The 72,089-nt window shown below is 46.7% G+C and overlaps 1 protein-coding gene across 1 annotated transcript; it reads left to right on the forward strand.

Annotated features, from left to right (window-relative positions):
* The first annotated feature begins 1,473 nt into the window (after nucleotides 1-1,473).
* Nucleotides 1,474-30,088, forward strand: LOC144941232 (G-protein coupled receptor 54-like). Its single transcript, XM_078867852.1, has 5 exons — nucleotides 1,474-1,717; nucleotides 15,021-15,145; nucleotides 25,124-25,259; nucleotides 28,634-28,872; nucleotides 29,735-30,088. The coding sequence occupies exons 1-5, from the start codon at nucleotides 1,498-1,500 to the stop codon at nucleotides 30,083-30,085; spliced, it is 1,071 nt and encodes a 356-aa protein (XP_078723978.1). The 5' UTR covers nucleotides 1,474-1,497; the 3' UTR covers nucleotides 30,086-30,088.
* The last annotated feature ends 42,001 nt before the right edge of the window (nucleotides 30,089-72,089 follow it).

Here is a 72,089-nt window from a genome sequence, read left to right on the forward strand (position 1 = left end):
CCAGTCGACTCGATTTTTATATTTAGACTCCATATTGACCCCGTTCCACAAATAACATCAGAACTCATTCAAAATAATAGTTTTAGATGTACTACTCCTCACTATATAATGCAATTGTTCTGCACTCTGAATAAACGTTTTATTTTTCTTAAGGTCAAGAAAAAAACGACAATACATCTCATCCATATGGAAAAAATACACGATCAAAACTCGGATTAAAAAATGTGAAATATGGGGTGAAACACATTAAAGGTTAATATCGTACATGGACTGGTTACAATAATGTGATATTGGAAAATCATTCGAGGACCTTTGTATTTGAAATAGATTTTTGCCAAATTAATTGCGGCGTTTAGGATTGTGTACATGTATCTACAGAACTCGAAAAAGCAGGGATATCGCTGCTTTTCAATTTCTTTCTGGCCAGGGTCAACTGAATCCCATTAATATCCCTTGATATTCAATAAACGGAGTAGCATCTTGTTGGGAAATCTGTTATTAGATGTGTCATAGAGATGTGTCAAATTTCCACCGCAGGGCTCAGGACTCACCCACTGAAACGAACACTGCACATCACTTTTAATAAACAGGTGGAAACGTCGAACGTTTGCATACATGTAGTGCATAGCAAGAATACATTTGACGAACGTGAATTTGTGCACTATTTGTTATCGGTGGCGTGTAAGCGGTGCAAAGAATTTATTTGGCTGCCCATGGGACCCTGAGAGGGCCCAAGTTTCGGGCTACGGAAAGGAACGGAAATTAGAGACAGGAGGGGGGCGGTCCCTTTTTAATTGCCTACCCCGGGGCCCATACCAACCACGCCTCGCCACTGATTATTATTGACCGCCCATTACAGAAGAGATGAGCTATTAACTGGCATCAATCTATGCAATGACGAATGAAACAATATATCCCTCTACATCGTTCCTCAAACCTTCTTTCTTCAGCACCGTTTAGTTGTACGTGATGAAACTAATCTCTCGCGTGGGCGTAGAAGGAGGTGATGGGGAGGAGTAAGGATCCGGGGGGAGGTGGGGAGGAGGGGAGTGATTGTGATGAAGGCGTTCCCCTCTCCACAGTGGCTTCTTTGCGCGTGCAGTCAGCTGTGCGGTGCAGCTCCAGCTCGCGGAATGCCCGGACATGGTGGTGCTGAAACGGACAGCGCCGCTCCTGTGAACGGCTATAGACGGACATCGCGTTAGACAACAGCGCGTATCGATGCTGATGGATACAGCTGCTTAGAAGTCTACATAACTAAATTCGATCACTGTAATCTGTCGTGCAAGGTTGCTTCTAAAACTATGCTTATACAGCGTGCATGCGTGCGCATGTGGGTGCTCACCGGCGCGTTTCGGAGCCAGCAGTGTTTGAGTATTTAACAACGCACTAAATAAACAAAGCACCTTTCGATTTCAAGTTAAAAACACTTGGCGGTAGAGTTGTTGGTGTCGTTGTTGCTGTACAGGAATTGGAAATCAAGAGCCCCATTGTGATATGGGTCCCGCGTTTAACGTGAGCGCTGTGAATGCGTCTCGGCTTCGTGGCATCCTCATGAACGTCACACGGGGTGGAGAAATGCCCTTCATGACGGACGCGTGGCTTGTACCTCTTCTTTTCGCTCTCATCATGCTCGTGGGACTGGTGGGCAATTCTTTGGTGATTTTCGTCATCACGAAGAACCGACAGATGCGCACAGTCACCAACTTCTTCATAGGTGGGTATGCGCACGCGAACGCCTAGCATGTGCACCATACATGTGTCAGCGACCGTTGTCGTATAGCATGGTTAGCGCGCTGTGCTACGAACCCGACGACCCGAGTTCGATTCCTGCTTATGACCAACACAGTGACGATTATCTAAATCGGTCCTCGGTCTCCCCTAGGTCGACTCAGCCTCAACTGAGTACCTGATGCGATGTGTAAACATCGCGACAGGGGATACAATGGCAGCCGGGCTTGGTGTTGGTCACCCACCCACTCGTGTGCCGTGCCGGCCTTCATAGGTACTCGCTTACAGTAACAGTCTGTTAAGGCTATACGGGGGATTTTTGTCTTTTTTATGACAATGCTCATCCATTCAGCAATCCTGAGGAGGAGAGAGAGGTGGCTCAGTGGGTAGCGCACTCGGCCATGAACTCGCGAATTTGTGTTAGAGTCCCGGCCGTGCCTCGCATCCGTGACGAGTGCTATATGAACGGGTTGAACAGGTTATGTGCGCTCCCAACCCTTCATCCACCCGCACTGACCAGCATTGTAAAGTATGGTCCAACAGCTCTCAAAATCGACAAGCGTCGGGTGGCCTTCACCCAGCAGTGAAGGCCTCCCTGTGCCGCGTCGAACGTGGGGTAGTTGGATCATACTTCACCACGCTGCTCAGTTCGGGTTGGTGAAGGAGAGAGACGCCCAGGACAGGTTCATATATCATTCATCACTTTCGTATATCGAACCGTAGTCTACTGCGCCACCGCTCCACCCCAGCACGTAAAAAAGTATTTCAACATAAAAGACTACAATGTAATTGAATGATTAATTGTTGGAAACTCTCTGTAAAAAAATGTAACACTGAGAATAGGTTTTCCCCTTTTTTCTGACAACAAAACAGGTGTTAAGATGTTAAAACACCAAACTGAAACCTTTTACAAGGAATCATGTCTGCATTAACCACAATACCACACCAGAGACAGCTTTCTTCGTCTTAAAACTGTGTTAGACCAGAAGACGCCAAAAGGCGTACAACGCCTTCTCTATTCTCATATTTTGGTACTGACAAAGGAGGTCCCATGATGTAAATGCAAGGACGTTATTATAATATATATTGGGGGGGGGACATCCCCAATATTTAATATGCTCAAAATGTCCCCCCCAATATATTGAAAAAAAATTGCTATGCTATGTAAATAAAAACAACAATTTGCTAAACCTTTGCCACAATATCTGGACTTGTCTTCATATAACAATGCATATATTTCTGTTTATATTATTGTGGTTATGGTTGTACTTTATTAATCCCTAATCTCTGCCATTACATCTGTAATGTAGTAACTCGGCGGGAGACGACTTCACGGGTAACACACTCTTTATTTTATCAAACTTGGTTACAGGTGACTAACACCTACTTGTATCTCGGGTGACAAACACCCACTTAGCTACTTGGCGACTAACGCCCACTGAGCTACTCGGATGACCAACATCCACTTAGTACTCGGGTGACAAACACCCACTTAGCTACTTGGCGACTAACGCCCACTGAGCTACTCGGATGACCAACATCCACTTAGCTACTCGGCGACTAACGCCACTGGGCTACTCGGATGACCAACATCCACTTAGTACTCGGGTGACAACCACCCACTTAGCCACTTGGCGACTAACGCCCACTGAGCTACTCGGATGACCAACATCCACTTAGCTACTCGGCGACTAACGCCACTGAGCTACTCGGATGACTAACATCCACTTAGCTACTCGGCGACTAACGCCACTGAGCTATTCGGATGACTAACATCCACTTAGCTACTCGGCGACTAACGCCACTGAGCTACTCGGATGACCAACATCCACTTAGCGACTAAGTCTTCAGCTCCGTCTTCGGGTCTTCAACTGGGTAACTCTCCCCGAGTGCTCTCGCGCGTCCCCCTTTATACCCCACCTGCGGACGTCGCTGCGAGCACCCACTTATTCGACCAATCGCCGGGCGCTGGCTACGATCCTCTTTTCCCCCATCTCATCGTGCCTCACCACTCACGCCGCGCCGCCCCGTCATCTGTCACTCCCGGCGCGCGCGTCCACACCACGCCCACAACGCGTGCCCAACCCCGCACCCCGCGCCGCCCCGTGATCCATCACTGTCACAGTCGGCGCACGTCAATACCACCACTACATCACCCCCTACCACATAGCTCGCAGCCGCCCCGGCTGCTACAAAAATATACAAACCCTCCCTGTGTGCCCCGTAACACAACACAACAACAAGAACAACAACTAAGCTAACAACACAACACGACGCGAACACCACCATCCGCAACCCTCAACCAATGCCACCGCGACAATAGAACAATATATACAAACCGGCGAGTGACAATAGCAATGTGTATACAAAAAAAATAAATGGAAATTTTTTTTTTTTCTTTCGACTCGTGCAGTGTCCCCTTTTCTTCCGAGCGTCCCTACAACGGGACATTACCCCGGCAGAGGGGAACACCGGGCGAGCTCGGTGTAGAGCACAAAAAAACCGTCCTCATGAAAATTGTTGAGACCTAGCCCGAGTCCGCCTTGCCGGTCCGTCGTACGGCACCAGACGCGGTTGAACGTCCGGTGGTGCCGGCGGTTCAGGAAGACATCGGCCAGGCATCGAGGACTCGTGCGTGCCCCGGGGTTCAGGCTCTCGACGGTCAGCAGCCGTCAAGCCCGAGGCACCTGGGGGTGGGTCAGGTGGAGACACGTGAGGATCAGCCTGCGACACCTCCCTCCCCGAGTCGACGGTCACATCACACGCCCGGTCGTCACGGCACAGAACGGGGTCACACGGTGCCGCATAGGGCTTCAGTCGGGAGGGGTGCACATACCAACGGCGTTTCCCCCATTTAATCTGTATACTCTGGGGCCGTGCAACCCGCACAATTTCCACCGGTCTCCTCCAAGGTCTCAACAACTTGGGGGACGTAGCCAACGGTGCATGTGGACAATGCAGCCAGGCCTTATCGCCTGGTTTCCAATCATGCGTATGCACCCTCCGCTCATGCAATTTCTCGTTTGCCATTTGCCGCGACCGCGAATTCAACCTTGCCCCCTCCCGCGCTTCAGTCAATTTGGCGATATTAAATTTGATGTGGTCTGCCAATTTAGATTTTGCACGTGGCTGGGAAATCCCCAGTTGGACGTCCATGGCCGGATCGGCCTCCCGCCCATACATAAGAAAAAATGGGGAAAACCCTGTCGCCGCATGAGGGGCCATTCGATAGGCCGCGAGTACCCCCGGCACCTGTAAGTCCCAATCAACCTGATCGTCGCAGACCTGTTGGCACAACATAGACGTAATCGTTCTGTTCAGACGCTCAACCATCCCGTCAGTCTGCGGGTGGTAGGGGGAAGTACGCACTTTCTTTGTACCCAACAGGTCGCACACCTCGCGCAACAAAACGCTCGAAAAATTCTTCCCTTGATCCGTCAGCAAGCGTTCGGGGGCGCCCTTGTCCAACACATAACCCTGGACAAAGGCGTCCGCCACCGCCGCAGCCGACTGGTTGGCGAGCGGCCATGCCATAGGCCATCGGGTGAAGTATTCCACGCCAACCAGCAGGAACCTATTTCCCCTTGGTGTAACCGGAAAGGGCCCCAAGATGTCCAACGCTACCAATTCGTTTATACGCGAAACCTGAATGGATTGCAGCGGTGGATTAGCTGCCAATGGTGGCGGTTTCCTTTTGGCGCACCCTACGCATCCCTTAAGAATATTCGCCACGTCGTTACCCATCCCCGGCCAATAATAGTCTCGCTGGATTAGGGCGAGCGTTTTGTGAAAACCCAGATGCATGAGCCGTTCATGAGCTGCCAGAACAACCCTACCCCGCATAGCAACAGGCACAACGAGCACGTGACGCCGGGACATGTTGTCCCACCTCATCAACAGGCCCTGTCTGCACACCCAGGAACCGACCCGCGCCTCCCCTTGTTCGGGAGCGCCAACTTTCCGACGCAGCGTAAGTAGGGAGCTGTCGGACATCTGGAGGCGGCCCCACTCAATGAGGGGCAACGACAACAGCGAATCCCTCCCCGTGGGGGCGTCCTCTCCCGGGGTGTCAGTGGCGGCGAGCGCAACTCCCGGGGTGCCGGCGACCGGGGGTTTGCACCGCGCTGATCCCAACAAACATGTGCAGTCCGTGCACGGCGGCAACCGCGACAAGGCGTCCGCGTTTGAGTGCCGCAACCCCTTGCGGTAAATCGTCGTGAATTGGTAGTCTTGAAGGACCTCCAACCATCGGGACAATTGGCCCGATGGCTGCGCCACGCGCATAGCGTATTGTAGAGCCGCATGGTCCGTCCGGACCGTAAAATGACGGCCGTAAAGATACGGCCTGAATTGCTGTGTAAAAAACACAATGGCTAACAATTCACGACGAGTTACGCAATAGCGTTGTTCCGCGGGGGAAAGAACCCTACTACCGTAGGCGACCACCCGTTCAACCCCCCCGACCAACTGTGAGAGCACCCCCCCGATACCCGTATTGCTGGCGTCCGTGTCAAGCAAAAACGGTTGTGTGAAATCGGGGTAACACAAGGGGGGAGCCTGCACCAAAGCGTCACGGAGGGAGCAGAACGCATCCTCCTCCTCTGCCCCCCAGTGAAACCTCACACCCTTAGCCGTCAAAGCGTGCAGGGGCTTGGCTATGGTGGCAAATTGCTTGACAAAACGACGGTAATAGGAGGCAAAACCAATGAAACTACGAACCTCCGTGACCGAGGTTGGCGTTGGCCATGAGCTGACGCAATGCGTCTTAGCAGGGTCCGTCGAGATCCCTGAACGACTCACGATATGGCCCAAATACCTGACCGATTCCCGAAGCAGAAAACATTTAGCCGGTTTAAATTTAAGCTTAGCGGAACGCATCCTGAGGAACACCGCTCTCAGTCGCTGGAGGTGCTCCTCGAAAGTCCGACTAAAGACGATAATATCGTCAAGATAAATCAAACAGGTATCCCATTGGAGGCCCGACAAAACCAATTCCATGAGTCTCTGGAACGTGGCGGGAGCGGAATGTAAGCCCATGGGCAAACGGTTGAATTCAAAAAGGCCCCCAGGTGTCCGGAAAGCAGTTTTAGGTTTAGACTCGTTATCGAGTGGCAATTGCCAAAATCCAGAAAGCAGATCGAGTGTGGAAAAAAACTGCGCTCCCGCCAAGGCATCCAGCGACTCATCCATCCTGGGGAGCGGATACGCATCCGCCATCGAGATTTTGTTTAAGCGGCGGAAATCGACACAAAACCGCAAGGACCCATCCTGTTTCTTTACTAGGACAATAGGAGCACCCCACGGACTAGAAGAGGGCGAAATGATATCGGCCGCCAACATATCATTAACCGCCGATTGCACATGTTCCTTCTCGGCCGGGCTGAGCCGGAAGGGATTCTGACGAATAGGGGCCGCGTCCCCTGTAGCTATGTGGTGGCGCAACAGGTCAGTGCAGCCGATATCGTACTTATGTTTGCTGAATACGTCAGCAAACTCGATGAGCAAACCCCTCAATGCTCCCAATTGCACCCCGGACAAGTTAGCAGAACCCGCACACAGCAAGTCCAACCACTCAGTCCCCTCATCACTTTGAGGATGCGACTCGACAGTAAAATCTGCTTGAGCCACGAGCCGTTCCTCAACGGGCAGCGGCGCGGCGTGAGCCAGCACCGTTCCCTGCGCAATTACGGCCGGCCGCGACCCCGTATTCAGGACCATTACGAACGGCTCACTGTCCCCTCTCACCACGGTTTGAGCAACCGCTAAGTCGAGGCCCTTACTGGCTCTGTTTGACGGCCCCAACAGCACCCCCTGTGCCTCCGCACCCACCTCGAGTGGCTTCCTGAACCGAAGGGGTACTAACATTTGCGATCCCGGGGGTACCCGTACAGTGTGAGTCGCCAGCGCCTGCACCGTCGCACAAACCGTGCGCACTTTGATAGGGCTCGACAAGAAGGCAACCCGCCGACCTGACGGAAGCTCTATGCAGGCCTGATCAATAAGAATTTTGATGGGCATTTTTGACAAAAAGTCCGTACCTAGCAAACAGGGAACGGCCAGCGATGATGATACAAAAATAGGGCCCGCTAATTTAATGTCCCCAATGCAAATAGTCGCCCGAATCTGGCCGATGATCCCCAGGGATCCCCCATTCGCCGCATAAAATGGCACGTCTACTGGCAGAAGGGGTCTACTTTGGACGGGAAGAATGTTATAAATAAGGTCCGAGATGATGGTGGCCGATGCACCCGTGTCAACAAGCACCCGGACCTCAACCCCGTCAATGAACCCCGTTACCACGGACGACCCGGCTGACGCAGCCACGATCCTGTGGGCCAATTCGGACCACTCGACTGCTTGCGGGCCGCGTACGGACCCCCCTCGCCGAATTGAACCCCCGGCACCCAGCCGCGAACCCCCCACCGCGAAGCGGCGACCCGAATGTGCCGTGTTTGTGGACCGAACGTGTGAGGTGCCGCGACTTGCCGGGTTTTGTTGGGATGACTTGTGGCCCTGGTCGTCGTCCCGACGTGGTCCTGCGGCGCGCGGACGCGGGGCCCGGCACCCGGCTGCGACGTGACCCCGAAGGCCGCAGTTGTAGCAGACGACGGACGTCGTAGGTTTCGGTTGCTCCAGCTTGCGGGGCGAACGTGTGGGCGAACGACCTCCCGTTCTCCACTCCCCCGGACACGATGCAGCGAAGCCCCGCTCCTGCACCGCAGCTGGCTGAGGTTCGGCGATCGTGGCGGCCAGTGCCGCATTCCCCGGCCATTTGCAGACGACCCCCGGCTTGCGTTTGAGGACCTCGTACGCGTGAATGCTCGTGGCGATCGCCAGGGAGCAGATCTCCATCTCGTCTGCCACGTTGATGGGGACCCCCAACTCGTGGGCCAACACCAGCAGCTGCTCCGTCACCATGGCGTCCTTCCCCTCCTTATCCATGCGGGGAAAAGCCGCGTCCGCCAAGGCGAGCAGTGCCGTGCGGTAGGCTAGCGTCGTTTCCCCAGCCACCTTCCGCCGATCGTAGAACTGGTGGCGGCACGTGGAGGGCGGCCCGAACACCTTCGCCATCAGGTGTAGTGCGGCCTGGAGCGTAGAGCGGGACGACCTTGCAGCAGATGTGAAGGCTGCAAGCGCGTCGTCGTCAAGCATCGCTGGCAACGCACGCAGGGCAGTGGTGTCGGACCACCCCGACATCTCCTGATGAGCGAGGAACCTTCGTTGGAAGGCTCCCCAGTCGCCCCCATCCGCCTTGAACGCCGACAGCGCGGGCAATCTTTGCTGGAGGACCCGATCGTCGTCGACGTCGGAGAGATTTTCCCGCGCTCCGCTGGAGTTGTGTAAAATGTCGGCTCGGTTGTCAGGCGCAAAATGGAGGGCTCCGGCGCGCGCCGATGACGTGGGCTGCGCTGCGCGGAGGTGTCCGGCCACGTGGCGTCCGTCTTTCCCGCCAATCGGTGGCGGCCCCCCAAAAACGGCGGCAACTTCCAGGCTTTTGGCGCGAAGCGCCCTTTGGCGGGAATCCTCCACCGTCGCTTCCTCCACGACCCCCGCAGCCGTTTTTCCGCTCGCCGGAACGGAGATGTCGGCCAAGACAGCGGCGGCGGCGAGTAGCAACTCCGCCAAGCGGGCGTGCGCGTCCTGGAGGCCGGTGTCGGAGGCAAGCGGAGCGTCGGCCATCACCGCGAAGTGCTGCATCGGCGGCAACTCCTCGTCCTCTACTCCCGAGGTCGGTGTCCCCGGTACGCCGTCGTCATCCCGACCTCGCTCGTGGGTACGGGTAGTCTTCCTTGTGTCCATACTTCTTGAAGACAGGTTTACTTCTGACGCCAGTTGTAATGTAGTAACTCGGCGGGAGACGACTTCACGGGTAACACACTCTTTATTTTATCAAACTTGGTTACAGGTGACTAACACCTACTTGTATCTCGGGTGACAAACACCCACTTAGCTACTTGGCGACTAACGCCCACTGAGCTACTCGGATGACCAACATCCACTTAGTACTCGGGTGACAAACACCCACTTAGCTACTTGGCGACTAACGCCCACTGAGCTACTCGGATGACCAACATCCACTTAGCTACTCGGCGACTAACGCCACTGGGCTACTCGGATGACCAACATCCACTTAGTACTCGGGTGACAACCACCCACTTAGCCACTTGGCGACTAACGCCCACTGAGCTACTCGGATGACCAACATCCACTTAGCTACTCGGCGACTAACGCCACTGAGCTACTCGGATGACTAACATCCACTTAGCTACTCGGCGACTAACGCCACTGAGCTATTCGGATGACTAACATCCACTTAGCTACTCGGCGACTAACGCCACTGAGCTACTCGGATGACCAACATCCACTTAGCGACTAAGTCTTCAGCTCCGTCTTCGGGTCTTCAACTGGGTAACTCTCCCCGAGTGCTCTCGCGCGTCCCCCTTTATACCCCACCTGCGGACGTCGCTGCGAGCACCCACTTATTCGACCAATCGCCGGGCGCTGGCTACGATCCTCTTTTCCCCCATCTCATCGTGCCTCACCACTCACGCCGCGCCGCCCCGTCATCTGTCACTCCCGGCGCGCGCGTCCACACCACGCCCACAACGCGTGCCCAACCCCGCACCCCGCGCCGCCCCGTGATCCATCACTGTCACAGTCGGCGCACGTCAATACCACCACTACACATCCAATGAAACAAGAAAAGGTAAAAAAGCAATGTAATAAAATATACTATTAGACATTATTGTAAAAAATAAATAAAAAAGTGCATCCCATGTGTTAGTAATTTTTTTCATATTTTAGGCAGGAAATTCGTTTTCAAATTTAGATTTTTTTTTTCTGGGGGGGGGGACCCCTAGACCCCCTGGAAGATTTGGTCCTCCCCAATGTTGACTCCATGGCTACGGCCTTGTGTAAATGTAACACTGCTTTCACTAATTATTTAGGGATGCAAAAAATGTGCTTGCCGATTATTTCCGTCGGAGACCAAAAACACTTAAAAATTAACCGATTTTAACCCAAGTGCAAATCAGTTGGCGGACCCAAGGGCGGTAGGGGGCGATGAGGCCAGGCGATCGTACCCCTTCCCCCCACGCCCCCTCCTCGAGACCGTATTTAATTTATGTTTACCCAAATAAAAAAAACCTGTTGTTAACGTAGTGCCCTATTTAAACAAAACAATCTTTATCCGCCTCTGGCGCAAATAAATCGAAGTGTTTGGAGAAAACCACGCTCACCGGGCAATAACAAGTACCATAAACCAGCTTGCTGTACTGCCGTCACTCGCGCATTTTATGGGTCAACGTATCCGTGATCCACCAACCCCGCAGCGTCGGTACATGTACAGCCCATTTGTCAATCCGCCATACTTCATCATGCTGGTCAGCGCGTGTTGGTTAAGGAGGGACACCTGGAATTGCTTCGGATATGACTCTCCACCGATGTCAGCCGTGGCCTGGAATTGAGCGCAGGTTGCTCAGTTGATGGAGCAGTGGGGGCAACACCGCCACACCCTGGTGGAATAAGCACGAGCTTGTTTACATGTCGGTGGTGGCATAAATAGCCTACGAGGTCACGTTTTTTAGTCATTATCATGCCTCCATGGTACAGACGACAATTAGTATACAGCACTGAACTCACACGACTCTCATTTATATCGCACGTCTGGGTTTATTTAAATGCAGCATCCCGAATGCTTTGCAGCAATTTGAGACCGCCGCCAGCAAATGTGACCTGCACCTTTCCCTCAATAACCCCACGTGTATTCGTGCGTTCTTGCCGAGGTCGTCTGGTGTTGGATGTGTAAATGTGTTCAAAGGAAAGATTCGATGATCGCAAATTGTGGTGGCCGTCGGAATCCAAAAGGACATTGTTACTAGACGATGCAATATTCATGCAAGCCCAGGGCCCTCCTCCGCTCACAATTGTTATGAGTTCAAACACGTCGAATTAGCCCCTCGTACCATTATGATCGATTCCACAAGGGCCATTTTGAAGTTGAGAGGCAACAGCAGAGGTGTGGACTCGAGTCATGTGACTTGGACTCGAGTCAGACTCGAGTCATGAATTTGATGACTTGCGACTCGACTTGGACTTGCATAACAATGACTTTGTCCCACCTATGAGATGTGGACTCGAGTCATGTGACTTGGACTCGAGTCAGACTCGAGTCATGAATTTGATGACTTGCGACTCGACTTGGACTTGTATAACAATGACTTTGTCCCACCTCTGGGCAACAGTGATCGTTATAGCACCTGTCATGGGAAGGTGGAATTTCGAACACTGGTTCTGGACCAGGGCTGCAAAATTGGGCTATTTTTTTTAGCACAATTGGTCGCGGTGATGGCCACGCACGCCTGTAATCCAGCACTACAGATGTAGGGGATTGGTGAATCACCGCACAAATGTTGCAAAACTCCGTTCCCATGGGAGTCGAGGAGCTGACTCAGCAGAAGGCAATACAGCAAGTGGACTAAACACCATATATTTCCATCTCTACGGAGAAAGAGTGTTGCCCGCTCACGCTCGTGGTGTTCCGGTTTCATCCCAGACGTATAAACACGCATAATTTGGCTGAAAAAAAATCTTCAAATAAAAACCAAATGCAGGACCCTCCTGAAAAAATTCCCTACAACTAAATGTGGGTGGCCTGGATAAATAAGTGAATGTGTGTGTGTATGTAAATTGTCGTGATATATACTGCAGTTCCAAAAAACACAACCAGTGTATCGAGTTTTCGCTAGGCAAAGTCTCCAATGGCAACATTATTTTATACCGTGGATATATTGAATCGTCATTAAGAGAGTTACCATGTTAAGGATCGGCAGGCAGGCACAGTATGAGCTCGTTCAAGATTAGTTGAAAAGCATGATGTGAGCTCTACAATCAGCCCTCCGTGTAGCTAAGGAGGTGCTTTTGTACTCTTCTGTCCAGAGGTTTAGACGCTTTCTATAGAGAAAAGAAAAGATGTGGGCTCATTTGAGCAATGTGACACTCAGAGCGTGAATCAACAATGTGAAGTCCATTAACGGTTGCTGTGGATAAGCATAATCCTTGCCTGTGAGCAGGTCACGCGGAATGCACCCGATCCCATCATATCTCAAGAGGATGATAAGGTTGAAGCCTGGATAATGCTTGTAAGGGTGACCAGCGTTTACAATACTAAGACAGATGTCGTGGGGATTCAGGGCAGCAGATGGCAGTGCAGAAGAATCCAATGAAACCCTCTTCATTCGCGGATTTTTCTTTTTGCGAAATGTGATTTGCGATTTTATATTTGCATACCAGTTCAAGTTTCGCGCCTTTCCCCCTCGACTATTCCCTATTTGGCGACATGCCATCGTGGGGGGGGGGGGCACTTGCGAAGTGATTATTTGTGGCGTTCGTGTGTGCACAACCAAGCCACTGTTGATCTGACCGTGTCCGTCTAGTGCTCGCTGAGCTGCATTGGCTTCTAGTTGCCGAACGAATACATTATACTGGTAGGAACCTCCTGGTTACACCAGCCCCCAGGGGAGTATTGTGTCCGTCCTTCGTGCAGGGAGGGGCTGGGTGGGGAGGGTGGGGCTGGGTGGGGAGGGGAGGGTGGAGAGGGGCTGAGTGGGGAGGGTGGGGAGGGGCTGGGTGGGGAAGGTGGGGAGGGGCTGGGTGGGGAGGGTGGGGCTGGGTGGGGGGTGGGAGGGGTGGGGCTGGGTGGGGAGGGGCTGGTCACCCCGCGGTGCCCTTATAAAACTCAACGTTTAACCTACTCACGCTGGCTTGTGCCCGCCCTCACTGTCGGGCATATTTGCGGAATACACCACGCCGCCGTTGACCCTGGCCATTGACCGAGCAACCCAACGTTCCTACCAGCTCCCTCCGCAGGAATGTGTTAAGGTCGCACTCGTTACACACAAGGTGCTTGCCACAAGTAAACCACGATACATTGCTGATCTCGTCAAGGAGCATAAAGCATCACACAAACTCCGGTCATCCTCGCAGCAGCATTTGGCTAACCATCGAACAAATGAAGACGGTTATTGCCTCGTGCGTTTTCCGATGCGCTTCCGCGGCCGTCGAAAACGCTCTTCCTTCTGATATGAGGAAGCCACTTGAAAACGAATTTCTTGAGAACTGCTTTTTGTGTTTGGTTTGTTGTCCTTCCCCCACACCTCCATTTAGCACGGTTGGCTACATACGGTGCGTAAGAAGTTCAATAACCCTACATTGTGTATCTCACACTCGACACGCTCATGCAAACCGCAGATGTGCAGACATCATCGCATGCATCGAATCGTCCCTATGACTCGTCCTCAACGAGTGGACGCCTTGGTGCGTGCGGGATGGATGAGCCATACGGACGCCTTGATGGCATGTCATTAACATTCGAATGAGCATTGCGTTTGTTTATGCGGTAAATACCAAATTTGCAGCATAATTTATTGATGTTTTAATTTTAATTATTACATTTTATTGTGTTGTTATCTACGTGCATTATTGCACTATTGAATTAAGCGTACGGATGCTATTCATGTGTACATTGCAGGATTAATGTTAGGAAACATTTTAATTTTCTCCCATATGTTCAGTCGGACACGAGAAACCTAAACACAAATACAAACGTAGAATATTCATTCTTGAATTTGAATTTTTTGCGCAGATTTTCAAGAGAAAACCCCTCACGAATGTCGAGGCCGTATATAGTACTAGTCAACATCTCCCTACCTTCACCAACACTCACTGAGCAGATTAGTGGCCAAAACAACCCTTAGCCTACACGGCTTAACTTTCAATATGTATCCGCGATATAAAATGGTACGCACACGTGAGTTTAAATGTTATCATTAAAAAAAAATGTTCTCATACATTGTCATTTACATACCTATTTATCTTGTTTTGCTATAGCACGGAATATTATAATTGTAATGTTTGTTAATATTCTGGCTGAGGAATGATGAGAAGTGTATCCCTGTTTCTTGGGCTTTGTCGTCACTTTATAAATGTTTCTGTATAAATAACAGGCTACTGATGGTTTTTTTTTGTGGGCAGTTGCCATGTGCAGTGTAGAGACCCAGTGGATTGACCACGAGCTGCACATATACATGTGTAAGCGCTGTACCGTATATCTCGTCTGTGTCTCATGAAAATGCATTGGGTGTGTCATTTTGCAGCGTCTGCAACGACAATTATAGATGCTCTGATTCCATCTGTCATTTCTAAGTATTTACCACAACTAATTGCACATGGGTTGTTGTGACACACAATGTAATATTATTTTCATTGTTTCTCTCTCTCTCTTGCTTTAGTAAACCTGGCTGGCACGGACATCATTTTTCTGGTCTGCTGCGTTCCATTCACGGCCACACTTTACCCACTGCCAAGCTGGGTGTTTGGTGACTTCATGTGCAAATTTGTCAACTATCTTCAACAGGTTGGCTGAGTTGTCTTCATCATTCTCGAGTATTTGTATGGATATGCACTTGCATGCTCAGGTCTCTCTGTCTGTGTGTAAGAGTTTGATTATGACAATTGTTACAATAGATGTTGGACATTAGCACACCTTATATATGCACAATCCGCAGGTCACAACGGGTACGTTTATGAAATAACTCTGCCACCACAGTCAACTGGCATGTCACATGTGGTGGGATGAAGTGTGGTGACGGTACTCCAACCTCTTCCAAGACGTTTAAATCCGTGTGGAAGAGTAGGCCATATACTCTAGCCGAGGTCATTCCAGCCGGCAGTGGCGTGAGAAATAAATTGCAGGGCCGCACCTTTATCTCTATGAACACAATTCTGATTCGAGCAACACATCTGTGCATTACTCTCGTGAAGGAAACCAAGCAACAACTTCTGATACTAAGCACACTTGGGCTTGCTGGCACGCGGTGTGCTGAGATTCAGCTTCTACTGTCATTGTAATTATCACGTGTGTTTACATGGGTTTCAGAATGGTTTCTCATGTCGGTGTTTGTGTGTGCCTAACTTTCAAAAAATCTATATCCGGGATATAAAAATATCATCAAATGTTAACATAAAAAAACACGTTTCGAATGCATTGTTATTAAAATATATATTCATCTTGTTGTTATATAGTACACAACATTTTAAAAATAGTAATTAATGTGACTATTTTGGCTGAATAAATTAATTTTTCTCAATGATGATTACAAGCTGATATCCGTGCATAACATTTTTTTTTCAGTATAAATGAGATAGGCTACTGGTGCTTGTGCGAGCAGTAGCCATGTGCAGTGTAGAGAGACCCAAGGATTGTCCCTTGATGAAAGCTGCATTACCTCTGCTGTGTGAATCCCCCTGTGGGTAAATTACGTCGTGCTGAGACAGCTAATGCCTGAGGCTGGAAATTTCCACTTTTGTTGCGCTTACAATCTTGTTTAAGCAGAAATGTGTGTATGCATTCGGTAATGTATGTGAAGTATCGGAAATGACGGCAGGAAACTTCTTGACGGGTAACACACTTTTTATTAAATCTTGACTTGTCACAATACAACGTGTGGTCTCTATTCTTCCGACGACCCACTTTACTTAACTCGTGTAGACTCTCTCTCTCTGGCTACACTCTGTACTTAACTCGTGTAGACTCTAGGCCTCTGGCTACACACATCACTCGTCTCGTGTAGACCCTATGCCTCTGGCTACACACTCCACTCGTCTCGTGTAGACTCTAGCTCTCTGGCTACACACGTCACTCGTCTCGTGTAGACTCTAGCTCTCTGGCTACACACATCACTCGTCTCATGTAGACTCTAGCTCTCTGGCTACACACTCCGCATGCTGACACTGCATGCTCCCCCTACACTCCGCCTCTGGGTTACACCGAGTCCGGGTCCTCACAGGACAGCGGGACTGGGTACCGCAGGGCCCTGTCTCTTCCTCTCCGTCATCAGTCTTCGCTGGTTACACTCTCCCCGTGCGCCTGTGCGCATCACCTTATATAGTCCCTCCTCCCGGGAGACGGAGCGGATGCGGACCTCGATGCGAGCCTCGCTCCTTAGTGAACCAATCACGACGCGCTATCTCTACGATCCGCTTTCCCCCAGCGCGTGTTTCCACTCATCACCCAATCACGCCGCGCTGCCACCCGATCACTCCCACACCAGCGCGTCACCGGCACCCAGCCAATCAGCACCACACAACACACGATCCCGCGCTGACCCCTGATCCCTCACCGTCAGCGCGCGTCACCACACACACATCCAATCCCGACGCGCTGGCACCTGATCGCTACCCCAGCGCGTATCGCCACTACATCACCCCCCCCCACATAGCTCGCAGCCGTCCCGGCTGCTAACCAACAACCTCACACACCGTTAACACAACAAAACCCCCACCCCCCCAGTGTGCCCCGTAACACAACAACAACACAACAGCAACCTATGTACAATTTGACAATTAACACAAGAAAAGTCAACAATAACACACAACGCCTTATAAAAAGCTATATACAGCCCGACGAACAACATAATAAAAGTGATTTCCAGAAAATGAACGCGCCCGGCGTCCCCGTGACTACCGCAGCGACGAGGCGCTCCAACTTCCTCGACTCCTCACATGGTAGGTCATGAAAAGTAGCGCGCCTTGGCGCGAGTCCGTCTGGCCGGTCCGTCATATGGGACGGGACGCTGACGACCGTCCGGTGGTTCCGGTTGCTCTAGACGGCGCGGGCCAGGCCTGAAAGGACCGGCCCCGCCGCGAAGATCCGGCCGCCGGTGGTCGGCAGCTGTCAGTTCCGAGAGACCTGGGAGGAGATCAGGCGGAAGCATGTGAGGATCAGGCAAGGACATTTTCCCCTTTGGGTCGTCGGTCACGTCACATGCTCGGCCCTCACGACACAAGGGGAGGCCATATGGAGGCGAGAACGGTTTCAGTCGGGAGGGGTGGACGTACCACCGTCGCTTTCCCCATGGGTCCCCGCCATGGCTTCAACAACTTAGGCGACGTAGCCAAAGGCGCCTGAGGGCAATGCAGCCAGGCCCTGTCACCCGGTCTCCAGTCGTGCACGGACACCTTTCGTGCACGCAACCGCTCGTTAGCAATTTGGCGAGCCCGCGAATTAAGCCGTGTGGCCTCCCTTGCCTCTGTCAGCTTATGAATATTAAATTTAATATGTTCTGCCAATTTAGAATTAGGTCGTGGTGCGGACAGGCCAAGCTGCGTTTCCATTGGCGGGTCGGCTTCCCGACCGTACATCAGATAGAATGGGGAAAACCCCGTGGCTGCATGGGGGGCCATTCTATACGCGGCGAGGACCCCCGGGACCTGCAGGTCCCAATCAACATGTGCCTCACACACCCGCTGGCACAGCATAGAAGTCAAGGTCTTGTGGAGTCTCTCCACCATCCCGTCCGTCTGCGGGTGGTACGGGGAAGTACGCACCTTCTTAGTGCCCAACAGATCGCACACCTCTTGCAGCAATTTACTTGAAAAAATTTTCCCTTGGTCGGTCAGCAGGCGTTCGGGAGCCCCCTTGTCCAGGACGTAGCCCTGGACAAAGGCGTCCGTCACAGCCGCCGCCGACTGGTTGGCGAGTGGCCACGCCATAGGCCACCGGGTAAAATATTCGACCCCCACCAACAGGTACTTATTACCCCTAGGCGTGACTGGAAAGGGCCCCAGAATATTGAGCGCAACAAGCTCGTTAGTGCGCGAGACTTGAATGGATTGCAGCGGTGGATTAGCTGCCACGGGCGGTGGTTTCCGCCTGGCACACTCAACGCATCCCTTCAGAATATTTACCACGTCACCCCCCATTCCCGGCCAATAATAATCACGCTGAAGCAGGGCAAGCGTTTTGTTTACCCCCAAATGCAAGAGGCGTTCGTGTGCGGCCAAAACAACTTTCCCCCTCACAGCAGAAGGCACCACCAGTGCATGCCGCCGGGACAAACTGTCCCATCTCATCAACATGCCCTGTTTAAGTACATAGGAGCCAGTTCGCTCCTGGTCCTCGTTAGGACCTCCCACCCTGCGGCGCAACGCTAGCAGGGAGCTGTCCGCCATTTGGAGGCGGCCCCACTCACTCAGCGACAGTGAGAGCAGCGAGTCCCGATCCTGAGAGGTAGCGGGAACATCCCCGATTGGTGTGTCCGCGGTCGTAACCAATGCCCCCCTATCTTCCCCAACCGGCGGTTTACAGCGCGCCGATCCCGATAGACACGCACATTTCTGACAAGGCAACAATCGCGACAGGGCATCGGCATTTGTGTGTCGCAACCCCTTACGGTACGTGGTCGTGAACTGATAGTCTTGGAGGACTTCCAACCACCGTGACAATTGGCCCGAGGGCTGGGCGACCCTCAACGAATACTGTAGCGCCGCGTGATCCGTCCGGACCGTAAAGTGACGACCATAGAGATACGGTCTGAACTGTTGTACAAAAAATACAATGGCGAGCAGTTCACGACGGGTGACGCAGTAGCGCTGCTCCGCTGGAGACAACACCCTGCTACCATAAGCGACCACCCTTTCGACTCCCCCAACGACCTGGGACAGTACCCCCCCAATGCCCGTGTTGCTAGCATCCGTATCTAGCAAGAAGGGACTCGCAAAATCCGGATAACGCAAGGGTGGGGCACCCACCAAGGCGTCCCGGAGGGAGCAGAACGCGGCCTCCTCCTCCGGTCCCCATCGGAACTTCACACCTTTCGCCGTTAGAGCGTGCAAGGGTTTTGCAATAGTGGCGAAGTGCTCAACGAATCGGCGGTAATACGAAGCAAAACCGATGAAACTGCGCACGTCTGCAACTGACGTGGGTGTCGGCCATGAACTGACACAGTCCGTCTTCGCGGGATCGGTAGAGATCCCCGAAGAGTCGACAATGTGACCCAAGTATCTAACGGACTTACGAAAAAGGTGGCATTTGGCCGGTTTAAATTTCAATTTAGCCGATCGCATTCGCAAGAACACCCCTCTCAATCGCTGGAGGTGTTCCTCAAATGTTCTACTGAAAACAATGACATCGTCAAGGTAAATCAAGCACGTCTCCCATTGCAAGCCCGACAAAACCAACTCCATAAGACGCTGAAACGTCGCTGGAGAGGAGTGAAGTCCCATGGGTAACCGGTTAAACTGGAACAAGCCCCCTGGAGTCTGAAATGCTGTCTTAGGTTTAGACTCTTCGTCGAGTGGCAACTGCCAGAATCCCGATAATAAATCAAGAGTCGAAAAATATCGCGCACCAGACAATGCATCGAGGGACTCGTCCATCCTGGGGAGCGGATACGCGTCAGCCACAGAGATCTTATTCAGGCGACGGAAATCTACGCAAAATCGCAAGGACCCGTCTTGCTTCTTAACCAGCACAATAGGTGCTCCCCAAGGACTGGAGGAAGGCAAAATAATGTCGGCTTCAAGCATATCGTTAACGGCCGACTGAACATGTACCTTCTCCGCAGGACTCAGTCGGAAGGGATTTAGCCTGACCGGCGCCGCATCGCCCGTGCCAATGTGGTGGCACAACAAATCCGTACACCCAATGTCATATTTATGTTTACTGAACACATCAGAGAATTCCATGAGTAACTCGCGCAGCGCACCCAACTGCACACCTGACAAATCGTCCGAGCCCGCGCACAGCGAATGGACCCATTCAAGGTCCTCTCTTGGTTCAATGTTTTGCGTGGGGCTCGGATCAACGTGCGCAACCAGCCGCTCCTCCGCAGGAACCCGCGCCGCGTGAGCCAGCACGGTACCCTGCTGAATGACGGCTGGCCGCGACCCAGCATTTAAAACCATTACAAACGGATCCTTGTCCACCCGAACCAAAGTGTGAGCCACCGACAAATCGACCCCCCCGACAGCCCTGTTAGAAGGACCCAAAAGCATGCCTTGTTCCAAAGTCCCCTCCACCCATGGTTTCCGCAACCGGAGGGGAATTAGCATCTGTGAACCCGGGGGCACGTGCACGGTCTGCGTCGCCAACGCTTGTATCGTGGCGCACGCCGTCCGAATCTCAGTAGGGTTCGTCAAAAATGAAATACGGCGACCCGATGGTAGTTCAATGCAACGCTGATCGATTAGAATTTTAATGGGCATCTTAGCCAAAAAATCAGTGCCCAATAGACAAGGAACCGCCAAAGAAGACGAAACGAAAACGGGTCCCGACAATTTGATATCTCCAATGCAAATGGACGCCCTAATCTGACCGATAATGCCCAACGATCCCCCATTTGCGGCGAAAAATGGCACATCCACTGGGAGCAGCGGACGGCATTGTACGGGGAGAATGTTATAAATGAGGTCCGATATAATAGTCGCCGACGCCCCCGTGTCCACCAATACCCTGACCTCGACCCCATGAATAGAACCCGCGACGACGGATGAACCCGCTGAAGCAGCCACAATTCTGTGCCCCAACTCCGACCATTTAATGTCTCCCCAGTCCCGGCCGAAACCCCCTCGCCGAACCGAATCCCCGAACCCTAACCGGCCCTCCTCCGTCGCCCCGCAACGGCCCATGCGTGTCGAGTGTGTGGGCCGAGCGTGTGAGGTGCCGCGACTTGCCGGGGTTTGTAGAGATGCCTTGGGGCCTTGGTCGTCGTCCAGCCGAGATCCTATGGCGCGCTGACGGAGAGCGCGGCAACCGGACGCCACGTGGCCCCGGAGGCCGCAGTTATAGCACGTGATGAGGGTCGTCGGTGATCTCGGTTGCTCCAGCTTGCGGGCCGATCGCAGAGGCGACCGACCCCCCGACCTCCAGTCCCCTGGTTGTTCCGCGGCGAACGCCTCCTCTCGCGGACCGACGACTTGGGGTTCGGTGATCACCGGACCCGGAGCTGAGGCCACGGCAGCGTTACAGACGATCCCCTGTTTGCGTTGAAGGACCTCGTGCGCTTGTATACTCGTAGCGACCCGTAAGGACGAAATGTCGATCTCGTCGGCCGTGTTGATGGGGACCCCCAGGTCCTGCGCCAACTTAAGCAGCTGCTCCAAAACCATCGCATCCTGGCCCTCCTCGTCCATCCGAGGGAATGCAGCATCGGCGAGAGCCAGCAACGCCGTGCGATAGGCGAGCGCGGTCTCCGTGTCCGCCTTCCGCCTCGCATAAAAATGATGGCGGCACGCCAAGGGAGGTCCGTAGACCTTGGCCATGAGACCCAGCGCTGCCTTCAGCGTGGAGCGGTCCGACCTCCGAGCAGACATGAAGGCCGCGAGCACGTTGTCGTCCAACATGGCAGGCAGTGCGCCGTAGCATCGGACCAGGCAGACATCTCCTGATGCGCCAAAAACCTGCGCTGAAATTAGCCCCAGTCCCCGCCTTCCGCCTTAAAGGCTGACAATGCGGGGAGGCGCTGTTGAAAAATGAAGTCGTCCTCCGCGTCGTGGTTCCTTCCCGCCGCTCCGTCGGTGTGTAAAATGGCGGCCCCAATGGTGGATGACTGATGGCGGTCCGCAGCGCGCGTTGATGACGTAAGAGGGCGCGCTTGGAGAACCGCCGCCACGTGGCGGTCGCCGTTCCCGCCAAAAGTCGACGCCGATGAAATGGCGGGAATCGCCAAGTCATTTTGGCGGGAATCTGCGGGGCGACCCTGTAGAATGTCCGCCGCCGTCTCCGCTCCAGCCGACGAGCTGATTTCCGCCAGGATGGACGCGGCGGCGAGCAGCAGCTCCGCCAGACGAGAGTGCGCCTCACGGAGCACGGCCTCGGTCCCCCGTCGCTCCTCCGGCACCGTCGGCGGATCTTGCAGCGTGGGCCATTCTTCGTCCTCACCCCCCGACGGCAGCTGGCCCGGGTCGTCAAGGTTGTCTTCGCGGTCAATCCCGTGGGTCCGATTGGTCTTCCTTGTCCCCCGTCGCTCCTCCCGGGAGACGGAGCGGATGCGGACCTCGATGCGAGCCTCGCTTCTTAGTGAACCAATCACGACGCGCTATCTCTACGATCCGCTTTCCCCCAGCGCGTGTTTCCACTCATCACCCAATCACGCCGCGCTGCCACCCGATCACTCCCACACCAGCGCGTCACCGGCACCCACCCAATCAGCACCACACAACACACGATCCCGCGCTGACCCCTGATCCCTCACCGTCAGCGCGCGTCACCACACACACATCCAATCCCGACGCACTGGCACCTGATCGCTACCCCAGCGCGTATCGCCACTACATATGTTTGAAATGCATAAAATACAACGTATATGTTTCAGCTGACAGGTTAAGCTCAGGTTTTCTTTTTTTAAACGGTCATATAAACATGTTCTTATAATCTTGCTCAATTTGAAGACTCGGCTTTTACCTTGGTACATCTTCAATGACGCATTGCACTTTGGGCCTCTGCGCAACTGTTTTCAGCAAACTGTGAATATAACTAAACACACAAATTGATAAGGACATTTAAGATATGTCTTCCAAAATGACTATCTGGAATTGTGCTCAATAAGAAAAGGTCCATAAATGAGGCCACAAAATGTTTCGCGAAGAGGTTGGAATGCAGCATCGCAGCTAAGGTACAATACAAACTGCGAGCAATAGCCTTAGAATGAAGGCACCTTTGTTAAAAATGTACTGGCGAGAGTGATGTGATGATATCGACTTTAGTGAACGAATCGTGAAATAAATAAAGTGGCACATTCATTAGGGGCTGCATTCGCATTGTTATCCTAACCACGAGCGACGATTGTTTGACTTGTTGAACGTGCTGCATCTGTGTCCCTGGCCACACTCCGGAGTCAACTACGAGGGCAGAATAAGCATTGCATGTCTTGTTGGTATATAAAAAAAATGTTGCAGGAAGCAATGTTGGATTTCTTCAAAGAGAGGTCGAGGAAGGTCATACGACACCTCCTTGACCCCGTGACATAATCATTTATACCTCTCCCTTTCAAGTCGTTCACAGATACCTGAAATCGTTGCAATTATTGTGCTATATAAATTAATCTCTTGCGGAGTGTGATATTTTCCTTTATAAATTCTGCAATGCTGGAAGAGCCGGGTGCATGATCGCTTGATCTTCAAAGAACAGGCAGATGTGTGGTGTTAATGGAGGTTGCATCGCGGTGCGGTTTTGCCGGATATTGGTTATTGCATATATATCGGTGCTTGTTCGACAGTTGCTGCATTCTCGAGGTACAGCCACCATAAAGGTTAATGCAGACTGCCGTTTCCAAGCCAAGCATCTACTCCTAGTAAAAGAATAAGATATATTTTGTTCAAATGGGATCACTTTCAATCCACTGTTGCTCGAATGTCTCCCCGCACCTTGTGGGACACGGAGGGTGTTGTTTGACCAAACTTCATCACATCGGTCAGTGCGGGTTGATGAACGGAGTACCCAGGAACCAGTTCAGTTACTACGCACCACTGATGTTAGCCGTGGCAGGGAATTAAACTCAGGTCACCGGGTTCATAGTTGCAGCGTGCTTACTCCTTGCGCAATTGCTCCACCGTAACTCGTTATATCTACAATTTAAATAAACGTGCAAGCATTCTGTAGTCGACTTGCTGCTGTTTCTAATGCTGTTTTAGAGTGAGTTGTGGTGGTTAAATGGTTAAAAGGTTTGCTTGTATTTGTAGCATATGAATTGATGTATGTTGAACTTATTTTGCACCGTACGAAGCTAAAAGTGGTAATCGGAGGATGTGGACATGTTTCCACTTTATTCCAGACACTGAAAAGTCTCCTTTTCCCAATTCCAATATCATAGAATGGCTGGACCCCAGAGTTAACTTGACTGGAATTTTGGTCTACAAGTCAGAGTTTATTACCCCGACAGATGTTTGTGGCTACTAGCCACCTGGCTGATCTTCTTGGTTCTTTCGGTAAAGTCACGTAGAAGGGAAGTAATAAAATAATAAAAATAAAACATAATAAAATAAAATAATTCTCACGACGTTTCGGCTAATTGCGTTGTAGCCGAAACGTCGTGAGAATTATTTTATTTTATGATGTTTTATTTTTATTATTTTATTACTTCCCTTCTACGTGACTTTACCGAAAGAAACAAGAAGATGAATCCCTGCAGTCACGAAAGCTTTAAATCGAAATTTAACCACCTGGCTGATGTTATAAACATGTTAAAACATCGGAAAAAATGGGGCAATTTAAAATAAATTTCGAAGTTTCATGGAGGATCAATGATATAGCATGGTCTTAAAAGGCTCGTACACTCCATCACTTCTCCAGCCTTACCAGGTTCTGACTCAGGTCAACTTGGGGTCAACTAAATCTTGACATTCGTAAGACCCACAAAAATTCAGCAGGCGGACTGCCTCAGCATTCCGCCTGCTGTATTTTTTCACCTGAAGGCGATTGCTTGTGTTGCGATCGAAACGTCGTGATTTTTTATTATTTTATTATTTTTCTATCGACATGACATTATTTTGCATGCAATATCATCCCACACAGATGCTCAAAAGTGTGATAAAGCAATGACCATGCTGTTCGCAGGTGACGGTGCAAGCCACCTGCATGACCCTCACAGCGATGAGCGTGGATCGTTGCTATGTCACTGTGTACCCGATCCGCTCACTCCAGCACCGCACCCCCTGTTTGGCTGCCTGCGTCAGCATCGGCATTTGGATCGGTAAGATTGCTTTCGAAGGTGCAGCCCTGCAATTGCTTTGCTCACTCCGCTGCACACAGAAGGGCTTCCACTAGCTCTGGAGAGTCACTCTACAGGGAACCTATGTACTGCCAGGTGGACAGGGGTGGTCGAATGGATTTTAAAGAAATGTTCCAATTGCTTAAAACTGCCGCACCAGGAGATTGAACTCGCGACCTCTGGATTAAAAATCCAATTTGCTAAATCATGAAACCATTGTACTATCATTATACCAGAATTCACACTCGGGTCCTCAGTGGTTGGCGGCTCAGCTGTCAGAATCTCCAAGCCACCTGGCCACCTCATGATTTTACCTGAATAAATATCGGGGTGGAGTAGGAAATAAGATTATTTAAATGCCATTTGTGTTATCATTATTTATACAAATGCTCCCTACCCATTGTGTAGGTAAATGCACTCATTGCTCAGTCAGATGTGGTGCGAGAGAGAGCATATGAGCGATAACGTTGCTGAAATTAAAGGGAAGAATTGGCTTCATGAGCATTAAAGCATCTCATATTTTCTGTAGCAGCCAATCCTGGTGTAATATCCTGGTGTAATATTATATCAATTCAGAAATAAAATATTGCGAAGAGAGGAGTCATATATACAAAACATGCACGGTGGCTAAAAATTGTAAATATGATGAATTAAGATATATATACTGGATATAATTACCAATAATAATAATACCCGATGTGATTGCAATATTGATTTGAAGCTTTCGTGACTGCAGGAATCCATACTCTTTGGTTCTTTCGGTAAAGTCACGTAGGTATGACATAAATTAAATCACAGTAATTTATTTTATTTTATACCTATGTGACTTTACCGAAAAAACCAAAGAGTATAGCGATTGCAATAGTAAAATAATATATAAGTGATGACCTTATGGGCATAGTGTAAAAATTGCATGAGAATTTTATTTTAAAAAGCTTCCAACATACATATTATAAGTAATGTTGAATGGTCTCATGATTGTTAACTATTACGGCATTTATATTAATCATTGCCCCACATTTTTGTATTATTTCGGCAGGTGTCATGTGATAGGTATTCATATTCATATATAAGATATGAGTGACAATAAGCCCATATAGCTCCCACTATATGTTCCTATCCTTTACACTGCGTCATTGTCATGTGACCAGCAGAGATTTAAATGTACGTATTTGTAATTGTGCTCTTTTGGATGAACATAACACATTTGGAATTGGTTTTATCCATGGCCTGCAATTGCCATTTTTTACATTGAAATCATGCAGTTTGTGTATTACTTGATTAAAAATCCCAGGCTAAGATTAATTCCCCACTGAGTCACCGTTCTGCTACAGGAATGACAGTGGCCTTGAACCTGAACTTTGGCTCGGAAACAAATGCAGTGGTCTCAAGGGGTGCTTGGCCGCATCGTTTCATCATTGTGCACTAGAGAGTCTACCTTCATCATCATCATGCCTTTCTACTACAGTTATGATCCGTGCTTTCAACAACGAAGTAAGGCTTGATTGACTGCCTCCCGCTGACTCACGTATTGCATCAGTGACATTGCTTTGGATAACATCAGTGGGTTTTTTTCCACATATTTTTTTGCTAAGTCTGTCCATCTGGTTCTCTACCTTATCGTCAGTGTTTGTTTCCTCACGTGCTCTGATTTGTATTTGCTGCATTCCTGTACATTATTTCCTAAACTTTATCAGTCCGCTCGTTCTGGTGAGGTTTGCGGCGGCAGCATGTTGAGTAGGGCAGTCCAGACCTCCTTTTCCCTGGCGACAGACTCTAGCTCTTCCTTGGGAATTCCCAGGCCAGCCGAGCGACATAGTCCTGCCAGCACGTCCTGGGCCGGCCCCGGGATCTTCGCCCAGTGGGACGTGCCTGGTAGAGTTCCAGGGGGGGTCCACCGGAGGGGCAGCCTTACCAGGTGCCTGAACCACCTCAATTAGCTCCTCTCAATCCGGAGGAGCAGCAGCTCGCCTCTGAGGCTCTCCCGGATTACCGAGCTATTCACCCGATCACGGAGATTGAGTCCGGCAACCCTGCGGAGAAACCTCATTTCGGCCCCTTGTACCCGCGATCTCATCCTTTCGGTCATTACCCAAGCTCATGACCATAGGTGAGGGTGGGAACGTAGATCGACCTGTAAACCGCGAGCTTTGTTCGAAAACTCAGCTCCCGCTTCATGACCATGGAATTGCCCAGTGTCCGCAACACTGCGGGCGCCGCACCGATCCGCCGACCCATCTCTCTCTTATGAAAGAGACCCCGATATACTTAAACTCCTCCACTAAGGGCAGTTTTACTTTATATTATATTGCTGTACTGCATATTATTTGCTTATCAATTGTCAATTCAGTGACCCAGGTTACTCTCGAAAATTATACTCATCCTGGTCCTCTTGGGTTCTCACCTGGTTAAACAAATAAACTGGAAACCTCCGAATTTCATCCATTCCTTTAGATAATATGCATTGCCCAATTTAGTATTATGTCCAGAATCATCTTCATTGCAGATTTTTCTACTCTATCTTCTCCACCAGAGTCGTTATTCTCTGCTGGTCTTCTTGTTATTTCATTCTTCCACAATTCCACAATAAAAAAGCAATGTGGAATTTTGTCCACTGGAGATGAGCATTGTCAATCAATGTACCTATCACTTTCGACACGAGCATGTAAGAGACTCATCCTCGTGAATCTTAATGCTGCATAAAAACAAAGCAGTGAATGTGACATCACTTCTCCAAATATACATAATTGTTTACAATTGTTGAAATGCAACACTCTAGAACTGTGATAAATCCGATGGGTAATTTGGTATTTAAAACTTACCATCACTGATTCATAATTGATTTTTGATCATGTAGGTAAAATGTGCATCGTAAGCCCTCCTCCACCTGACACAGCCAATTAATAGTCACATTAAAAAACGTGCCAATGTATTACTGCTTCAGCACACCGGTGTGTTGGAGAGCAGTCTAACAACCAGAGCCGTCTCTAGGGTAATGCGAATTAGGGCGACCGCCCCGGGCCCCGCATTGGGGGGGGGGGGCATACTTCGACGTCGTGGTGTTAGATGTATTACTTACGGTTTAGTTTGACAGCGTAAGAGGGCCCACACATTCCGATTTTCTGCAGGCCCCACAACCCCATGGACGGCCCTACTCGTTAGATTTAACAAATGGGCTACGGCGTTTTGCTAATACTGTAGTAACAACCAGCTTCATCAGGAAGTTGATAATTCTGGCAAATTGTTGCTGGAATTGGCTGAACTCAAGGTCTCTGCAATAAGAGGTGCCGGCGGCGCTACCACTTGGCCAGGTCACTTCCCCAACCCACGCCCTGCTGCTGTCTGTCCTTCGACAGGTTCGCTTGTGATGTCTCTGCCCATGGCCCTGTACCACAAGACGGACACGAAGGAGTGGTACGGGCCCAAGACGTACTGCTTTGACGCCTTCCCCTCTGTGCCCCACGAGCACGCCTTCGTGCTGTACAGCTTCGTGCTGGTCTACATGCTGCCACTCGTCACCATCTCCGTGTGCTACAGCATTATGATCAAGAAGATCGGACGTCCCGCGGTGGAGCCTCAGGATGACAACGTGCAGGTGATTGAGGGCATCTGGTAGGCAGCAGCGGACACAGGGGACGTTCGCGTTAGCAAAGGGCAATTGCGTTTAGTGGTTCAGTGGTGACAATTTCTGAACAAGTGTAGTTACGAATGATGCATCAGGTCGGGGTGCGAGATGCCGACTGGAATAATACCGTAAAGCCCTTTGTCAATACGTGGCTAAATAACGGCCTTCACCATGCCATATCGGTGAAGGAGGGTTGTTTTGAACCATAACTTGGGATGTTACTGTACAGGATTAGGTGGTGGTGGCGATGCACAACTAATGCAGCACTGTCGGGGCTCAGGTTGGTGGATCTCACAAGTGTTGCGAAACTCCCTTTCCGTGGGCATCGAGGATGAGCCATACCCTTGCTCACTGATATTTATAACCTTGGCTTGGAATCAGGTCGCTGCCACTCCACCCCACATCGTATTTAATGTGTTTCATGTGGAGTAGAGACAGGACAAAAACACCCATTACATGTTGTAATACCCAAGATTATTATAACACCATACATATCCTAAGGTTAAGTCTGAAATGTTATTCTGGCAAACATTAGCCATCTAAATTGTTGATGCAAGTAAATATTCCATTCTTACTTGTGGAAAGCGTGACCTATGACACTCGCTCGGCCATCATCATTCACCACTCACTACTCTCCTGACCCTCACCACTCACCAGTCATCAACTCACCTCACACTCACCTCTGACCATCTCACCTAACACTCACCAACTCACCTGACACCAGTCATCAACTCACCTGACCCCTCACCACTCACCAGTTTACACAACTTAGTGGGCAGTCCGGCTGTGTTTCAGTGGCAACGCGGTTCGGTTCTTTTCTGCGGCGGTGCAGCTGCAGATGCTCACAGAGCGGAACGAGGCGACGAGGGCAAAGGTGACTCGTATGGTTGTGGTGGTCGTGCTGGTCTTCATGCTCTGCTGGGGGCCCATCCAGCTCTTCATCCTCTTCCAGAGCTTCTACCCGTACTTCGCCTTCAGCTACACCACGTACAAGCTCAAGACGTGGGCAAACTGCATGTCGTACGCCAACTCGTCCATCAATCCGTTCGTCTACTGCTTCATGGGCGACAGTTTCCGTAAGACCTTCAAGAAGGCGTTCCCGTGCCTGTTCAAGGCACGCGTCGCGCCGGCGCCCGACGCTGCCTACACCGAGATGAACAACATGAACCGCAGAGGGGCGTGAGCGTGGGCCTTGCACACGCACGTGCATGCACGCACAAGGTCCCAGTGAACGCGGAACGTTGCGCAAATGTTTTGTTGCAACGGTTCTGGGGACGCTGGCAGCCGAGCAATATCGATGCTGGTACACAGGGCTTAGAAATTGGCTGGCATGCTTTATACGTGGGGCCAATTAAAACAAGTCAAGGGCCTCCAAAATAACGGAGATGATGGGAAAAAAATTCGAGATCACGCATAGAAAATAAAGGGCAGGGAGCTATCGTGCTGCACTTGAATGTAGTAATTTCCCAGTTATTAGGTTTTATATTAAACCAAAAATTGCAATGTTCATAAACGTTTAATTTTAACAGATTGAGTAATGCTTTGGTAACTAAACTAAGAATTAATTAAATATGTCCTGGTGATCACGAGCATGTACACATGTACGCTCATGCCCCAAAGCACATGCAAACATACATTCTTGGTATTTAATTATAATTTTAGTGTATTTGGTGTTCGTACCATTCTTCTAGCGCAAGGCTATCACAAAGTCTGCAGAATTTTCACACAATTGGTGGGGGGGGGGGGTGGACGTTGCTGTGTGTTATCCCAATTGAGTAGTTTGCGGATATTTTTATAATTTGGACCATTACGCTGGCACACAATGGGCCTTCTTAAATCATGTCAGTGGGATAATGAACGTCCACAGTGAAGCAGACTGTGTATGGTTATAGTTAATGCACCCTAGCGATGATCAGGGTAGCCTGTCAGCGGTGAATGGCAGTGTCACCGTCCTGTGGACGTAATGGGTGCATAATGCACAGTTCATCGATGCACACGGAAAAAACAATTGTGGATGTGACCAGATATTCTGTAACGATAAGTGCAACACTAAGTGTTATGATGCTCACATTGCCAGCAACAGTGCATGGACAGGGAAAAGACGGACTTATGCAATCGAGCTCAGAGCAACGATTTTGACAAAACAGAGAGACACAGAACAGCATTCGCATACAACGCAAATAATACCAGTTTTTAATGTAATTTTCATTGTATTTAGTTCCATTTATTCCAGAAGAAGTATGTCATAAAATCGACAGAACGGATAAAAATGTTCACGTATATTTGGCTCTTAAATAGGATACAAATTTACGAGTCTTTTATACCCCTTGCATAAATGCATTTTGGATTGGGTGAGTAGATGTGAACAAAAAATACAAGATGCACGTGATTAATTTAATCAAATCACAGTCCATAATCGGGACATGTATATTGTAACGCAGGGTTCCCCAAACCCCAGGCCGTGGACCGGTACCGGTCCGTGGCCTGTTAGGAATCGGGCCGCACAGCAGCAGGATGTGTGAGCGGTGAGTCCGCGCGCGGCCCGCCCCCATTATTTTATGTACCACTTCCGTCCAGCCATACAGAGCCACGTGTGTGTACCAATCAATCGGCGTTTGTTCAATCAGTGGGTGCGATGATACAGACCAAACGATGCCTGCGGTTCATTTAGCGACAAAATATGGGGCTTATTTATCTATACAAAGCCACGTGCGAACCAATCATTAAGTGTTTGTTCACTCCGTGGGTACAATACATCCCCAATGCTTGTACACTTTTCATATCTTGATTTGAAGCTTTCGTGACTGCAGGAATTCATACTCTTTGGTTCTTTCGGTAAAGTCACGTCGATAGAATAAATAACTAATGAATCACGATGTTTCGATAGCAACACAAGTCATCGTCTTCAGGTGAAACAACACAGGAGGCGGACTGCTGAGGAGGAAATGTAGCAAGAAATGTAGCGAATATATAACCTTTGGTTGCAGTAGCTATTCTCGCTACATTTCCTCCTCAGCAGTCTGCCTGCTGTGTTGTTTCACCTGAAGACGATGGCCTGTGTTGCTATCGAAACGTCGTGATTTATTAGTAAAATTTTCTATCTACGTGACTTCACTTTTCATATTTTACTGCATCATCATGAACTTGATTTTCAATCAGTGTTTGAATAAGGCTGATTATAATGGGGCCTTTTTGTAAGTATCAAAAGCCCCATGATATAGCTGGTCACCCCGCGTTATAAATGTGCTGTTACGTGCATTTTTCTTTGTAATGTTCACCTTTTGGAGTTCTCTGGTCTGACACTGGTGAGACTAGGTGATAAAAAATTAACCCGTAAAAACAAAGTTTTTCACTATAAATCCTTTATATGCGTGTTCAATGGGCCACAACCCAGCCCACATTGGTCTTTGAAACTGGCGGCTAGAGTCCTCTCATCCTCTGGCTTGAGATGGCTGCCACCTATGGGTCAGATGATTGCCTGCCACCATTAAGCAATTGGTAATTAAATATATTTTTTTTACCTAAAAAGTGTAAAAATTTTGAAAAAAATTTCACGAAAAGAAATTGTCACGCACAACGAGTCTGTGTGCAAAATGTCAGCTCGATTGGATCACGGGAAGTGGGTTAAAAAACGACCGAAAGATTTGCACGGTCGTAAGTGCGCAAGCAAGCAAGCAAGTGAACTTAATATAAAGGATTTAAAAAAGGATGTCTCTGTTGTAGGCCAATCAGTTTCATAGACAATACAAACATGCTCTGATAATTATCAGAGCATGTTTGTTCGCATGTTCACCACATATACTGTACGTGTGGTTAATGCGGACTTGATTCCTTGCAAAAGGTTTCTATTTGGTGTTTGAACATCATAACACATGTTTTGTTGGCAGAAAGGGTAAAATATATTCTTATTTTTCATATAAAGCTGATTGTTGCTACGCAGAAAAGCCTCTCAAAAACATTTTACATTCCGGAATTTTATAAATATATCCCATACATAAACTCATCATGCATTACTGCAGAGCATTTGAGACAGAAGCATATCTTTACAAGCAGAACTCCATTCTGCGTTTCCACATATGAACAAAAATAATCTTAATCAGCCTATTGGCTTTCCAGACCAATATATATTTACGTTTTTTTAAAAAGCTGCAAGAAAAAAACCCACATCTGCTAGAAGGTTTCTATGGCAAAGCTAGCACTATGTAAATACAACCAATTATTAAGTCGTGATAAAAAAATGCAATATACACACTTCATATATACACATTTTCCATTGACAATCCAGTATACATATTTTTTTACCTAAGAACGTGTACATCTACCTGGCCATCTTTGAATGAGCCCAGAAGGTGTGCAAAAGTACCGTGCCCTTTAAAGTTAATTGCGATGTCGAAGAACTATATCACAATTGCCAATTTTTGTGAACAATACAGGAGGCAATTGAGCTACCTCGAGATTATGTGATACCCTTCAAATAATAATCCAGCATCTCCAACGTAGGCTGCAGAAGTGTTTCCAGGTGTGGTGGGTTGACATTTTGATCAGAACACCCAGTATTTTTCTCTGTTGTGCTTGGATTTCAATAACGTACACATGTATTGTTTTGGCATTTCCATCCCTTTACAAATATCTCCTTCTGTGTTTTTTTGGATAGTAGTTTGCACCCCGTTCTCAATGCACTGTCCATTGCAATGTGAGCTATCTAATTATTCAAAGGTATGATTTGGTGATGCTTGCTGCATTGGCAATTGTGGACAGGTACAGGTGAAAAAATACTCAAAGGGCCATTTACCCGAAATGCCCCCTTTCAAATGTGTAATTTTAAGGCAGTGTTCTTGAAGGTGTTGAGTTTTTCATATTTAAGTGGTGATAACCATACGAACATTGTTATTCGGTGGGGGATTTGACTTTGTTGCCTTAAATGGGTCTTAATTCAAATGATTATGTGAAAACAGTTATGAAAATAATGGGTAAATAAATTAAGAGAACCGAACAGAAACACGATTACGGATGTTATAACAAGCATTGACAACATGAAACGGCAGCAATGCACTTGATAATTGGGAAAATCACAAATGGTACCCCCCAGGGAAACTCAGGTGGAACCACAACACATGATAGAAAGAGAATAGAATACAAACTCGAGGAGGAATGATATGCAGATATTAATAGCAAAAAATATCGCGTACACTATGAAACACATATTTTGTTCATGTGACGAGGGAGTGGTCCAAATATCTCTGCTGTTATAAAAGTAGCTACCACTCTTCATACTGTTATAAAGAGGTAGCCACTGCTCTTCACACACCGTATGAAAAAATAGGAAAGCTCCGATACCAGATGGAATGACTGGACATTATCAAACAAGCGGGAACAGCTTGGATAAAATTAGCAGACTTATTTTACTAAACGTTTAAGCACAGGAAATACCTCAATGATAACACATTGCGTGTGAGGCACTCTGAAACACCGCCGAGCAAATTACGCTATATCAAAGGGAAATCATTGTTAACAATCATGGAATGATGCCTCAATAATTGTTATATTCAAAAGGGGAGAAAAAAACCTTATTTGAAGAATTCTAGTCTCATTAGCCTCTGATCGCACAAAGTAAAGTGTTCATACGCCACTGATTGGCATGGTCAACAATGGTCAAACAACCTCCACAACGGACACAGCGTGGATAGGTCTTCGTCCATTAGTGATTTGACAAAAGTGATGTCAAGTAATTTTTTTCACTTATGATGTGAACATTGCGATGAGATGTATGGTCAGTGTACCTGTCGTTGAGCCAGTTTCTATGAAGTTGCCAGCTTTGTATCTACTCAACACGTTCCCATCATTAGCAATTTTGAAAACTAGTCAAATTTACCAGATGCATTCACTGCCATTAGGTTATTATGTGCTGGCATCACAGTGCAAATTCCAAACCCAATCTTACCCACGTATGCGAGCATTTAGTGAGAATACTCTGTTTGCAGGTCCTCTCGTCCTCGCACTTTCTGAACACCTTAACTTTAGCCTTGCACTCGTCAGCGAAAAATATTCCTTGTACAGGGAATTTTAAACGCAATTCGGCAGTTGACAGGGGCATGTCACATATCATTGTGACCTACACTGCAGAGATATGTGTGTGCACAAATATAGACCTCTCTGTTGTGCGTGCATATGTGCATTCATTTATATTTCATGCTTTTTAAAAATAATCTCACGGGATATTTTAAGCGGAATTCTCAATAGAACCCAGAAAACAAAAATGTATTGAATAGAAAATGTATTAAATGTATTGTGAGGATTGTCCTTTAACTGAACGGGAAGCTGAACATTTTCATAAATAGATTTTATAAACAATATTCATTGCTGTTTTTTTATCTATTAAAATATATTTGTTTGGCTGTGTCAGGTGGTAGAAAGACTTCCTAATAACAAAGATTTGGAAAACCATTACGTGATTTAATTAAAAAATCTATCAAAATTCCGAAAAATGATTGGGTTACAGAAATGACAAGCATTTTCCAGCTTGCTTTTCTACAGAGCAATTTCCTTAATTCATAGAGATAAATATTCAAACTTGTGCTAGTAGATTGAGCATACCTCGGATATGTTGAAGCATCTTTTTATCTCTTTTGTTTAAATTGTAAACACAGTGTAATTTAAAATAAATGCCAGGGATGCATTTGCTCTCAATAACACTGGTCAACACACTTTTTCTGGCATAAGGTATTCCAACGGTTTTAAGGTAATTTTGGGATGCTGATTCCAAATCTGGCATCAGTTTCTGTCTATCACATCAGGTTTTTGAGATATCAAATATTGCATTTTCAATAAAAACTGCAGAAGAAAAATATTAAATAAATGTGGATATCTACATAAAATGATATTATAAACACACTATCCTAAAAATACAGCACCATATTTTAACACTAAAGGAGTCACTGACTCGCAACAACTTGCAATCATACGTGACAGAGTTAATTTCGGGTAAAATCAATGAAAATGGGGTATGCCGGTAGCATAAAAATGATGTGATAGAGCAAATCTGAGATCAGATTTGGAATCAGCACCCTGAAATTAGTCTAAATCAGCTGCAAAAGTCCTGGCCAGAAAAAAACTTTTTTATTGTTGACCAGTGTAATTGATATTTGTGAATTTTCCCATTTAAATGTGACACACTTTCTTATGGAGTAGTGGTGGAACATTTTATAAAAGCATAATGCAAATATCATAACACATACAGCGCATCTGATAGGGTGTAATCATCTGCTGCTGAAATAACTAAGCACAAAGCAACTATTCATGAACATTCAGTCGCGGTTTTATTTTCACAGCATTTCCCAATTTTATAGACCTCGTTAAAATAATGAGTAGAATTGATAGATAATAAAACTATTCCAAAGTCTCGACGCATCTCTGACCAATCTCAATTCACTTATTGAATCTTCTGTCACTCTACTCTGTAAGACACGCGCCATCACTTTCACCTTGTTCAAGACACAGAGTGAGCAGGCTTAATATACAACAAAGATACAGTCAAGAGATAGCAGTGCAGCCATAGAATATTACAAATATATTTTTGTGGAGCTTTTCTTGTTAGCTTCTTGTGTGATTGGTGGGGTTTTCCCCAGCACCCCTGTTCCCTTGCATATGAAGCCAAATTCTAACTTATGGATTTGGCCAAACATCCCAATGTAGTGGGACCTTCTTGACAAAGGCTTTAGACTCGGTGAAGCTTTCCTGGGTAAATAAAGGATAATATTATCATAGATGTACACTTGATGCATAGCTAACCTATTGATAATGAGGGTCATGGACACTATCTTAAGTAAAGCTACATGTGATGTGTTCCACAAATACACAAAATCACATCTGTTGGCCATCTGCACGACATTCACAATTCAAGTTGTAGACAAGGATGAGGATTAGAATGTGTTGAGTGAGAACTTGAATGCCACGACATTCCAAAGCTCTTTACTTGACAAATAAAACCACAAAATGCCATATCACCAGACTCGAAATGGAAATGGTCAATTTAAAATTCAGTAATATTTAGTATTTACTGTTGCTGGGAGAAATGTTTGGCTGAGTGAGTGTCAAGGTTTTTTCAGGAGAGGATCCTCGTGCATTATAATGCGTGTGAGAGGAAATGGGAGTATCTGAATAAAACCCACCACGCATATAATGTTCAGAGCAAAGATATAATTAATCATGTATACAGTGGTTCAAGAACCATAATTTTGTCCACGTACAGTCGAGCTGATACCACTCACAGCCTCTAGGTTTTGATATTGATGAAGTGATATTTAATGGCTAAAGAGTACCGATTCAAAAATGTGTGGTCAGCTCAAGGGTTGACATTCTGCAAGTGTTATTTGTTTCCATAACCAAACATTTTTTAGTTAAATAACAAAATAAAAAAATATGGCCACAGTCAGTCCATTGTAAAACTATGTCTTAAAATGCAATTTTAAATTATATACTTTTTCTATTTTATTTATTTTCAGTGATTTGCTTACCTTGCATATACTTTGCACGCCTATACCGTTTTTTGTTTTGTTTATTGTAACTCTCTGAACTGCTCCTACAGGACATATGGACTTATTTGCGATACACTAGTGCAGCATAACATACCGGCCTTCATGAAACAGTCTTCAAATACAAATTTGAACTCGACACTCGTCTTTGAACTGCTTCGACATCGAGGACTGATTTTGATGCACCCCATCATATATCTGCTTTTCACTGGGGTACCGAATTGCTGGAAAATTATAAATTGTGAAAAATTGGCTTTTTTGATACTGCACATCACCGTTGTGCCGCCAATATGTTCATTAGTTAAACAAAGCTTCATAGCTCATCGGATTTCTCCAGGATGAATACAAATTCTGATCCTGAATCACGTCATCCCCCGACACAATCACATACATTTTATATGAAGTATATACGTAAAATAGGATCATATGAATACATAAATATAAGTTATATTAATATGCATTAAAGGCCGTTTATATGTGTTTGCCTATTGGGGTACTGTGTTAAATAAAGCATAATCAGTCAATGACACAATAGTAAAGAAATGCACCTTATGAGATAAAAAAAAACTTCTGATTGTGGGTGGCTACGTACCGTACTGTGAACGGTCAAGTCTATTGTGGATTGTGTAACACCCAGCTAATGAAAAACTGCATAGCATTCGCAGTTGGCTTGATTTCATATATTAACACCTGCCTGTTTGTAGCGTCTTTTACATTGAATGGAAGGCCACGAGTCCGAAGAGGATTTTCAAGGGCTACAATATATATATTACATGTGGGTGGCCATGTTACCAGTGTTTACATTGCTATAGTTCAAAGGAGTGCGCTGATATATTTGAAATTGTGAATTCATGGAGGTGGCTATGTGACTCACGCTCTTCATAACATCCATGCTGAGAGTATGGGTTTCAAGATCTCGAGTCGTGTGATGTTAAACCATATAATGCCAAGTGACACGTGGTTTAGTAATAAATAAATAAAACATTGAACAAAACATTGTAAAGTGCACAAAACTTGCTTTGTAATTACATTTAGAGAAGTTAAATTTAAATAACATGTGCAGGTTAGTGACGTCATTCAAACTGTTAAGAAACATTATTTTGCTTGGGCAGGACTAGTCGTTAGAAGCGATTAGAGCATGGCAGGCAAGAAAAATAATGGAGTGGCAGTGAAGGAATGGAACGTATCTGAGAGGACATCGACTGAGGAAATGGAGTGATGAAATGAGTCGTGTGCAGGTGCCAAGTGGATTATTCTATTTCAGGATTTTGAGAGGCGGTAGTGACAGATTTTGGGAGGCCTTTATCCAGCAATGGATTCACCACGACTGGTATTTATTTATTTATTTAGCGAATGCAAAGTCTCAAAGCCAAGCGGTTACTTCCTGTCCTGCTGAATTGAGGGTCAGTTGAGGCCTCCGCTGAGTTTGTGGATTGCGAAGACTTCTTGGATGTGGTGCGTGGGTTTTCTCCACCCCACAGGAACATAGGGGCCTTGCTCTTATGCCCCATCGGTGGAGGTTCGCGAGGCATAGGCTGTGACCAGTCCTGAACTTGTTGAGGGTAGACCACTCCTTCCTGGGGAGGTTGTAATCGGGGGGCTGTTGTTGTGTGGGGGAAGTAACGAAGTACTTATTTGCCAGGTCCAGTGACTCACATTCTTGTGTCCAGATGAGATTTGTGTTGAAGTCGAAGAGGTCCTCGTGGAGCAGCAGGAATGGGGCATTGTGGACTTTTTCAATAATTTTATGGGTTACTGTCTGGGTTATTGCCTCTGGATATGTAGGGGGGGGGGGGGGGTGATGTTTGCGAAGATAGGGAGCCAGGGAAGCTGGGTGGATCGTAGTGTACTAGTGATGATGTGCATGGTGCACATTATTCTGCTGCTGAGAATGAGAGTACTGTACTAGTGCTGAGGTGCGGAGGGTGGTGGTGGCAGCATCCCATGCTGAGCCAGCTAGTTTGGTGATGATACATTAAGACACGGACCTGAAGTAATGGTATTAAATAAGTAAAAGCGTTTAGCTTGTTGAATCTCACCCAAGCCCGCATTTAACCTTGTAAATATATTCATTTGATTGAAGGCTGGGGGCAAGAAGCAGCATTTGGCTTGTCCACAATGCTGTGCAGCTCTTAAAGCGTCAGAGCACAAGGCAGAAATGGGCTGTTACAGCTTGGATCTGCTTTCTTCTGGCCATGAAAATGTTGCATGGAATTTGGCATCGACTTGATAACTGATATTAAATGCAAGAAGTATTGTATCCAATGGCTGTAACCTTTCAAGCATTAGATGTGAAATGCGTATGAAAATGAATGTGCCATACCTGGTTGGTCGTATATGGCACTTAATGCGTGGCACTGAATGATGATATACCTTGAATGTGTTTGAAATATGGCTGTAAGGGCTGACATTGAGATTCAAGGTGTATAACACAGCGATAAAGTGACATTTTATTCAGGAAGCTGTGCTTTATGATTTTTATTCTGATGTGAATAGTCTATTAGAGCATTTTTAATATATATATTTTTTACACAAATTTAGAATGTTAATAAATCGGCTGCCTGTGGCAAGTGCTGCATACCATACTTCTTGCAGCGTTAATTCTTTTTTTAGGCTAAATATTGCCATGACCCTCTCTGCGAAGTGAACCAATGCCCCACATGTTCTTTGCCTATTTAGGCTAAATATTGCCATGACCCTCTCTGCGAAGTGAACCAATGCCCCACATGTTCTTTTCCTATTTTTGAATTTAATGCTATTTGCGGAGTAGAAGATTACCATATTTAAGTGAGGCTCATTGTTTGTTTTAATAATGTTTATATCAACTCAATGTGCTTTAAGAATATCATTAATGTTGTGTTGTGGGCTTATACTCTTTCCCTTTATGAACTTTGTTGACAGTTAATACATCTTGAGTATTGGTCAATGTAAATAATATGTATTGTTGGTGGACTTAATGAAATGTACATGTGTGCAAAGTCAAACCCTTTGACATATATATTCTATTGACTGATGCATGCTTAATGATTCTAATTTCAATTGATATGTTTAATGCTTCGTTGCTTACCGTTTTTGCACCTGCATTCAATGTGAATATATTACTCTTTTATATTTGTCTCAACATGGTTTTAAAAAAATGGTTCGAAATTACTTTCACTCTTATTCTTGTATATTATTATTATTAACAGATGGGGGAAAAAACTGTCGAATTTGTTTTTTGCTGTCTTCTTTGTGTCCGTCCACCTGCTTAGGGCCACTCACATGCAGCTGAAGGGGCATTTGAATTCATGAAAATAATCGATGGGTGCAGGATGCACTCTATTGCTTTCCTTCCCATTTTCGTGTGTGCATCCACCAAAGTCAAAAGCCCTTCCGAGTGGCGAGCGCACGTCAGTGCTTGTCGGTTGCCCGTTGCAAGGTCTCACACAGTGCAAGGGGCCTTCCTTGTTCAGTGGGCAGAGCAAGAGGCGTCGTCGCACGGTCGGCCTCTCGCCCAGGGTAGTCGCAGCAGCTCTCTGGTTTAGTGGCGCACTGCCATTTGGCCAAGTTATTTTTGCCGTGAAAACATATACACTTGGGGATTACATTATGACATGCAAAGATGTGCACAATGCAATCAACTTCCAATTCATTCATAACAACGCCTAGTATGGATTTAGAGAGAAACGTCTGGCAATAGGATTGCAGTTTCTCCTCGTTCGCTGCATCTATTACACTCAGATGCCGGGACATGATGGTAATTGGGTGTGTTAACATGCTTAACAAACAGGCAGATCACTGTGCCTGTAAAGGAGCATTTCAATGTTGTCCATTTTGACTTCACCCAGTGGATTATTTGCTTAAGCAGGGATGCACATCTTAAGCTGTTTCGTGAATACGTTCACCAGTGAAAGTGCAATTTCCATATTTAGCAAGCATATATAGTATTGGTATGTGCAGTTAACGACCAAAATTCTAAGTAAAAATTACATGAGATTTGCTGCTCAAATGAGCATTGAGGCATTGCTCATCACCTGTTTACAGCCCTAAGCCAGCAGTGTACATTGTTTTCCGATGACGGGGAAGAGTCTATCCATAAGACAACCACTGTTACCTTCCCCACAACGTTGTACTAATTTAATAACCCCAGAGGAAGTGAAGAGTTTCCTGAAGCCCTGACCAGGATTCGAACTCGCAACATTTTTATCGCGAGCCGCTCACTCTACCACCGAGCTACTTGGCTGCATATTCACAAAAAAGTACCTTCCTAATGTAGACTATGTATCTCAATAATAATAAATAGTGTAAACGTACTACCGTTCCCAAAATATATATTCAGTGAGGCCTCTCGTCGCCATGCCTCGCTATTATAGATGCAGGAACATTTTTTTTCTGACCAAGGGCCAATCGTGTCCAAGCCAGGATAATTAATTATTGTGCAAATGTATCCGGGCTTTACGGATTCAAAGAACTCCCACGCTCCGAGCCTAAGGAGGTGACCGGGCACCAATTAGATTGCTGCAGATAGATGATTATTCTTTTTTTTTAAATATAGATGACTAGCGGGAAGTACCTGGCGTTACCCGGGTCTTAAAAATATTTCAAAACTACTCTTAAAAATGTAACAGCAGTGCGTACTGACTTTGGTGTTACCTGCTATGATTACAGCAGTGCATACTGTGGTGGTACCTGCTTTCACTGCAGCAATGCATACTGTGGTGGTACCTGCTATGATTACAGCAGTGCATACCGACTGTGGTGGTACCTGCTATGATTACAGCAGTGCATACCGACTGTGGTGGTACCTGCTATCACTACAGTAGTACATGCAGTATTTATCGACTCTATAGCACAAAATACTCACCTGACAGAGTGGCGTGGTAAGGCCTAGTCCTGTGCTGAGCCTCGGGCCTCGCCTAGATTGTCCAGCCGACCGAGATGGCACCTTGGCAGGCTGGGGCTGGGCTGCTACCCCTGACCCCGCCCCCGCCGGCACGATGTCCCCGGCCGCTCTGCAGTAATATCTACGGCCTAGAGTGGTAGCATCTACCGACTGTATAGTAGTAATAACTACACGCATCGGGGTGGGGGGGACATGAGACAGTGAAGAATTTACCTGAGCATTTAATGTATTTTTATAGGATTTTTTACGTGAAAGAAAATGTCCCTCTCACTCCCACCGAAGGCCTGCGACTTGGCATGGGCCGTTCTTCCCACCAAAGGCGCGTGAGTTGGTATGATCGTGCATGCATCATAAATAAATAAGAAAGCACGCAGAAATCACACTTAATCGCTAATTAAACTAATTTAAAGTTGACGGATGTGAAAAAGGAATAGCACTTGCTCACGGTGGGGCTTACGGTGTGGTACCTGACTATTTTAATTCCCCACTCCCATCGAAGGCGTGCGACTTGGCATGGGCCGTCCCCACCACCAAAGGCGCATAAGTTGGTATGGTCGTGCACGTGTCACAAATAAATAAATCAAAGGGTAGTGCACTAAATCGCTAATTAAACTAATTTATAGTTGACAGATGTGAAAAAGGAATAGCGCTTGCTCACCGTGGGGCTTACGGCGTGGTACCTGGCTATTTTTTGTTTACGGCGTGGTACCTGGCTATTTTTTGTTTTACTTAAACCCCACCGTTGGAGAGCCAAGTGTGGGACCACACACAAACCCACACACAAACCCCACCACAAACCCACACACAACTTTGGACTTTTATATATATAGAAGAGAAGAAGATTACCAAAAGCCTACCTTTCATCTCAAAGTCGGCATTGCAGTGTTAAGGAGAAAACTTTGGTGGGGTTAATGATGGGCAAAAAAACACATTTGAAAAGGGGTCACTATGAATAATAAAAAAGAAGATTGCAAAAAGTTAAAGCCTTCTTTTCATTAACGACAACCATTATTTGCGATTCATTTTTAGCATCTAAATGCAACCGCATCTCAAGACACTGTCCAAAGCAGGATACATTTATTTGTCTATGTTTCGAAAGAAAAAGACACAGTGGCTAGGACTAAAGATCATGTCTCGTGGCTGTGCCTACCTGGCAGCATCTTTGCTCCTACAGATGTTATTAAAATCTTACGAAAATAACAAAGAATCGCAATGATCCTTCACCTAACGAAAAAAAACGTCGGTTTAGTGTTTAAACAATTAGAAACCATTGTTTTTATGTGACAGATTACATTCTGAGTTTTAGATATGTTACATTTAGTGTTGTCAAAAATAGCTAAGGAGAATGTATGTTTTGTTTTCAATTTAGGGAAGTGTTTGTTTCTCGTGCATCACTGCCAATGCAGTATTGGAACAACAACACATTCGTAAACCTGAATATTGTTCTGTCTGCCAAGGTATCACATGTATTTTGAAATGTAAACGTGTTGCCTTTAGGAATTGCGATTTCATTAAAATGCAATGCTCTTTCATTTGTGTTTGGGTTGTGCTGCTTGTTTTTTGGCCCGATTTCTGAATACACTCATCTACAGCCAAAATTATTCCGAAATAAATGTAGTCCAACTTTACTAATTCTGGGTCACTGAGAATGGTGCTTAAAATTGTTGATTGGCTCTAGTTTTCAAGATATGCTACTGGGTCAGGAAATATGACTCTTGACTTGGGAATGGCAGAGGATAAGTGAGTTATAAAAGGACGGGATCTCAATTTAAACCAGAAATTACTAAAATACATATTTGACTGCATCCTTGAATAAATCTATGACTGGGTTTGGACAGTACTTGCTTTTTGAGTAAAACAATGAATGATGCAATCTGAACCTGGTATTGCATCATACATGATATGAATTGCATCATGTTATTCCTAGAAGTCGTGGATCATGCAATCATAAATTGGCTTACATCCCTCTGCTGAACAAATTGCCCTATATCAGCCCTATAAATCATACAGTGTCGTGCTCTCGAATTTGATCCTTATGGCGGTACCCTGGGGTACCAAATCATACAAAATGGCCGAGACAATTAATATTTTATTTCTGGGACATATTTTTTTCCAGGGGTGTACTTAACTCCGCGAGTGGGGTACCAATCAATCCGAAATCAGTGCTACTCCACGATGTCGAAACGCCAAACAGCATAAAACAATCCTACTTTGAATAGTGCATCGTGTACAGCTCGTCGAGATGAGTCGATTGCCGCATCGCCGACCATCAACAGACTAAAAATGACTGCATCACGGACATTATGCGAGAGCCGGGGTATTATAGTACCCCGGGGTACCACCATAAGGTTAATTTGTCAGTATTTGCTTTTGCAATGGGACACATTTCTGTTTAGCCAAAGTGAGCATAGATGCCTCATACTTGTGTGAACAAAGCGGATCACTTCTGCTATGTTTGTGGTGAAGTGAACTTTGCATCACAAAAGTGCAGTATAACCACTATGGTTAAGAAAGCCTATCACCTTTATTCTGGTTGCAAATTTGGAGATCAGGACAAGATGTGGGCCCCACACATATGCTGCAATACTTGTGCAACAAATCTTCGCTAGTGGTTGAACAGGAAAAGGAAATCTATGCCTTTTGCAGTGCCAATGATTTGGAGAGAGCCAACAGATCATATCAGCAAATGTTACTTCTGCATGGCGCCTCCAGTTGGGAAAGGTGTATCAAAGAATAAAAAGTGGACCGTGCATTATCCAAACATTCCATCAGCTATACGCCCAGTACCCCACGGAGAAGGACTGCCGGTTCCCGGCAGTCCTTCTCCGACGAGGAAGTAGATGAAACTTCTCTCCTGAACCATCAAGGTCACATGACCCAGATTTTCTCCCATTCTCCTCCTCTGAACCACACCTCATAACACAAAGTGAGCTGAAAGACCTTGTCAGGGATTTGGTACTACCCAAGAGTAAGGCAGAGCTGTTGGGCTCCAGACTGTAGCAGTGGAATCTCCTGGCAGGTGATGTTAGGGTTTCCATGTTCTGTGACCGTAAACATTATCTTGTCCAATTCTTCTTTATTGAAGGTGATCTTCTAGCCTGCAACAACATCGATAGTGTGATGGCAAACTTCAACATCGTTCATAATCCAGATGAGTGGAGACTGTTAATTGATTAATCGAAGATTCGTGTTAAAAAAGTTTTGATATATAATGGCAATGTTTTGACATCAATTCCAGTTGGTCATGCAGTCCATATGAAAGAAACGCATGACAACATGAAACAACTTTTGAGGTGCATAAACTATGACCAACATCGGAGGCAGCTTTGTGGCGATTTGAAGGTTGTTGCTCTCTTGCCTGGTCTGCAGACTGGGTACAGAAAGTACTGCTGTTTTCTCTGCGAATGGGATAATCGTGCAAGAGATTCCCACTACATCAAGATAGATTGGGCACTCCGAAAGTCATTAGAGCCTAGGAAAAAAAGTGTTCAGCATCCACCACTTGTTGAATCAAGGAAAATTTGTTACCACCCTTACACATCAAGCTGGGTCTGATGAATAACTTTGTCAAAGCCACGGACAAAACACAAGCAGCTTTCAAGTACCTCCGTGGAAAATGTCCAAGGTTAAGTGAAGCTAAGATAAAGGAAGGTCCTCAGATTCGTGAACTTCTTCGAGATGATGCATTTGACAGTGCACTGCGTGGCAAGGAAAAGACGGCATGGAACGCCTTCCAGTTAGTGACAACACATTTTATCGGAAACAACAACTACAGAGAATTGGTGGAAAACCTCCTCAATGCATACAAAAGCCTTGGTTGCAACATGTCACTAAAGATAAAGTTTTTTGCACTCTCATCTAGATTTTTTTCCCACTGAACTGGGGAGCAATTAGTGACAAGCATGGTGAGCGATTTCACTAGGACATTGCAATAATGGAGAAACGCTATCAGGGCAAATGGTGCCCATCAATGCTTGCAGACTAACGCTGGACAGTTACAAGAGATGCTCCATTTAATGAATACAAGAGACAAGCCAAGAAGCGCCAAGTAGACACTGAATAAGGACTAAACTATGTACTTATATATACATAATAGTTTTTTTCCTTTTGTTTCATAATACATTTTTTTAATATAACCCTTTTGCTGATTTTTTAAGTGTTACATGAACAGGACAGGTGACATGTTATCATGTAAAGTAACCATAACACATTAAAAGACATAGGTTTACAATTTATGAGTAAAACTCTACTATCTACACAATAAACTGAAATATATTGGGAACAGTAGCCAGTTGGTTGTTTAATTGTCACATTTGAATTCAGCACATCAAAATCCATAATAACCAGCACATTTCATTGCTGAAGCAGACGACGTCTAAAAAATTGTAAACCAGTGATATCATTCAGTTCCCGAAGAAGCTCCCAGCATGGGCAGTGAAACATCAGACATCGTGCCAAATAACAAAAAGTACTACCCGAAAACACAGCTGTAGGGCACAACCGCAAAACATGTATGCAGCCTAATTTTTAAAATGCGCACGCTTTGGTAAAAACAAACATAATTACCATTGCTTATGAAACCATGTTTTTGAAAAATGTGAATTAAAATAATACGTTTGCCGTTGTTTTTCGGTATGTGTTCATACAAAAACTCTTTTCAAAGAACAATAATCAGACATCCACTTTGTAAAATTTCAGGTGTAGAGATGGCCCTATTTTCAGCAAAGAGCAGTTTGTTTCATGTGTAATTGCACTGACACAAGTATACTGCTCTTTCAAGCCCAGATAAACTGTTTTTCGGTATGTGTTCATACAAAAACTTTTCTCAAAGAATACTAATCAACATCCCCTTCGTAAATTTCCAGGTGTGTAGAGATGGCCATATTTTCAGAAAGGAGTAGTTTGTGTTATTTGTAAGTGCACTCACACAAATACACTGCTCTTTCAAGCCCAGGCAAACTTTTCACCCTCTGATGCTGGATTGCCAATTAACGGAATTATCAGGCAGCTTTACTTCATGTTTGCCATTACAGCTCAAGTGCAGTTGTGGTCAAGGAGAGTCATCTGCAACACATGTTGAACTGTATGAGGCCTGTGTTCATGGTGCAATGTGCTGGACGTGTTTAGTTTTGTATTTACCATTGTTGTGTATACTTGTTATTGTTGGAAAATGATGGCAAGCTACCATTCTTAGATGTTTTGATCGAGAAGAAACCTGATGGATCGTTAACATACTGTCTACAGGAAGGCCACCCACACGGATGCCTATCTAAAGCCTGACTCCCACCACCATCAAGCCAAGAATAATTCCCACATCAAAACACTACAACATCGGGCCCGTTGAATATCCGACCAGCATCACCTAGCCAGTGAGCTAGAGCACGTACACCAAGCCCTCAGGATGAATGGATATTCTGACCGTACAATCCGCAAAGCTGTCTCCCCAGCTATGGAGAGACAACCATCTGAGGATCCAATCAAAACCATCACTTTGCCATACATAGCAGGGGTTACCAAAAATATTTCCAGAATCTTAAACAAACACAAGATCCAGGTTCGTTTCAACACAGTACACAAAATACGTGATTTGATCCCATCTGTAAAGGATGTGATTTCTGACATGCAATACCCAGGTGTCTACAAACTAAGTTGTGGCTGCGGCAGCAGTTACATTGGGGAAACGAAATTATATGTCTCGGACCGTGCTCGCGAACACAAGGCAGATCTGAAACACGGTAGGACCAATACATCTGCCGTTGCTGATCATTGTTTTAACGCTGTGGGCTCACGAAATAGATTTTTCCAAGACAAAGGTGTTCTGCAAACCCACCGGCTATCATCAGAGATTTGTTCATGAAGCCATAAACACAGACATAACTTGAACCGATAAGATGAGTACAAACTGAGCAATCGTTGGAAGGAAGTTATTAACCAAGTAAAGTCTTAACTGACCGTGATGTTTCCATCCTACCTGCCTATGTAAGCTGTTATTTCCGACTCCCTGTGTCTGTCTCTCTCTCTGTCTCCCTCTCATCATGTGCACCTCTTGCTCTTAGAATTTTTGTTCCTGTTTCCCGGCTCTCTGACACTGATATACTAATCTTATCATTGGCATGCCTCCGATGGCTGGGCCGTCTCACATTGACATGCTAATCTCTTACATTTACAGCTTCAAATCAAAATGTATGTACAAATTCCTTCTCTAGCTCCGCCCACTTACCCTTGGGTTGGGCCCACCAAAATCCTATTTAAACTATTGTTGCAGCAGCTCTTTCTCCTATAATACGCCAGCAGTCCTCCTGCTGTGTTTGTTTCACACCTGATGATGGTTGCTTGTGTTGTCATCGAAACGTCGTGATCTATTATTATTTTTATACCATTCGCGACTTTACCGAAAAAACCAAAGAGTATGGATTCCTGCAGTCACGAAAGCTTCAAATCAAGATTATTACGATTGTTTAGACAGAAAAGCTTATCTGAGTCTCATTAATTTTTTCAGGAGGGTCCTTCCAGGCTTTTTTTAGTCAAATTTGAACCATGACACCAGCACACGATGGCCCACTCTTGCGAATTGTGTCACTGTCAAGCAAGCAGTGTGAATTTTATGGTTCATATACCTGCAGTAATAATCAGGGCAGCTGTTGGAAATCGAACCACGAGCCACCATGAACCACTCTGAACCTCTACAACAGGCGGCGAACGCGCTACTGCTGGGCCATGTCACCACCCACAATAAAGAACAGTTCACAATCAGAAATGGCTTCAAAATACGTTTGAGTGCATCAGTGGTTTGAGAAATTCTAGGCTGGAGTCTCCAACTTTTCTCTCTTTTTGTATTGACCCCACTAAGTTCCACTTTCATATTCACTGATGATGATGATTTTGGATGGCCAATAAAGAGCAAATATTCGAGATTCATAATAAAGGTCTTTTTGGTTAGATCGCATGAATATAAGTGTGTCGTTAAACCCGCCATCATCCAACCGCCTGTAATCACAAGCGAAACGTTACGGTACTCCAATTGTGAGTATTGTGGGTTTACTTTCCAACAACACCGTTGTGCTGAAGTAGTTACTATTTTGCACGTTTGTTTACATAATAAACTTTACTAACTGGCTGCGTCGGGGTGGTGGTAGATTTAACGACACTTTTATATTTACGTGATCTAACCCAACAAACCTTTATTATGGACTAGCTTTACTACACGGCTTCGCACGGGACTTGGATTCACCACGCCTGGTCGCCTTTTGTCTCCCCAGTGGCGATGTTCACACACCACACCAGTTACTCGTTTGAGGCTGAGTCGACCTAGGGGAGGCCCAGGACCGGTGATGGCCGTGAGCGGGAATCAAACTTGGGTCGCCGGGTTCGTAGTGCGGTGCGCTAACCACTACACTACAATGCATTACGCTTCCACATGCGCAGGTCACATGACAGATTTGACGTCACAGCTCACTTGCCGTGCAAAAAATAGATGCATTATTGAGCTCCCCCCCCCCCCCCCAAAAGTGTATTTTTATATTTTTTGCATGGCGTACAGTCTGGAAAGTACCCACAATGCAAATTTCCAGTTTGTTGCATGTCGGGAAGTACGCTAAAACATTTAACAGACACACATTCACAACTTTGCTTTCATTTCTATGGAGATATTGGTCGCAAAATCCTACTACAGTACTTGTTAAACTACTTGAGATTCAACTATGATAGATGATAACTTTTACAGAATTTTTACACACACCCCTTTTGGCGATCAAAGTACCCCCGCTTTATTTTCTCTGCATTGGCTTCTTGTGAGGTATAGGGTGGTGTTTACAATGAATCTCCTTACCTTGAAGGCCCTAAATGATTTAGCACCGTATTACCTCCATTAATTGATTTGCCCCCTATGCTCCATCGCGACCTCTGAGGTCTGCGGATCCGGATCTCCTTTACACTCCCAGGTGAAGGCTCCGCTCTATGGGGAACCGGGCTTTTGCCTGTGTAGACCCTCAACTCTGGACCGCTTTGCCAAAAGACATCAGGGATTCGACTTCAAATGAGATTTTTAAGTCTCGACTTAAAACATTCTTATTCAAGAAGACTTTCACCTAATTTTTATCTCCATGTTTTTGCCATCCTTTTACTATTTTAATGATTACAAAAATAATGTAATTAACAGGCTCTTATGCATACTTTATATGGATATTGTGCACAGCGCTCTGCGATCCATGGATGAAGAGCACTGTACAAGTCTAATCTATTTATACTCAATACAGGAAAATGTAAAGATGCAGCCCTGTAACTACTTGCTTACATCATCACTGATGGAAAGGCCTCTACTTGAGGGAGCTCTAGCAAGCCCCTCTGGAGGGTATTTGGCCTCTTCTTCTGTGCTGGCCGGACGTCTTGAAAGATATGGAAGTACCCACACTTTATTATCATTGCACATGACCTGTCGATCGACTAACTGTGGAGCATCCATTTACGCTGATGGGTGGACAGAGGCGCAGGGGATTAAAGAAACTTTCCCATCGATTACAATTTCCCCACCCGCAGATCGGATTGAACCGGTGACCTCTGAATTGCGAGTTCGCTGTGCTAATCATTACACCACGGTAGCATCAGCTCAAGCAGCCTATATTTTATGAGCCATTGCCATCGATATATAGCACCAATATTTGTATCGGTTAGAAGACAAGTGTTAATAATGAGCTAAATACAAGAACACTTCCTCCTTCGTGATAGACAACCTCAGGGTAATCTGGGTGCATGCACAAATCGATATAAACTGCACGTCATCTTCCCCAAGGCGTTTGTGAATGTGCAATTGATCATCCATTGCTTTCAGAGGTGGCACAATGGTTAGCGCACTGGGCTATGAACCCATTGACCTCAAATATATTTTCAGCCATGGATAATGTGAGTGGCAAACTGGTTCTGCCCCCCTCTCCCATTCGTATAGCCGAATGAAAGCGTATGGTTAGATAATTATAGATTTGAAGCTTTCGTGACTGCAAGGAATCATATTCTTAGGTTTTTTCGGTAAAGTCACGTAGGTAAAACATCAAGTGATGCAGCTAATTCGGCTGTGACGGTCCCACCTGATGACGGAGACTTGTGTTGCCTCTGAAACGTCGTGATTTTTTGTTTTATTTTATTTTATTTTCATTAATTTTGATGTTTTACCTACGTGACTTTACCGAAAAAACCTAAGAATATGGTTAGATAATTTCCAAAATGATAGTAAATTGATAAGGATATCTTCATATATTGTCTATTCAAACACATCTGTGGCTAACATGGCATAAAATACAATAAAATAAAAAATTAACCAAGGACTGTACGTTATTATTTCATCCTGAGGCTTAGCGCAGGGAAAATTACGAGCGAGTTGTGAAAATAGTGAATGCGGGCATACATTAAATGACAATCGATCCTGGAAAATGACACTGATGGATGGATGTATGGATATGTGAGTCCTAGGCATTACATATGCAATGACACGCAAACATACCTTATATCTCAAACACACTAAGTAGAACTCTCCACAGTGTGACTCACAACCTCCTCTCTATACATAGCTAGCAGGTGTCATTTCTCCGTGGCTGCTTCTGCTGTCTGGAATGCCATCATCCTGCTGCACATTTTCAGTAGCGTTCAATCTATACCTACTTAAAGATGCCATCTCTTTCGCATGGCTTTCGAGTGACACTAAGCTTGCTTCCATGACTCAGCCTTGCCTTACTCCTCTTTGCTCCCTGTGGAGCATAAGGCAGCAACAAGCCCACGCCATGGCGGACAGTCTTTAGCAGCTTTCTCTGCTTCACCCCAAGACAGGGACCCAATGGTCTTTAGTTGGTTTTGAACGGTGCGTCGCCAGGTGGTCTTCAGCCTGTGCCGTGGTTTTTTCCCTTGTGGTGTCCACCGTAGGGCAGTTTTCGCTATGGACCAGGGTTCCATTCGCAGCACATGTCCCAGCCACCTGAGTCTTCTCTCTGTTATGTCCCGCATTATGCATCTTGAATTAGTCTTGATGTACAGGTCCCGGTTTGAAATCTTATTTGGCCAGAAGATGCGACAGATTTTCCTCAGATAGTTGTGGAAGGTTGATAGGGAGTTCATGTCTATCTTGGTGGTTCTCCAACTTTCACTATTGCACAGTAGCACTTATTTTACATTGCTGTTATATATTAATACTTTTGTCTTTAAACTGTATTGGCCAGACTTCCAAATGTTTCTCAGTTGGAAGAAGGTATGTCTTGCCTTGTTTAACCTGGATTTGATGTCTTGTGAGGTGGAGTTTTCTTTGCTTATTACAGCGCCAAGGTATGTACAACTATCAACCTGTTCCAGTGGGTTTCCCTTGATTGTTGCATTTGTTGTTGTTGCTGTGTGGATTTTAATTTCTTGGGTCTTTTCTACATTTATTTGCAGGCCTAGTTGGTCAGCAAACTTTCTCAACCGAGTTGTTTTCTCCAGCATATGAGTTTGTTTAGAAGAGAGCAGAGCTATGTCATCTGCGAAATCAGGATCTTAGAGCACTGAGAATGGGTCCACTGGATTCCCCTTGGGAAGTCTCTTGTGGTGCATCTCATAACCCATTCAATAGCAACCAGGAAGAGAATTGGTGAAAGGATGCATCCTTGGCATAGCCCTGATGTGATGGGGAACCAGTCTGAGGTAGTGTTGTTTACCAGGATGGCACATTCAAATTCTTCATATAAACTCTTGATCAGCTCGATGAGTTTTAGCGGGGTGCCCTATGTCGGTAGGATCTTCCAAAGACTGTCTCTGTGTATGCTATCAAAATCTTTCGTTAAGTCGATATATTTCGATTTAAAGCTTTCGTGACTGCAGGGATTCATCTTCTAAGAGGAAGCAACGAAATATGTCAATGGGAGAGTGGTGGTAGGAAGCTTGCAGCGGAGCAAAGAATCCATTCCATGCGGAGTGCATATCAAGAGGAATTTAGCATATTTATGGGAAATGCAGATATGCGATTCGTACTACTAGTACCTTTCACGCGACGGGCAATGGTATAGTGTATAGCATATTGTACAATAATTAATAGTATTAAAGTGTAATGTTTAATACAATGTATAAGGTAATATATAGTATCGTGATTGTATAGTGAATATATAGCAGTGTGGTATACAGTTGGGTGGGTAGAATAAAACATATTGTAATATTACAATGTATAGTCTATAAGCATATTATTAATATTCCTTCCTTTATTAATTCTAACCTTACTCCCTCCCTTTGATACCGCTAATCCTGTATAATGCATGGGCATAATGACTTTAATCCCCTCCCCAAACCTCCTACGCATTTCACAAGTAGTTCTAATCGCATATCTGCATTTCCCATAAATATGCTAAATTCCTCTTGATATGTAAATTATTTTGTCAAGCCGCTCTTCGCCCCTCCATCCCAGCATAAATAGTCGCTCCAAGCCCGGGGCGTGCCATTCCACCTGAAGACGGCTGCTTGCGTTGTGGCCGAAACGTCGTGAGAATTATTTTATTATGTTTTATTTTTATTTTTTATTATTTTCCTTCTACGTGACTTTACCGAAAGAACCAAGAAGATAAGTCGATATAATTGAGGTATAGTAGGGCTTTACATTCCAGGCACTGTTCAATGATATTGCGTAGAGTGAATATGTGGTCCATGCAGCCTCTCCCTTTTCTAAAAACAGCTTACTCTTTCGGCATGGTCTGGTCAAGGGCACTATTAATCCTGTTCAACAGGATTTTGCATAGTAAGTTTCCTTTTGCCTGAGATCTTTCTTCGATGCTTTCCAGGTGGAGGCGGTCAACCATGGCTTTGAGTTCCTCTTTTTGTAACCTATAATTTTCTCGTTAGCCTCTTTGTAGGCTTTGTTGATGTCGTCCCATTTATCCTCCACTAGGTTTTCTTCTGTTGTTTTGAGATATTGAAGTAATTTGAAGCGGTTCCTAAGTTCTAGCTTGAACTTCTGTTTTAGGTTCGGGTGTTTCAGTCTTTCGATGTCCAATCTCTTTTGTCCTGGTTTTTGGTCTTGTGTTTTCTTCAGCTTAAGTCTGATCCTTGCAATGATGAGATGGTGGTCGCTATACACATCTGCCCCCCTATGTGCTCTCTTATCCAAAAGTGACTTCCTTCACTTGCCATTTATGAGAATGTGATCAATTTGATTTTATCTCTTCCATTCAGAGTGCAATGTTAACTTGTGTATGTTTTTACGTGGAAAAATAGTCCCTCAAATCACCAGGCCGTTTACGGAGAAGAAATTGGCAAGTCTTTCGCCATTTTCATTCATTTATCCATATCCGTGTTTGCCCATGCTCTGTTTGTAGTTTGATTTGTCATTCCCCACTTTGGCATTTTGGTTTCCAGTAATAAGTGCCATGTTATGTTGTGTGGTCCGGAGAGCAGTGTTTGCAAGGCTTCATAGTATGTGTCCTTTGTTCTTCTGCGTCATTTTTTGGTGCATATCACTGAATGATTGTTCGTTTGCAGAATTTAGAGTTGAAGCGTGTTCTGATGAGTCTCTTGCTAACTAGTTCCCATTCTATGAGTGATTTTGCATGGTTCATGGATATGACAATGGCCACTCTCTCTGTGTTTGTCGTCCTTCCTGCTGGAGTGAATGGTGTATCCCTCTTATGCAATTATCCTAACTCATCCAGTCCAGCAACTCTCCTAAGATATAAATTTGTTAGCGTATCATCTCATGGACAACTTGGGCCATCTTGGACGTCTGGTACAGTACTTTGATGTTGTGCTTTGGATCCAGGAGGCCCCTTCTCACCTTTCCAATTTCCCTCTGAGGGCTTCGATTGGAGAGGGTCATACTGCCAGTTCCGTGGTTAGGTGCTTCCTGGTGGTCTGGTATTAAATGTGTTCTTGTTGCAGTTTCCATAACAATTAAGTTTTTTCCGGGGTGGGGTTGTTAGCACCACGCCCAACCCCCAACCTGGAGGACCAGGGGTTGTCCATTTCGTCTGTCCTTTACCCTTTGACCAGTCCAGCATGGTTGGACCTGCTGTGAGCCTAAGACTCCCACCGGCTTTGCTCTTTGGGTCATGGAGACACACAAGCTTCTCTACCACGACAAGGCGACAACCCATGAGAGAAGTCCATGCCTCAGATGCACGGTCATTTATGTCTGTGAAATATTGTGTGCATTACAGATTGTATTATTATTGTATTATTATTAAGTGGCACACTGTGTTGTGCATCTGATGACCCGAGTTCGATTCCCAGCCACCACAAACAATGGCAGTTTATATCTGAACCAGACTTGGGATTGCCCTTCCTTCATCAACCTGCACTGATCGACATGGTGAAGTCTGGTGAAACAACTCAGAGACATACATCATGCAACGGATTAAAAATGAGCTGTAAACTATAGTTACTTAATTACGAAGTAAGATCATACAAGTACTCTTACAATGAGGCATGATTTTTAGAATATTATTTGTGTGTGCAGCCATAATAATAATATTCTTAGGTTTTTTCGGTAAAGTCACGTAGGTAAAAAATTAAAATTAGAATTAATAAAAGTAAAATAAAAAATAAGATAAAAAATCACGACGTTTCGGAGGCAACACAAGCTTCCGTCTTCAGGTGGAACCGTCACAGCACGATTGCTGTATCAAGTAAGAGAAATTCCAAGAAAACAGTCCTTGTATATATAGTGGTTGGGGGTGGGAGGAGCCAAGGCAGGCCCCTGGATATTATAATTGTGAGATTAGGTGCGGCTGAAGCACGCTGCTAGGAATGAGGCTTTGTTGTGTAGACTGGTTGAACTGGGAGGTTCCAAGAGTTGTTAAGGTACGGCTGATGTAAAGGTGCGGCTGCTGTAAATTGGGATTGAGCCTTTGTTATGTGGAGGTGGTGCGGCTGAAACCGCTGCTAGGAATGAGTCTTTGTTGTGTAGACTGGTTGAACTGGGAGGTTCCAAGAGTTAAGGTGCGGCTGATGTATATAGTATATATACAATATATGTATATAGTATGTATATAGTACATATATAGTATATATGTATATATATAGTATATATGTATATAGTATATATACAAGGACTGTTTTCTTGGAATTTCTCTTACTTGATACAGCAATCGTGCTGTGACGGTTCCACCTGAAGACGGAAGCTTGTGTTGCCTCCGAAACGTCGTTATTTTTTTTTTACTTTTATTAATATTAATTTTTTACCTACGTGACTTTACCGAAAAAAACCTAAGAATATGAATCCTTGCAGTCACGAAAGCTTCATATCTAGAACATAATAATAATGTACAACCTTTGTTCACCCCATAAATGACTTGTTGAACTGTATTACTCCATTGGTCAAGGGTGAGCCCAAAACCCGTTTAAATGTAACTCGCCACTGATGCACCACAACTCCCCCACCACCTCTTCTTGCCTATTAAAGGCCATGTTTTTGAATCATTGATACGTAGTGTTGGGTTCTTGAGAAGTGTAGCAGAAGGATGGGAATGATAAAGCATTGTGAAGAGACGACCAAAGCGTTAAACTCAATAATTGCTTTTCGACCACTATATATTTCCATCACCTTTACTTTTCTGAGTACAAAATATGCAACCCGGGTAACCTTTATGGAGCTTCGCACGTACGAGACATTCACTGTGAAGAGTACAACGTATTAAATTTACATTTTTCTACAACACAAATGAGGATATTTCAGCAACCCCCCCTACACCAATGGCCACCCACACTATTTGACAGTCACCTCGACTGACATTTGAGACTGCGCTCTCTCGCTATCTCATCTCAATAGTCATTTCTTTGACAGCTTGGGGGGTAATCACCTTCAAAATGCACAAGGGCAGAACCGTACCTTCTTTGGCATGTATGAGTTTATAAACTGAAACGTTTTATTACGATGCTTGTCTCTATATAAGAGAGTCTTCATATTGGTGATGAAAATATAATTGTACTCAAATGTGTTTTCGTGTTGTATCATGTGTTTTTCCGCTTGATGTCTGTTTCACTGCACATGATGAGAGCTTCTTCAGAAACTCAATTGAGCCGCCACTCACTTTCTTCATTCTATCTCGTTGCTGGTTGCTGCTGGAATTGCCAATTGCGGCGGTTGATTTATCAGCAGAGGGAGACCACGTTCAGCTCAATCAGTTCCTGAAGAAACTCCCGGCACGTGGAGCAAAACGTCGGACATCGTGCCAAACAACACGTGGCACGTTCTTGGTACTGCGAGGGCAATAGGTTGGTTCAGCGGTAACACTCGTGCCTCACGGCAAGAAGGGGCTTCGGTTCAATTCCTGACTTGGACGCCTTTCGGTGTGGAGTTTGTATGTTCTCCCCTTATTCTGCACGGTTTTCCTCTGGGTCCTCCGATATCTTCCTACAGCTAAAACAAAACAAAAAAACATACCATGTAACTGGCATTGACCAAACACCCCAATGCTGAAAAAGTACTTTGAAAATGTCTCAAGTTGAATTAAACATAACATTGCCCCCTTACTGTGAAGACTTGGCAGGACCCTGTTGCAAAATCGCTTTGCGACTCAGTGGGGCTTTATGGGTAAACAAGTATGATAATAACAATACGTTGAAAACGCACTGGAGAGTTAGGCAGCCAAACTGCAAAAACCTATGCATTATTAATATTAGACAAAAAATACTGTGACAGATAACTTAAGAAATTATCACATAAGGAAGTTAACTTACGTGCAAAATGATTGTCATCTAAATTGCTTTTTTTCACATTAAGGAATATAGGAACAGTCATGCAAGTCTTATCATAATGGTGACATTATGAAGCACTGCACAGCATTACTTTCAACTTTTTTATTAACATATAAAACATGCATACGTATGACCATAAATGCAAAGGTGCTGCCCTGCAATTGCATGTTCAGGCTTTTGCTGGCAGAAGAAAACGACCTTCATATTACCAAGCTCTAGAGAGCCGCTCTAGAGTGTACTTTGGCCTACTCTTCCCTGCTGGCCAGATTTCACCTGCCGATCGACTGTGTTGAAGCCATTCATGCTGCTGGGTGGACAGGGGCAGGGCCATTTTATTTTACTTGCCCCATTGTTTCAACTGCAATTCCAGTGTACTGACCATTATGCCATGGCAGTATCACCACATATCGTTTTTTTATTATTGTTTTGCAACATAAGAGCTTGATACCAGGAACGTACCACAAGGGGAGGGGGTACAAAAACTCTGCAGACTAAAAATCCCGAACTCAGTACTCCTGGGGTCTAAAGATGGGGAAGATATTAAGCTCACTGCCTCACTCACGCGGAGACTACGAGCGGGAGCGTCGGTTTTCATATTGGGGGTGAAAGATAAGGGAATAGGAACGAAGGTAAGGGGAGCCAAGTTAACTTATGGTAAGCAGAAGTCCCACCAAACATTGATTAACTCCTGTCTATCTCCAGGGGGCGGGGGGAGGGGTGATACCCCTATTGCCATTTCCTCCCCCCTGACCTCCCTGCATGTGCACCTCACGAAAGGCTCCGTGGAAACGGGGACCATCTGGCTTCGAACTCGCACTCTCTGCCTTTAAGCTTGTGGCTTAAATTATCTGTTCCCGCAAGGACTAAAAGGGTGCTTCCATAAGGCGAGGCCCATGATTCCTCCAGTTTACCAAAATGGCCTACCCAGCCAACTGCATCTCCAACTATCGTCCCATTTCCCCGCTTCGGTTTCTCTCCAAAATTCTAGAGCGTCTTGTCCACTCCAGCCTCAACAACTTAATCTACACCCACTTCCTCTAACCACTCCACCAGTCTGGTTTTCGCATGCTCCACTCGGCCCTCGCATCTCTCTCCTCAGTCATCATTCTCCCCAACCTCTCCTCGGCTTTTGACACTGACCATCATACCACTCTTTTCTCTACTCTCTATAATATTATTCTTAGGTTTTTCCGGTAAAGTCACGTAGGTAAAAATTAAATCTGGCCATTTCCGGCACTGCTTTATCCTGGCTCCAATCATATCTCTCTTCACGCTCATCCTCGGTCTCCTTCAATCACTCCTGCACCCCTCCTTTACCCATCACAGCAGGTGGTCCCCAAGGCTCTCTCCTGGGCTTTTCTGCTCTCTCTACATCTCCCCTCTCGAAACACTCATCTCCTCCTTTAACTTCTCCCACCACTTCTTTGCCGACGACATGAAAATATACTTCTCTTTCTCCACTTTTACTCCGGACCTCTCATTCTCGCATTTCAGCCTGCCTAACCATGCTTCAGTCTTGGATGTCGCTTCACTTCCTCGCCATCAACCCCTCTAAAACCCAGCTTCTCTTTTTCCCTGCTGCTCTTTCCCCTCCACCCACCCCCAACATCACCTTCGCACCCTTCTCACTCACCCCCATCACCTCTGCCCGCAATCTTGGTATCCTCTTCGACTCCTCCCTTTCCCTCGTTTCTCACATCACCGCCATAAACCACATCTGTCATTTCCACCTTGTAAGCATTCGCAAAATATGCCGTCTCATCACTCAGTCCACCTCCAAATTACTAATACACTCACCAATCTTCCCTCGATTAGACTACTGTAACTCTCTCCTACTCGGTCTCCCAGCCTATGCATTCATTCCACTACAACAGATCCAAAATTTGTATGCACATTTAATTTACAACCTACCACGCTGCTCCCGCACCTCTGCCCTTCTTATAGAAATTCACTGGCTCCCCATCTAGTACCGGTGTCTGTTCAAGCTCCTTACGCTAGGATATGGATCTCTTCATGGCCTTGCCCCACCGTACCTCGCGTCCATTGTCTCGTATTATGTCCCCTCTCAATCTCTACTACTCCTAAACGTCCCCCCCTCTCCTTGGGTACAATCCCGTTTTCGCTCCTTTTACCTACTTGCCTCCTTGCAATGGAACAAACTTCCCCTCCAAATTAAGCAAGTACCCTCCCTGTCTAGTATCTGTGCCTCCTCTAAGACCCTGCTCTACTCCCTGGCCCATCCTTCCCTCCATTTCTAGGTACCCCATAATTCCCATACCCACTAACCTCCCTCATACCACGTCTCTATTCACCATATCACTTTTAGCTACCCTCATTGTACCACTCATAACCCTTGTAAAGCGCCTTGGATAAAGGTGCTATACAAATATAAGATGATTTTAAGGCAGCGGAGGGACATGCCTCAGTGGAATGGCTGGCCCCACGAGGGGTGCAAACCCACCGCTGCAGTTCATGTGGCGCCTGGGCACCAACGTTGCGGTCCCAGCCCGCCCCGCCCACAACGTCCCATGGGCCCCCTCGGGCCCTGTCAGATCTCTTGTATTTCTTTGCTTGCCATCTTCTCTCCCAGGGTCAAGCTTTTTTTTCCACCGACATGGACTCATAGCTTAACCGGGTAGAGCGATTGGGAATGTATCCACTCTTTCCCCACCAGGTTCCTGTGCAAAGGCAGAATATTTATATTCCGTGAGTCTGCCAAAGGATAATGAAGACCCAGTTCCCCCTCGATCAGGGTACCTTTTCCTCCTGTTGTTTTTGCTGCCTTCCGCACTTCAGAGGCGCCATGGTAGGGTTGCGAAAACAAATGAATACAGGAGAGGGTCCCTTGGGAAGCATTGCCTTCAGCTTCCTCCGGGAGGCCGTAGACCTTTAGCTGACATTCCCGCCCCTTAGCGTCCAGCCAGACTGTCCGAACAGTCAGACTGTCCCAACAGTCTAGCTTCATGCATATTGACCAGGCCACCTCGCTCCACTTTTGTGGCTTTGGGGTGTCATCGTAAGAGCTTCCTGTCTCTTCACTCTCTCACCGACTCCACTCAGCTTTTAATTAAGAACCTGAAGCAGGGCTGTGTTTTCCTACGTCTGCAGAAATAACTGTTCAATCTTCCTCTGAACGGTTTGAAGCCGTTCGTGTGTTCCTCCTGGGAGAGTCTCAGGTCTCACATTGACCGGGGAGGTCAAGGGGGATGAGGCCTTAAGACTTATTGCCTGGGGCTGTCTGCCAATGAGCATGAAGTGACGGGGGAATGTATTTGTCTAGACTAACCACAAGCGCAGGCATAGGTTATAGTATGAATCATCTGTGTGTGTTTGTGTAGGTTGACTCAGCCTCAAATGAGTACCTGGTGCGATGTGTAAACATCGTCACTGGGGAGACAGAGGCGACCGGGCGTGGTGCTGGCCACCCCCCCCCCCCCCTCGTGTGCCGTGTCGGCCTTCATTAGGTGCTCGCTAACAGCACTTGCCCCAATCGTCTTTTACAGGCTATAGAGGGGTCTTTGTCTTGAAACGAATTGCACCAAAACCATGAAATCTGAACACCACAAACTTTCCTTGCGTGAGTTTTTTTCGAACTTTTTAGCTTACCTGCTCACCTTTAACCCCCCCCCCCCCCCCTGCGTGCCCCCCCGCCCCTCTCTCCCCACGTGCTAAAGCCCGGGACATTCTCACTACTTCCAGTTTGCCACACACGCAAACACATGACATTTTTTTACTACAATTCCACGCACTCACTATAACAAGGTGTGTCTGCACTGCACTGCTCTCCTATTTACCACGTTATCCTTCCCTATTATCAGGCCTGCGTTTTTGCTGCCAAATTCAAACCACTTCCAGCTCCTTACTGTCTTCTCTGCACGTGCACGCCTCACCTCTTAACACACACTGCAATATTCATGAGCAAAACAAAATTTACTCTTCTAATATATCTCCACCTAAGTACCAGCCCTATCGACCTCCTTCTACACAGCACAGATGCAATGTGGCGTCCCTCTCCGAGCTCCCACGAGGCTCACTCCGCTCTCCCGGCCTCGCCGCTGGCTGACGGTGCGCTGGAAGCGGAGGTGAGCTCCGATGGAGGATCCACCACGTGGCCCGTGGCGAAGAGGAGATGAGCAACGACACGGTCCGGTACCCAGGCTCCCCGCCTCTGGCCACGCCCCCTCGGGGAACCTTCTCGATTGTTCCCGAACCTCTCTCAGCAACCCCGCCCGTCCTCTCTGGCCAAGATCATATCCCCCCTCAGGATTGGATGCTGATGACATAATGGTGGCTGTACCCGTTACCCTCTGGCACCCCCTGGATGGCGCTCTCTTATTACACAATGATTACACATTCGACTATCAATTACTTACCACTATCTACAGAGCAATCACTCACAATCTCACTATTTACTCTTTTTTCTGCTGATTAACTTTTACCCCCACATATAATGTTCCTCGCGGAAAACGTGCGCTTCTCTTCACCAAAGTCTCTTACAATAATTGATGCCATTCGTACAAGTGCTGCAATGGCTGCACCTACAGCTAATTAATCTCCTGAACACTAACAAGCAAGACAGCATGCTGCCCGTGCTGGAATGGCTGCACCTACAGCTAATACAACTCCTGGACACCAAGAAGCACACACAGCATGCTGCCAGTGCTGCTTTGCCTGCACTCACCAGGAATGGAACTCCTCTACAGCAGGAAGCTATACAGCAAAATAACTCAGCACCAATGGCTGCTGCCACAGCGAATCAAACTCCAGCCCACCAACAAGCAAGGCAGCTTGCAAACAACACTACAATGACTGCAACCAGGTGCCTATCCTGCAGCCAATAGGAAAAGTATGCTTCATACATTCCTCACTTCATTTACACTTCTGATCCATTATTTGCCATTGGTTCCATGTCTACTGCCATTCAATGAGATGGAAAGGAGAACCTCCAGGGCTATGCTGCAACAGTGCTACGATTCAGATACCTTCTAATAATCACCATTCTGAGCCTCTTCGTGTATTGCTAACTGCCAATGCTACCTATGCAAGCCATTTCCAAAAGAACAATAGAAGACATAAATCATGCTTACAAATTACCAACTTATCCCAACATCTGGCTACATGCGCACATTTAAAGTGCAGGGCCAAGTACATCATTGCATTGGCAGTCTGCTGCCATTACCTAATGACCTACCGACATTACCGCAGATCTACTTCATGTCTGACAATACTAGACAGGCTCAACATTGCTGCAACAATGTCATGAACACCAAGATGCAAGTCCTATTTGCTGTTGCAAGACATGCTCCACAAGAAAAACTCCTACGTTCACAGTTTCAAGTGTGCCAAGGAGAAGATGACTTCAGAGTACAATGTAATTAATGCAGACTAAACTCCACATGGTCAACATGAGCGCCACTTCAATGCACCCACATCTGAGGTAGCTGTCATTCTGACTGTTGAACAACATGGCACTCGAGATATCGTCTTGCAACTGAGGAACAATACCTTCCACAGAATTGTTGAAACACACCGATCCTATGATGCTCTTCAATGTCCACTTATTTTCTACTTCGCCAAACTGGACCAGCAACAGGGTTGACAACACAAAGAAGATTTCTGCCATGGACTTCTATTCCTTCAAGGTCATGGTACGAAATGGCAGCATCAATCTCTTCTTGTGATGCAAATAGCTCTTCCACCAATTTGCTCTCGACATGTATGCCAAAATTTAAGCTTCATTCCATTAAACCCACCCAATTGACAATACATCCAACATTGTCTATCCTGAAGCTCTCCAAGGACAACACATTTAAAAGCTGTCCTCATATCTAATGAACAAGCCCTGCGACTGTAACATAACCAAAAACCCGTAACAAAATACGCATTCACCAACTTCATTTGCAGCATTCAATTATTCCAAGAAAGACAGCATGGCAAGACATTAATCTTAACATTTGCTTACTGAGACCCGTAGGGGTTGGAGAGGTCTATTCAATGCTTGCTCACTCGGCCATGACGTCACCGGAAGCGTCATCACCGCATGTTGCTCCAATTCACCGTTAATGAAGATGGCCGTGAATTGTTTTCAGTATGCTCTTGTACTCCACTACCAATGCAGTCTGCTTAGTGTAGGTAATGTGATAAGAAACACGAATGAAGCAAACAAAACATTTGTTGGGTAGCACATTCTCATATATGTCAAATGAAAAAAAACAGCTGGAGAGCCTTCAAAATAAGAAATGATGCAATAAATATAGGATTGTGTGGAGAAAACAAATATGGGGGCTCTCGGTAGCAGGGAGCTATTGTGTTGTGCTGGAATGTAGTCATTGCTCAGTTTGCAATGTGTGAGTACACTGCTGTATAAAAGCCTCGCTGTGTCAGTCACTAGGGTTGGTTGACCTTCCTTCACACCATGTTGGTCAGTGCGGACTGGTCAAGTATTCGATGTTGCTTCTTCTCTGTTGATGCCTATATGGTCTGGAATTCTCTCCCTCTTGCCACCTAAACTTCCGTTGCCACCCCAAATTAAAATGCAGACTCAAGTTCCCAATATCGACCCCCATTTCCTCTTTCTAAGCAGTGTCTTCATTTTCACCAAAATAATACTGGTGAACAGTGAAAGAATGTGGACATTCGGAATAAAAGATATTTCACACAAATGTTAGTGTAACCATCAACTGCATCAAAACATCAACAGACCAATGAATAACATCTCCTTCATAAATTGTGTCTTGGCCTCGCTGTGCGCTGCGTTGCACCACTATCCGAGTAGTTAACTTCACATTCAATAAACCTTCAGAGCCAGGGTGAACATCCGACTCAAACGTATTTGAATAAAACGAGGTAAAACTGATGGAAAAACACAACACAAAATACAGCATCTGTAAATACTTGTGTAGTGACTGGGAATGTCACTGTGTGGTACCGGGCCTGCGAGGCCACGGCGGGAGGTATACTGTTGTGTGTACACCTTGGACACGTAGGGTAGTGTAATAAAGCTCTTTGAGACGATTTCTGGAATCCGTCTTTTATTCACTTTAGGTTACAGCTACTTCACGCTGCTGATAGGCAACGTGAAGGGACAGATAGACTGAGAGAGACGCACTGCCACGTGGCAACTCGGAGCTCCGCTCCCGCGTGGCCCCTTCCTCCGTTGTTTCCCGTTCTGACCACGTGTCGTTCCTCTCTACCCCTATTTAATACCCGGGTCACGTGGTACGTGACCCGGGACCACACCCCTGACTCATCTCCCCATTGGCTGAGGCCAAAGCCAGCAGAACCAATCTCCATAGCTGTCACCCTTCCATCACATCAGGGCCATGCCCCCAGGCTTCCCCCCATTGGCTGTAAACCAGGACCGGCAGAGCCAATCACCATGACAAGTTGTGATATGTCAGTGAGCCGGATATATTCTCATATTACAGTAGTACCAGCCCTAGTGGGGGCTTGGGTGAGCGCTGGTTAAGCGTGGTGCCACCACGCACAGCATGCGGTGCGGGCTCCCGTTGAGAGAGCAAGAGAGTGTCAGACAGCTAGGTTTATGTTGGGGGCATGAAACTCTGGCTGACCTGGGTACACATGACCGGATGATACTGGAGGGGGGCCACCGGTGGAGGGGGCCAATGGGTGGTCACATGGTCAAGGAAGACCTCTCGAAAGCCTTCAGGCAAAGGCGAGAGATCGAGAAGGTGGGCAGGGTGAGAGGCGGAGTCAGCCCCAGCCCGGCCCGATATAAGGGGGCCCTGAGAGGGGCTCGGGGTTCTTACTGTTGGAGAGGCAGGATATCCACGTCCAGCTTGAAGAAGCCTCCAGCCACGTGGTCCAGGACCCAGATTGTGGTCCGGACCGGGATCGTGAACCCATCGAGGCGGTTCGCCATAGAATTGTTGGTAGGGTGGTCACAACCCTAGAGTATGTTGTGTTAATAGTTTCATAAAAGTGTTACTCCCTAAGACGTCTGCGACTCAGTTGGACTCACTACACTTGCAATATCAATACAACAAATGAACCCTGCAGCATCATAACATTGTCTTAGAAAATATGAATCTCAACAACAAGTCCTGGATGGACCAGGCACTTACATTAGCACTGAATAGCTATACAACAAGAGAATAAGCTACTGTGTTAAATAAGGTATCTTTGTGTAATCACCATACTGCAGCCTAAATGTACAGTGCTGCATATTACACTGAACTGTGGATGAGATACTTCTTCCTTCTTGCTCTCAAGATCACATTATAGTTACATGGGCACAAGACTGGCTCGACTTATCCAACTATAAATAACTTTCACAATAATGCAAGTGGCAGGCTTCGTTGTTAACTATTCATCATAACGGCATTTACAGCATTATAATGGCAATCTTAACATTATAACAGCATTCCCAGTATTATAAGAACATAAACGAACTTACAGACAATGCTTCTTAAAGTTCCACAATGAACAGATGCACCCGTCTTCACTGAGACGCTAATTGTGTCTCCATTTTGAACTCATGGCTGACACCCCCACCTGGCTTCGTGACTTAGAGACCCTTAACTCGTAACTTCCTGGTCAAGTGACCAAACTCAACACAATCATATCAAGAAGTTCCTGTGTAAACACACCCCCATTTCTGCGTGGGGCAGAACAAATGAAAAATTTTAAGTCAAGCAACAGTGAGATTGTGGCCATGCAAAGCAGACTTTGGACCATATAGTAAACCACTGTATGTCGTCCGAACTCTCTTCTGAAGCCCTCTTAATCTCTAGCAGACCTGTTTAACAGACCTGGACAGACCTGCCTTACCGAAGATTGCATTTGGTGTTGAAAAATATGCAAAAATTTGATGTACTTATGCAATGTGTACTTTGAATAAGTACATCAATTCCTGCAAATGTTTTAATATTTAGATACTTTTTGACTCAAAGCTTTCGTGTCTGCAGGAATTTATATTCTTTGGGTCTTTCGGTAAAGTCACGTAGATAGGTTAAAAAAATAATAAACTAAACAAAAACTACGACGTTTCGATCGCAACACAAGCGATCATCATCAGGAGGAACATGGGGGGAAAGCCACCAAAGGCAGGCTGTTTTAATGGTTTAAAATTGGCATTGCAGCGGGCCTCCTGGTATCTGAACGAAGTGGGCGGGGTACAAGTGCCCTGGAGCCTGCACAAGCGGAGATGGTTATGTTATTGTGAAATCGGAATTAGGAGAGGGGGAGCCGCATGAGACGTGGAGAAATTAACAACTTGTGGTATGTCCAATGCAGGGGCGATACCGCAAGAAGTGGAATTGCTTGACCCATCTTTGATAAAATAAAGCTAACATCGGAAGGTGACAAAATGGAAACATCACAGCCAATTATGACTTAAACTGGTTTATGACGTCGTTCCAATGATTGCTGAGTGTACCCATCCTCTCGGTTGAAATTGTGTCTGTGTCTGTATATATGGATGGCTTCATGAACGAATCTTTATTGATAGCCAGTGGGCTTGCAAAGTACCTTCGTCTTAGATAAATAAATTTCGTGTGAGCCAACCACATGAAAAAAATGATCAGCCATGGCGGAAGTGTTGGTCCCCCCATGTTTCAAATCTGCCGTATGCTCACGAACACGGTCGGTTAAACCTATCTACGTGACTTTACTGAAAGACCCAAATCATAGTAGTAGGTTTTTACCCTTTTAAACTGGTACAAAACTGACACCTTTATTCAAGGCATCATGTTTGCAATAACCACAACACAAGTATTCAAAAAAGCAAACAAAAAGAAGCAACTCTGATAATGATAATAATATACACTGTCCTTGAAGTTGATTGGTCCACACCCGAGACGGTTTTCTTTAGAGCCTAGTCCCCATTGGTGTTGGACCAGATGACACCAGAAGGCGTACAACTCAAATACAGTGCAATACCAGTTTAAAAGGGTAAAAACCTACTACTACATTTTGCCACTGGTAAAAGAGATCTCATAGTGACCCAAATCATATTTAGATACTTTATTTATATTTAGTGACTTGTTGGGTTTTTCTATATTTTGCACTCCTATCAGCTGTTATATTGTTTGCAGTTGTAACTTTCTGACCCACCCTTCCTGGACATTTGTGAAAGTGAGCTTCATAGCTCATCAGATTCTTCCAGTCTAAATAAAGATTATATTCTTGTACAATTATATCGTGAGTAAATGGTTTCAGCATGCTCACCAATGCCTGCAACAACAAAAATCCCATTACATAGCTTTGTTGCTTATAATTGACAATAGTCCAGCTCAGAGAATAAAAATCCAGCTTTTATTTTCATATAGATAGGTTACTTGAATAGATTTCAGTTTTATTACATCTCCTGCTGTGGGCTGTTCTCTCAAACTGAGGGAATACACTTTACTCTGAGCATTGAGTGGTATCTGACAGCATATTCATTACAACATTTGTGAGAAAAATACAAAAGAGGTATACGAATAATACTGAACATTTCTTAAAAGACCATTGCTTGACAATCTCCGGATCTCATGAGGAATTTGTCATGCACACAATATAGCTGGAGTTTAGCAGAAAAAAGTGCATATTATTTCATTGACAATTCTTGGAACATTGTGTATGGACTGATACCCAATGCATTTGTGTTATTGATGACATTTTTACGATGCCTCGCTATATATTTTTGTTTTCATTGTTCCTAAAATGTACTGAATGACATTTTATTTTCGATTTTCATACAGCTAATTCATTGTATTATCGTCCTCTTGTTTGTGTAGTGGTGGTATTGACGTGCGCCGACTGTGACAGTGATGGATCACGGGGCGGCGCGGGGTGCGGGGTTGGGCACGCGTTGTGGGCGTGGTGTGGACGCGCGCGCCGGGAGTGACAGATGACGAGGCGGCGCGGAGTAAGTGGTGAGGCACGATGAGATGTGGGAAAAGAGGATCGTAGCCAGCGCCCGGCGATTGGTCGAATAAGTGGGTGCTCGCAGCGACGTCCGCAGGTGGGGTATAAAGGGGGACGCGCGAGAGCACTCGAGGAGAGTTACCCAGTTGAAGACCCGAAGACGGAGCTGAAGACCTAGTGAAGCCGAGTAGCTCAGTGGCGTTAGTCGCCGAGTAGCTAAGTGGATGTTGGTCATCCGAGTAGCTCAGTGGCGTTAGTCGCCGAGTAGCTAAGTGGATGTTGGTCATCCGAGTAGCTCAGTGGGCGTTAGTCGCCAAGTAGCTAAGTGGGTGTTTGTCACCCGAGTACTAAGTGGATGTTGGTCATCCGAGTAACTCAGTGGGCGTTAGTCGCCAAGTAGCGAAGTGGGTGTTTGTCACCCGAGATACAAAGTAGGTGTTAGTCACCTGTAACCAAGTTTGATAAAATAAAGAGTGTGTTACCCGTGAAGTCGTCTCCCGTGGAGTTACTACATTACAACTGGCGTCAGAAGTAAACCTGTCTTCAAGAAGTATGGACACAAGGAAGACTACCCGTACCCACGAGCGAGGTCGGGATGACGACGCCGTACCGGGGACACCGTCCTCGGGAGTAGAGGACGAGGAGTTGCCGCCGATGCAGCACTTCGCGGTGATGGCCGACGCTCCGCTTGCCTCCGACACCGGCCTCCAGGACGCGCACGCCCGCTTGGCGGAGTTGCTACTCGCCGCCGCCGCTGTCTTGGCCGACATCTCCGTTCCGGCGAGCGGAAAAACGGCTGCGGGGGTTGTGGAGGAAGTGACGGTGGAGGATTCCCGCCAAAGGGCGCTTCGCGCCAAAAGCCTGGAAGTTGCCGCCGTTTTTGGGGGGCCGCCACCGATTGGCGGGAAAGACGGACGCCACGTGGCCGGACACCTCCGCGCAGCGCAGCCCACGTCATCGGCGCGCGCCGGAGCCCTCCATTTTGCGCCGGACAACCGAGCCGACATTTTACACAACTCCAGCGGAGCGCGGGAAAATCTCTCCGACGTCGACGACGATCGGGTCCTCCAGCAAAGATTGCCCGCGCTGTCGGCGTTCAAGGCGGATGGGGGCGACTGGGGAGCCTTCCAACGAAGGTTCCTCGCTCATCAGGAGATGTCGGGGTGGTCCGACACCACTGCCCTGCGTGCGTTGCCAGCGATGCTTGACGACGACGCGCTTGCAGCCTTCACATCTGCTGCAAGGTCGTCCCGCTCTACGCTCCAGGCCGCACTACACCTGATGGCGAAGGTGTTCGGGCCGCCCTCCACGTGCCGCCACCAGTTCTACGATCGGCGGAAGGTGGCTGGGGAAACGACGCTAGCCTACCGCACGGCACTGCTCGCCTTGGCGGACGCGGCTTTTCCCCGCATGGATAAGGAGGGGAAGGACGCCATGGTGACGGAGCAGCTGCTGGTGTTGGCCCACGAGTTGGGGGTCCCCATCAACGTGGCAGACGAGATGGAGATCTGCTCCCTGGCGATCGCCACGAGCATTCACGCGTACGAGGTCCTCAAACGCAAGCCGGGGGTCGTCTGCAAATGGCCGGGGAATGCGGCACTGGCCGCCACGATCGCCGAACCTCAGCCAGCTGCGGTGCAGGAGCGGGGCTTCGCTGCATCGTGTCCGGGGGAGTGGAGAACGGGAGGTCGTTCGCCCACACGTTCGCCCCGCAAGCTGGAGCAACCGAAACCTACGACGTCCGTCGTCTGCTACAACTGCGGCCTTCGGGGTCACGTCGCAGCCGGGTGCCGGGCCCCGCGTCCGCGCGCCGCAGGACCACGTCGGGACGACGACCAGGGCCACAAGTCATCCCAACAAAACCCGGCAAGTCGCGGCACCTCACACGTTCGGTCCACAAACACGGCACATTCGGGTCGCCGCTTCGCGGTGGGGGGTTCGGGGCTGGGTGCCGGGGGTTCAATTCGGCGAGGGGGGTCCGTACGCGGCCCGCAAGCAGTCGAGTGGTCCGAATTGGCCCACAGGATCGTGGCTGCGTCAGCCGGGTCGTCCGTGGTAACGGGGTTCATTGACGGGGTTGAGGTCCGGGTGCTTGTTGACACGGGTGCGTCGGCCACCATCATCTCGGACCTTATTTATAACATTCTTCCCGTCCAAAGTAGACCCCTTCTGCCGGTAGACGTGCCATTTTATGCGGCGAATGGGGGATCCCTGGGGATCATCGGCCAGATTCGGGCGACTATTTGCATTGGGGACATTAAATTAGCGGGCCCTATTTTTGTATCATCATCGCTGGCCGTTCCCTGTTTGCTAGGTACGGACTTTTTGTCAAAAATGCCCATCAAAATTCTTATTGATCAGGCCTGCATAGAGCTTCCGTCAGGTCGGCGGGTTGCCTTCTTGTCGAGCCCTATCAAAGTGCACACGGTTTGTGCGACGGTGCAGGCGCTGGCGACTCACACTGTACGGGTACCCCCGGGATCGCAAATGTTAGTACCCCTTCGGTTCAGGAAGCCACTCGAGGTGGGTGCGGAGGCACAGGGGGTGCTGTTGGGGCCGTCAAACAGAGCCAGTAAGGGCCTCGACTTAGCGGTTGCTCAAACCGTGGTGAGAGGGGACAGTGAGCCGTTCGTAATGGTCCTGAATACGGGGTCGCGGCCGGCCGTAATTGCGCAGGGAACGGTGCTGGCTCACGCCGCGCCGCTGCCCGTTGAGGAACGGCTCGTGGCTCAAGCAGATTTTACTGTCGAGTCGCATCCTCAAAGTGATGAGGGGACTGAGTGGTTGGACTCGCTGTGTGCGGGTTCTGCTAACTTGTCCGGGGTGCAATTGGGAGCATTGAGGGGTTTGCTCATCGAGTTTGCTGACGTGTTCAGCAAACATAAGTACGATATCGGCTGCACTGACCTGTTGCGCCACCACATAGCTACAGGGGACGCGGCCCCTATTCGTCAGAATCCCTTCCGGCTCAGCCCGGCCGAGAAGGAACATGTGCAATCGGCGGTTAATGATATGTTGGCGGCCGATATCATTTCGCCCTCTTCTAGTCCGTGGGGTGCTCCTATTGTCCTAATAAAGAAACAGGACGGGTCCTTGCGGTTTTGTGTCGATTTCCGCCGCTTAAACAAAATCTCGATGGCGGATGCGTATCCGCTCCCCAGGATGGATGAGTCGCTGGATGCCTTGGCGGGAGCGCAGTTTTTTTCCACACT

This window comes from Lampetra fluviatilis, chromosome 24 (genome assembly GCF_964198595.1).
Source record: "Lampetra fluviatilis chromosome 24, kcLamFluv1.1, whole genome shotgun sequence".
Classification (NCBI taxonomy): domain Eukaryota; kingdom Metazoa; phylum Chordata; class Hyperoartia; order Petromyzontiformes; family Petromyzontidae; genus Lampetra; species Lampetra fluviatilis.

Bases quoted from the DNA above. Each gene is read 5' to 3' on its own strand.
- LOC144941232 (XM_078867852.1), top strand. From the start codon at position 1,498: ATGGGTCCCGCGTTTAACGTGAGCGCTGTGAATGCGTCTCGGCTTCGT. The intron at 1,718-15,020 runs GTGGGTATGCGC...CTCTTGCTTTAG, and splicing joins AGTCACCAACTTCTTCATAG to TAAACCTGGCTGGCACGGAC. The intron at 28,873-29,734 runs GTGATTGAGGGC...GCGGCGGTGCAG, and splicing joins CTCAGGATGACAACGTGCAG to CTGCAGATGCTCACAGAGCG.